The sequence below is a fragment of the Arachis ipaensis genome, chromosome B3, assembly GCF_059453495.1.
Source record: "Arachis ipaensis isolate K30076 ecotype BB chromosome B3, ASM5945349v1, whole genome shotgun sequence".
In the NCBI taxonomy this organism is placed as follows: domain Eukaryota; kingdom Viridiplantae; phylum Streptophyta; class Magnoliopsida; order Fabales; family Fabaceae; genus Arachis; species Arachis ipaensis.
Window position 1 is genome coordinate 36104622 of NC_142438.1, and position 72089 is coordinate 36176710.

At 33.1% G+C, this 72089-nt stretch overlaps 4 protein-coding genes across 5 annotated transcripts; 2 read left to right on the forward strand and 2 right to left on the reverse strand.

The window, feature by feature from the left end:
* Positions 1-7102: 7102 nt before the first annotated feature.
* LOC107630262 (Exostosin family protein) lies at positions 7103-10581 on the reverse strand. Its single transcript, XM_016333359.3, has 5 exons — positions 9974-10581; positions 9164-9847; positions 8942-9072; positions 8309-8657; positions 7103-8080 (listed from the first exon to the last, which is right to left on the reverse strand). The coding sequence occupies exons 2-5, from the start codon at positions 9770-9772 to the stop codon at positions 7409-7411; spliced, it is 1761 nt and encodes a 586-aa protein (XP_016188845.1). The 5' UTR covers positions 9773-9847; positions 9974-10581; the 3' UTR covers positions 7103-7408.
* A 4998-nt stretch (positions 10582-15579) lies between these two features.
* Positions 15580-23132, forward strand: LOC107630261 (CRS2-associated factor 1, chloroplastic). 2 transcript variants are annotated; one of them, XM_016333358.3, is made up of 7 exons: positions 15580-15942; positions 18808-18912; positions 20480-21104; positions 21193-21320; positions 21411-21636; positions 21777-21904; positions 22079-23132. In XM_016333358.3, exons 3-7 carry the CDS (start codon positions 20534-20536, stop codon positions 23075-23077), a joined length of 2052 nt encoding a protein of 683 aa, XP_016188844.1. In that variant the 5' UTR covers positions 15580-15942; positions 18808-18912; positions 20480-20533; the 3' UTR covers positions 23078-23132. The 2 variants fall into 2 exon arrangements, with proteins under 2 accessions (XP_016188844.1, XP_016188843.1); XM_016333357.3 differs by lacking the exon at positions 15580-15942 and adding an exon at positions 17728-18273.
* Positions 23133-24140: 1008 nt separating this feature from the next.
* Positions 24141-27754, reverse strand: STP14 (sugar transporter 14). The gene is made up of 3 exons (XM_016333361.3): positions 27309-27754; positions 24940-25892; positions 24141-24846 (listed from the first exon to the last, which is right to left on the reverse strand). The coding sequence occupies exons 1-3, from the start codon at positions 27445-27447 to the stop codon at positions 24403-24405; spliced, it is 1536 nt and encodes a 511-aa protein (XP_016188847.1). The 5' UTR covers positions 27448-27754; the 3' UTR covers positions 24141-24402.
* A 28511-nt stretch (positions 27755-56265) lies between these two features.
* Positions 56266-59938, forward strand: LOC107630265 (putative lactoylglutathione lyase, chloroplastic). The gene is made up of 9 exons (XM_016333362.3): positions 56266-56632; positions 56714-56903; positions 56996-57120; positions 57207-57271; positions 57350-57562; positions 57649-57696; positions 58544-58651; positions 58916-59056; positions 59673-59938. The coding sequence occupies exons 1-9, from the start codon at positions 56530-56532 to the stop codon at positions 59712-59714; spliced, it is 1035 nt and encodes a 344-aa protein (XP_016188848.1). The 5' UTR covers positions 56266-56529; the 3' UTR covers positions 59715-59938.
* Positions 59939-72089: the final 12151 nt, after the last annotated feature.

Genomic DNA, 72089 nt, shown 5'->3' on the forward strand with positions numbered 1-72089 from the left:
TATTTTTGAGAAATTATCTAACTAATGTTAATTACTTGAAATTAAGCATTGCAGGCCACAAATCAATTCAGGAGTCCAATTGGATAAAATTAGAACAAGGCTGGTGGGCTGATAACAAAAATAGAAGCCCAAAAAAAAATCAAAGCAAGGAGCCAAACGGGTTGAAAATCAAGATCCGATCCAAGCCCGTATCCATCACTCCAAGATGATCCATCTAATTTGCTCTCACACCAAAAGCAACGTTCACTTTTGTGTTTTGGTCAGAAATCAGAAAAGTGACAGAGAGAGCTTCTTCCCTAAGCCATTCACCAAAGAAGCAAGAAAGAGAAGGTTAAGAAAATGGTAGAAGTCTAATCACCCACATCAATCTGTATCAAGAAGAAGTCAGAAGCTAAAGGTGATTTCATTTCCTTATACATGCATCATATCTTATTCTCTTCATCTTCAACGTTCTGCCTATCTATTCTAAGATACATGGGAAAGATGATCTCTGCTCACACTGCTGTGCATCTACGGTCACAAGTGAGTCTCGGGGACCAAGTAGCTTCTCAATAGCCAAGATCTAGACTTACCATTGAGGATATCTGTTTTTTGCTTTCCTATGGTTTTCGGTCAACAAGAGAAGGTCAGAACCAAAGTTTCTATTTTGAGGATTAATGGGAAAAAGTGAGTTGGTGGGTTGGTGAAGCACAAGGCTCAAGGTTTGACCTTGGAGAGAGCAACTCAACAACATGCAAGGAGATAAAAGAAGATTTTTCACCATTTAGAAGCCAAGGAGAGATAATCCAGTATATTGAGGTTTTGTTCTGTGAAGAGCTCTTTGAAGAAGTTCATCTACTTGGATAATGCTTTCTTTCAAAGAAGCATTCCACCAAAAATGAAGAACTGAATCAGAGACCTGCAAATCTGATTTATCACATAGCAAAGAGGCTGTTGTATAGTCAATCTCCTTATGTTTAGCAGATTGTAATTTACTTTTCAATGTTTATCTTTCTATAATTTCTTGAGGTAAAAGGCTAAATGAGTGAGTCATTGAAAGAGCCAAGAGAGAAAAAGACAGAGAGATACACATGAGTAAAAAAGCCTAGAGTTATTTTAGATTTCTTTAGGTAAGGTTGTGTGTTGTATCTAGTATCAGTGATGTACCCCTTTCTTAGTTGAGTGAGCACTAAGAGTGAAGAGTTAAGTATTAGCATAGCCAAAGTCAAGTTAGGTTAGAACTTGAGTGTGAAAGAATTGTGTAAATCCTGTGGAATTGGTGTATGTAATACTTTAACTATAGTAGAAATTCTACCACTGTTGTGGTGGAGACTGGACGTAGGTTGCATAGAACAAGGCAACTGAACCAGGATACGTGATGGTGTTAGCTTTTTTCTTCTCTGCTCTGTCCTGTTTTCTGATATTCATGAGACAAAATGAAATTGTCTCATAAATTTTTCGCAGCTGAGTCCAAACAGTTTCAGATTGCAAGCTTGTTTTAAAAGGGCTAATTCAGTACATTAAAGAAGGTCATAAATTCAACCCCCCTTCTCTAAGCCTTCTACAACCTTCAACATATATGCAAGAAAGAGTAAGAGGAGTAGAAGTGAGGACAGATGAAATTGCGTTTCGTATTTATAGACAAGGTTCTCGATTAAAATATTATTTTCTATACAAAACGCAACCTGCATTTTGAGGCCTTCAAGAAAAGCTTTCTGACAATATCAAAATGCAACATGCGTTTGTGGGTTTCAAATGAAATTTAAATTTTGCCCGCTTAAAAAGGTGCAACCTGCGTTTGGCTAACACCAAAATAAAAAAAATTGAAAAACTAATATTTTACTAAACGCAGCCTACGTTTGGTAATTTTCATAAAGAGTAAAGTATTATTTTTGTTCTCAACGTTTGAGGTAAGTCTCAAAATTGTCCCTAACGTTTCAAAATTGACTCAATGTTGTCCTGCCGTTAGGGATCCATTAACAGAATTGACGGCGGGACAAAATTGAGACGATTTTGAAACGTTAGGGACTTAAATAGGACGAAAACGTTGGGGACAAAAATGATACATAGAAATAAATTTTAATTTTATCCTTCAATAATATCAATTTTTTACTATACATAGTATTCAATTATTTTTTAACCACATCTAAGTAAATTACACTTAATCATATTGCTTTCATTTTAAATAAATTAATTTTTTTTATAATTTTATTCTTAAATATTTTTAGTTATCATGAAATGTTTGTAGAATGACTAGTATATAAACTTGTAGAAAAGAAAAAAATAATATATACAATAAAATATAAATGATACCTTTTGTCTCTAATGTATCAAAATTCTTTAAAATTATAAAAAAATAAATTTATTTAAAATGAAAGTAATGGGATTAAGTGTAATTTATTTAGATGTAATTAAAAAATAATTGAATATTATGTACAGTAAAAAATTAATATTATTGAAAGATAAAATTAAATTAAAATTTATTTTTATGTATCGTTTTTGTCCCTAACGTTTTCGTCCTATTTAAGTCCCTAACGTTTCAAAATCGTCTCAATTTTGTTCCGCCGTCAATTCTGTTAACGGATCCCTAACGGTAGGACAACATTAAGTCAATTTTGAAACGTTAGGGATTTAAATAGAACGATTGAAACGTTAGGGACAAATTTGGGACTTACCCCAAACGTTCGGGACAAAAACGATACTTTACTCTTTTCATAAAAAAAAAGAGTAAAAACTCAAAACGCAAGTTAAGATTTGTATCTGACACCATAGCAGCGAAAATTTTTGCCACGCGTCCATTTCATTGCGTTTCACTATAATTTTTTCCATATGAAAAAAATGAGATGGAAAAATCAGCTAAATATATTAATATATACAAATATATAAATATATAGTCTGATATTAATTATCAATATATAGAGTTAATAGTCAAATTTATCTCACAAAGATTATTTATTTTTTAAATTGGTTTTCAATAATTTTTCTAGTCATATTAGTCATGTAGATTGCAAATCAAATTGATCCTTTCATTAGTTAGATGATAACGTGTTATATTAAGTATTATGTGACATGATGACAGAGTAGATTAATACTACATGTTACAAGATGACTAGTTGATATGTCAGTTCATTAACACTTGACATGTCACGTGTCATTTGACATGTCAAAAAATTATGTATAATTAAAATAGTCTCTGAAAGTATACACGTAAGTCATTTTCATCCCTAAAATTTAAAAAATTAATCAAATTAATCTTTATATAATTTTTTTCATAATATTAAATTTGAAATATTTTTTGATACTACTAATTTTAATATTATTTTTCAGACAATGATAAATAAAATTTTCTTTACATAAAAATTTAAAAATAATTAAATTATTTATAAAGTTATTGTGTCATTTGTATTTTAAAATTTTACATTTTTGAAATGTGATTTTTTATAATAAATTTTTTTATTTAAATGAGTTTATCAAATTATTATTGATTATATATTTAAAAATTTAACATTTTGAATCTCACTAAATAATATAGTAGTTATTTTAAAATTTAAATTTTTAAAATTTTTAAAATTATAATTTTTATTATTATTTAACTTATAGGATAGAACTCAATAATTGAAAAATCTATCTATAAGGTCACTCATTGGATCTTAATATTTTAATATAATTTTTTTTAAATAATTACTATATTATTAATGAGATCTAAAAGATTAAAATATTTAAAATAGTTACTATATTTATTTAATGAGATCCAAAAAATTGAAACTTTTAGTATATAATTAACAATAGTTTGATAAAATTATTTATATAAAAAAAATTTACTACAAAAGAACTAAAATTTGAAAATAAAAAATCTAAAAATACATATGAGAAAATAACTTTGTAATAATTTAATTATTTTTATTATTTTATTTGAAAAAAATTTATTTATTAAGGTGTAAAAAATAAGATTAAAATGAGTAGGATTAATATTAAAAATTTAATATTATAGAGAAAAATTAAAAAAATTATATAAAGACTAATTTGATCAATTTTTTAAATTTTAGGAATAAAAATGACTTATATGTGTATTTTTAGGGATTAATTTAATTATAAATAAATTTATGATATTTCAAATGACACATAGCATACCAAGTATCACTAACCTGACATGTCAACCAATTATCCTGTGACACGTCATTATTTAACTAACGGAATGACCAGTTTGACTTATATCTTATCTTTCAAGGACTAATATGATTAACAAAATTATTTGAGGACCAATTTGAAGAATGAGTAATCTTTCAAAGACAAATTTAACTATTAACCCTCAATATATGTAAAGCATTTTTTTTTTGTCCACGGTATCCCCCAACCGGATAGGTCAAGAGCTAATCCGTCGCGGATCTGAGCTCCATTTAAGGGTCTATCGCTGGCTAATGGGTTGCTGCATGCACAAGGCAGGATTCGAACCTCCCGACACTTGTTTAAGCGGACGAGTGAGTGACCACTCAACTAACTCAAGTTGGTTATGTGAAACATTTTTAATCAGTCCTGTTACATGTCCAAGTCTTTTTGGCACTCAAGTCCAAGTAAGTTAGTCCAAACCCAACAAAAACCACTTTTATTATATGTAGCGTGTACACATGCGCGCTTCACTAACGTAAATATATCCTTCTTTGTCTTCACGTTTCTTCTTCTTATTGGCATTTTTTCTTCTTCTTCTTCACGTTCCTCATTCTTCTTTGTCGCGCTCTTTCTTTTTTTTCGCGTGTTTTCTCTCCATCGTCGTTTTTTTATTGCTGTTGTTGCTGCATTTTTTCTTTTTCTCCTTTCCTTCCTAGTAATTTTGCAGTATTAATTTTTATTTTTTTTATTTTATTTCTCTTAAAAGAGTAAAATAAGAAGAATTATGAGAAAATAAATAAGAAAAAGAAGATGAAGAAGAAGCAGAATAATATGAGGCGGAGGAAGAAGAAGAATTTTAAATTATGCAGAACTTATCAGAATAAAAATATACCGAAATTTTTTAATAAATACACATGAATTTCTTGGTTTTTACCGAAATTTTGCTACCAAAGCACAAAAATATCTTTTTTAATATTGTATTTTTCTTTTTCTTTTTTTTTTCTTATTTCTTTCTTTCTTTTAGTTGAATGAATGTAGGTTGATCCTCTTCTTAGTAATTTTACAGTATTATGTGTTTCTTCTTTTTTTTTTGTTTAATTTTTTTTATTTTTATTCTTGTTAAAAAATTAAAAGAAGAAGAAACTTGAGAAGGTAAAACAAGAAGGAAAAAATAAATAAGAAAAAAAAAGATGATGATGAAAAAGAAGAAAAAGCAGTAGAAGATGAGGAGGAAGAAGAAGAGTTTTAAATTATGCAAAATTTTTCAGAATAAAATTACACCGAAATTTATTAGAAAATACACATAACTTTTTGGTTTTTATACTGAAAGTTTACTATAAAAAATACAAAAAACGTCTTCGTTAATGCTGTATTTTTTTTCTTATTTCTTTTTTTTAGTTGAATAAATGTAGATTTATCCTCTTTCAAGTAATTTTGTAGCATTATGTATTTTTTTCTTTTTTATTTGCTTTTTTTTGTTTTTATTCTTATTCAGAGAGTAAAACAAGAAGAAATTTGAGAAGGTAAAACAAAAAAGAAAAGATGAATAAAAAAACATTATGTGTTTTTTTTTTATTCTTTTTCAGAGAGTAAAACAAGAAGAAACTTGAGAAGGTAAAACAAAAAAGAAAAGATGAATAAGAAAAAAAGAAGATGATGATGAAAAAGAAGAAGAAGAAAAAGCAGTAGTAGCAACAGAAGATGAGGAGGAACAGAAAGAGAAAGAATTTTTAATTATGTAGAACTTATTAGAATAAAAATATACAAAATTTTTTTAACAAATATACATAAATTTCTTAGTTTTTATACTGAATTTTTGCTACAATAGTACAAACATGTCTTCTTTAATGTTCTTTTTTTTTTCTTTCTTTTAGTTGATTGAATGTAGGTTCATTGTTTTTATTCTTGTTAAGAGAGTAAAATAAGAAAAAAACTTGAGAAAATAAAACAAGAAGGAAAAGATTAATAAGAAAAAAAAAGAAGATAATGATGATGAAAAAGAAGAAGAATAATAACACTTTAGTCATCTCATTAGCAAGTTAATGTGCAGAAATAATCAAATAAATTGTGTGCTTTTTGGTCGGATTGTAGATAATATTCTCCCTCACCTCGAAGAAGGAAGGGTTGGCCCCTCATTGTTGTGCTAAGTGTTTACAAAACTTATTAGAATAAAAATACACAGAAATTTCATAATAAATACACATAAATTTCTTATTTTTTACACCGAAAGTCCTTAATGATTGCGATACGGAAACTCAGTTCGAAAATAAGCACACAAACAATACTGAATCATGGACAAAATACATCCAAATTAATTTCAACGATAACGATAATAATAACGACGATAACGATATAGAAGATGACGTTGACGATGACGATGACGATAACGATGATGACGATGGCGATATAACGATAACATGCTGATGATGATGGAGAAAGAAGAGAAGGAAAATGAATGAAAAGAAGAAATCAAATGAAAAAGGGAAGAGAAAGAGGAGAAGGCAGTGATGGTGGTAGTGACGACGATAATGTAAAAAAAAGAGGAGAAGAAAAAACAACAATTGAAATGTCAGTAGGAAGAAGAAAAGGAGAAAGAGAAGGAGGAGAAGGAGAAGAAAACAGAGAAGGAGAAGGAAACAGAAAAAGAAAGAAGAGAGGAGGAGAAGAAAACGGAGAAGAAAGAGACGCATGATTTGAAAAATGGTTATAACAACTTGGTTAGATTTAATTAAGTATTTTGCTTGAATGTAGAACTTTATTCGTTTTTAATATCTAAAGTAAATATTTGTCAATTTGTTATTTAATTATTTTTAAATTTTAACCAAGCTTTTAAGTTTTTTATATACAATATTTATTTATTTATCTTTTCCTTTCTCTTGTCGGCAAGACTGAATTCATCTACAGTTTATTAAAAAATATCAGATCCTAATACCAGGTTAAGAACCACAGGTCTCGACATATTTCGGGGATCAACGAGGCTTGGCTATCATTGGATGCAAAATAGGAGCTAATCACATGATTCACACAAGCATGTAGGTTTTCTCTGTTATTGTTTTTTATGAAACTCAGAATACCGTGCCTACAAGCATGATTTGAAACCATGCTGGTTCAGGAAAAGCATGATACTAAATATATATACATGACCATGCAGAACAAACTAAGGCTGAATATAGATTCCAAGTTTTCACTAATATATACCTCCACATTCTCTAGAAAATGTCTCTTTTTTTTTTTAATCTTTTTTTGAAATAAGCTCTTCAGCAAAATGCCCATGAGGGCCTCTACTTCCAATTCAAAGGGCTGATCTGATATGAATCATCATTCATCGTCTCACGTTTATTTGAAACACTCTGTTATACCAAATTGAATGGAGTGTCATGTGGAATAGGTCATACTTCAAGGGCTTTGTATGCCACAAAAAATGTTTCTGAACCCTTCTGATCCCAAGTTGCAATTTGACATACTTTTCTTCAGGAACTGAAACAAGTATGTTCTTCAAGTTTGGAATGTCTTTCTCTGGAAGGATTAATGAGAATGCATCCCAATCTAAAACCTCAAAAAAAGGTGGCACAAAGTTGTCTGATATAATGACAGGCACACACTCATAGAATATGGCCTCAACCACACGGGGACTGTTGACCTCGTACCCCTTTGGGCATATGCAGTATTTGCTGCTCTTCATGTGCTGAATGTAACTCATCTTGCTGGCAACACCGTGTGGCATTGGGCCAAATATCTTCATGTCAGGGTCTTTGTCCTTCCAGTGCTTTAGCAGTATTTGGCGCAAATAACCGTGCATGTTTCCGGCGTAGAATGCAAGAATATGCCTTTCTTGAGGAGGCTTTCCTCCAAGATCTCTCTGAGGATTTTTAACTGATCGGACATAAGTTTCCGGAAGAGCAACGTCCCTTCCTATTTTGAAGCCTTGAGTTACATCAGAATTGCAGAGGGCTTTTATGCAGTATTCCATGTGGTGCCTTGTTTCATATGGAGCCTGCAATTTTTCAGTTGTAAAATTTATCATCCAAGTAAGTAGTATTTATGCATATAGTGAATAGGACCTACTTGGAGTGGACATGTTTCATCAAGAAAACAAAGAGACATCAAATTCTTATGTCATCATAGATATCTTGGAAGTTGGTACATTATTTTTTATTGTTAAATTTCATAACATAGCTGGGATTAAAGAAAAAGAAGAAGGAAAGAAGAGCACATAACATACCCAATCATGGCAAGCAACAAGAAAATGGTCAGCACCACCTGTTCTGTTAAAGTAACGATATTTTGCAGAAATGTTATCCGTATAATCCTTCAAGAACCTTCGAAGATTTGTCCGATTATGCGAGTTGCGTACATAAAGGGAGAACTCTAACATTCGCGCACTAAATGGCATATAAAACAGGTGTGCCTTTGCAGGATCCTTCACAACAAATTGCTTATTTTCCTCCATCAGTTTCATAAACCAGCCTTCAGCAGCATATAGTCCCTTAAGAATAGGTTGATGAAAGATGGGCTTGTTTCCATCCTTGTATATGTAAACCTTAAGTGTGCGTTCCATGAGTTCATAGCTCCTGCAAATGCAAGGATTTAAAAAGAAAAAAAAATCAAATGATCTTGACTTTGGCCAATGTGGCAAACACATATCAAACACAAAACAACAAAAATCCATGGAGGAGCAAATAAGTGAAATCTAATGTCATATTATAACGAAGCATTAAGATGTCCCTATCAAATAATTCATAGGGAGTTAAGAACTTCATAGCCAACCAAGAAGTTAATATTCTTTTCATCAATCTTGCTCATGCAGAACTTAATTTAGTTGTGAACATATTTTCTTTAACATCTTTAAGCTTGCCTTTTGAACATAGAAATATTGCGAAAGAGAGGAGCATAAAGCTCTTTGTCCTGTGTTACTATCGGAGCATGCTCAATCTCGAACCTTGCAGCAAGGACTTCCAGGTCAAGTTTGGAAGACCACCGTGGTTTCTGCAATCAAACATAGAATATAAAGATCAAAGTAACTATAACTTGTCCAAGTAGCTACTTCACAGTTGAAACTTGACAGAGGATTCAATACCATAGCACGAGATTTAGCACGGCGGCGTATTAGTATACGGTTCATCTCCTGTATTAATGTTCTTGATTTGGGCGGCATGTTGCACCTCATCTTCTTTGTCCTAGGAATATTTGCTGCAGTACTATTATCCGAAGCAAACAAATCATTTCTTGGGCGAGAATTTTCAAGAAAGGTCAGATTACCATAGGAAGGTGTACTGTCTGAGCTATCCATTTTTTCATTTTTCAGCAATTGAGAAACTGTAGATATTCCCCCTTTTGACTCCAAAATTTGCTTCACTGGAAAACCATTCTTACTGTCTTTGGTCAAAACTGCTATGGACCTTTTATTGGAACCTACACTGACCAACTCCAGGCTGTAATTCTTAACTTCACCCTTCTTATCAGGTAAACTCTGAACACTATTTGTATCTGCCCTAAGTTCAAAAACACCACCGTTGTTGCTGATCTCAGAGACAAGATCACTAACATTATCATGTACATGAGCATAGTTTTCTGGCCCTAAAGACCAAGGAGAGTTTCCATTTCCATATGGAACAAGTATTGACTGAAACAGTAAGAAATTAACAGCCATTGTTCCCAACAGAAAAAGAAATCTCCGGTTTCCCATATTACATAATTCTACTGCATAAATTGCCCGAATCGCTGAATTTTAAACTCGAAGCTTGAAAGAGATTGAAGGATCCTAAACAAAATGGAACACTTAGATAATTGGAGAGACTACAAGCAGGCCAGAAAATTCTTAGTGATTCAAATAAAGTAAATAAGAAATAACTAAAATGGGACAAAGAAATCGTGATTTGACACGTACCTCAGTGCAGTTAATGAGCTATACTTGAAGTTGAAGCTTCCTCTGTTTTTCTACATCTTCAACCTTCTGAGAAGCCAAACACAGCAGAGATGCCCCTCAAGCAAAAGAGATTAAAGTTACAGACCTTTCAAGAACCCCTGTCAGCATCTCGATTAGTTTAATTTAATTGGATCGGGTGGAAACATTTTTAGTTTCTTATTTTTATTTTATAATAACCATTCATCAACTTGTGCATGTTACTGAGCTCTTGTACGTTGTGACGCCACTTTTCAACAATTTTGTTTTCTTTTGATCTGTTTCCTCCTTCTCGAAAAGCTTTCACTTCGCAATTTTCAGGTTTCAGCTCTGAATTCTGAAAGTAGTAATAAAAAGTGAATTCCAGGGAGCGATAGAAGCAGCTAGCAGAGGCTCCTCTTTCATTGATAGGGGACCCCACCAATAATACGGCGTCATATTCTGTGTTAATCAAGATTAGGATAACGTTTAGTATACTCGTATTTTATGAGATACCATGTTGATAAAATAAAGTTTAGATATTAATATTTGGAGAATGTAGGACCATTAATTTCAGTAGAAGAAAATAATACTTGGAAGATACCAAATGGTATGGGGTCTAAGGCCGTTCATGGTTTATTTATGATGAAGAAAACTTTTTATTTTCTAAAAAAATATTAGTGGGCGATTAAAATTTATTATTTTTTAATTATTAATATTTAAAAATATAAAATAAAATATATTATTAGATTATTAAATTAAAAAAAATTGAATTGATAACTAAAATTTAATTTGGATAAACAATTTAAATACATTTTTTGAAAAAAGAACTTAGAGCTCCTTTTAAAAACAGTAGAAGTTATTTTTTGTGTTACTTTTGAATTATGAAAAATTACAATACATGTGTTTGGTATCATTAAAAAAAAATTTTAATTTTTTGAAAAGTTAATTCACAGTTTTTAAGAAGTAAAAATATATTATTTCTCCTTCTCTATAAATCATTCTATCATTTTCTTAAGAACTAAGAGGGTACCAGCTAAAAATCAGCCAAATGCCTCTAGCTGAATCCAAAACCTCTACGTGAATGGTGCTTATGCTAGGCATCAAGATGTTTCTTCTACTAAATATCAGAATGTTTCTTTTTCATACTAAATAGATGTTCTTTTATATATTTTATAAATTTTTTTATATATTAAGAATTTGGATTGTTGGAAGTTCTGTGATCCCCACCCTTATTTCTCCAACGTATCATTTAGAATTTTAATTTGGGGTGAGAAGCAATTAATATAAAATATTATAAATTAAAAACAAGATTTCATTATTGGCGATGTGAAAATATTTTCTATTTCTAGTGGAAATACTGGTCATCCACCACCATTTTCACGCAAAATTGCATCTGTTAGAAGCACTGACCTTCCACCATCATTTTCACACAATGTTTCATCTGCTGTAACTATTGGTCCTCCACTACCATTTTCACGTAATGATTCATCTGCTCAAAAGATTGACCTTCTACCACCATTTTAAAATAATGTTCCATCTGAATCACTCACTCATATATTTTTTCAATTATTTTTTTATTATTTTATCACTCTATTTTTATTATTAAATTTGTATTTAATATTGTGTGTGATATAAAATCTCTGTTTTAATTTTATTTTTTAACATGTGATTTTATTTTTATATAACTTGCTATTATCTTTAAAGTTTCTTATATCAAGTTCATGAGTTATTTATCAAAACGTTATAACTCTAAGATAAGTATTTTTATAACTAAAATTCCAAATACAAAATAACTTATTTATAAAGTGCCATTAATAAAAATTCTTATACTTTACTCTTCACTCGTAATACAGTAATACACTCACCGTAACTCATTTTTTTTTCTATTTGTCAACGCCATTTCACAAGTTTAAAGCTTTTTTTTATACTTGTAAAAAATAAATTAAAAATGGTGAAAAAAATATTTCAATGAATAATCATATTATGAATTATTTTGATCATCTCATATATGTAAATATTTTTTATATAAAAAAATTATTTGTAATGTTAATATTAATTATAAATGATATAATTAACTTATTTTAATGTTATTATAGTATAAAAGTATTATGAGTACGTCAACAACTCCGCAGACACTGAAAAACGATCACCAAAGGAGAAAAATCTAGTGGTTAAAAGCACAAAGAAAATCAAAATGAACAGAGAGGATCAACAAAAAAAAATATGGAGATAGTACAAGAAGTGGAGAATTCAATCTTGGCTGATGGAGATCCTAACTCGCCTTCTAAAGGAAAAAGAACTACTAAAGCTGATGCGACCAAACCCAGCAAGCCCTCCTATAAGGATAGGCTGTTGAGTGATGGTTTGGACAAATTAAATCCCTATGAAATTATAGAAATGGTCCCCGAAGACAACATTTTCGACGAGGACTCGATGGAGAGGATGGAGGACCCTCAGACCCCCTTCAATCCAGACCCTGTTATTGATGTGTCCTTAGAGGAATACGATGAGTGGTGTCGGCCAGAAGCAAGCTCTAATTGTTAAACCCCTAAGAAAAATCCTAATCCGCAGACGATGGAACAATGGATAACCAAAAGGTGGGCAAAGAGAGAAGGATCTTGCTGGAGGCCACTTTTTGGTCAGATTTTCTAGCCAAGAGGATTACTCTTATGCTTTGTTCGAATGTGCATAGATGATTGCTAATCACTACCTACTGGTAGAAAGGTGAAGACCTCTGTTTATATCCAGAGTGAGATTCAGAAGGTTGCTGTTTAGATTCACAATCCCAATCTCCCAGTAGAATTATGTAACGTATACTTCTTATGGAAGGTAGGAAAACGCTTGGAACAATGTTGAGGATAGATGAACATACATCCGTTCACTCGAGAGTATGGAGTTAGACTTGAGAAGGAAGCTGGTGCCAAATTTTATAGCTTTGGAGAAGGAGTTTAGTTTGAAATACGAGGGACTCCGCCAAATCTGTTTCCAATGTGGTAGATAAGGACACACAAACGATAGGTGTTCGAGGAAGGTGAACAAAAATCAAAATGCAGACCAAGCAAAAGGGGCTGAAGATTCTCAACATGGCCGGACAGATGGTGGTACCGCTGCAAACAAGAATCATGCAGTAGAAACTTCACTGGGGGATCAAATTAGCAAAGTAAATAATAATGCTGAAAATCAGGGATTAAAAAGGTAGTAACATGCAAGAATTAGGGAGTAAAGAAGAGAATTTATTAGTTAATAATAGAAAGTATATATATATATATATATATATGGTCCATGGATGGTGGTCAAGAAGCCTCAGAGAAAGAATAAGCAAGGATCAAAGAGCATTAATGGGGGTCATTAAACGTGGAGCTGGTAATAATAGATTTGATGCTCTCCAATATGAGAAAATTAATCAGGAATGGGAAGGGACCAAAAAAGGAAAGAACCAATCAAGCCAACAACAAAGGACAGCAACAAACAATAAGGCTAGCCAAGACCAATATACCCAGAATCATGGTTTGAAGAGCACCAATGAGTGCTAGTAAATTTGCTAAAGAAAAAAACACGAAAAATAGCAAAAAGCAACTTTAAGATCAATCAGCATCAGTTAGCAACCCTCAGACTAAATAATGAAAGGTTAAACAAAATAATTAAAGGTTAGACAAGAAGGAGAAAGATCAAGAGCATCAAGAATACTGAAGACAGTTTAGCAAATTAAATAATGAAATTTACTTAGGCCATTACACTCTTATTAATAGCGCTAATGATCACATAACAAATGCTCTCATTGTTGGCATAATGGGTAGAGAAAAGTTAGAACAAGGCAAGGAACACTACAATGACAAGCCATTAGGAACAGAATCATGCAGTGCAGCATTGCAGATGGCAAGATGCTCATTGATCTGAACTCAACAGAAGATGTTGATGCTCTTGCAAAAATAGCCGAGAATGAAGAGGGGCCAAAGGCCATGGAAGCCTAACCAAACCTCGTTTAGTCAGAGAGTTTTCTTTCTCATGTTCATTCTTTATTTGTCTTTTATTTATGAATATTTTAATTTGAAATTGTCGTGGAGTCTCTGCTAAAAGCTTCAAATCCATTATTTATGATCTCATGATTAGATATAAGTTTAATTGTTGTGTTCTTTTGGAAACTCATGTCTCAGGAGTAAGTAGAATCTATTATTAGAAAACTTGGTTTTGATACTTGGTGTGTAAGCCATGCTGAAAGTTATTTGGGGATAGTTTGTTTACAGGAACGCGATACTGAGACAGAGACATAGAGACACAAAATCATATTTGATAGATGAGACATGGACAGAGAAATTGTGTTCAGAGACACTGAATTAGTTTATTTTGTGTCAATCCTGATAAAAAGAACATAGAGACACTAACAAGAAACACAATTTATTTTTTATTTTTTCTTTGATTATTCTTGTTAATTTTTTATAATTATTTTTTTATTATTATATTTTTTTCTCAATTTTTGGATAAAAAATGGGAATAAATTGAATTTTCATAGTTCGTTCTAATTTATCACCAAACAAAATACGAGAACACAAAATTTTGTATCTCTATCTTTTGTGTCTTATTCTCAGTGTTTGTCTTATCATCCTGTTCTCATGAACAAACACAATCTTCATGCCTTTGAAAGCAGCACGCCTAGAACATAAAACCTTTGCTTATTCATAAATAGTTTATTTATATGGAAGTGTAATGGCTGAACAGTATTCCTTGGTACTTCACAGTTACTTATGGTAAGCCTAGGATGGGAGAAAGAAATGAACTTTGGATCAAGCCAAAAGACATTGCCAACGATATTGATGGACTTTGGTGTTTAGAAGGATTTCAACTCTATTCTCTCACTTAATGATACAGGAGGATCCTCTAACTTTTTTATAGATACTGCTAATTTCAATGATCGCTTGTCTAATTGTGAGTTAAAAGATTTGGGCTTCTTTGGACCCTTTTCATATGGTAAAGGGGACTAGATTGATTTTTGAGCAAAGTTAATTTTTTTTTTTTTCAGATGTCAGTGTCAAACACCTTCCTAAGTTGAAGTCAGAGCATCTCTCTATCCTGTTGGATTTTCAAAAAGATAATAAAGATGAAGGAGCAAAACCTTTTAAATTTCTTGCCCGTTAGGTCTTGCATGAGGACTATAATTGTATGTTTAAGAATAGCTGGCGGAGAGGAGAAGACTTACTTCAGAATATAACCAACTTCATAAAAGAAGCCAAGATTTGGAATAAGGAGGTCTTTGATTACATATTCAAGAAAAAATAGCATATTCTCCAAAAGCTGGAAGGCATAAACAATAAACGCTCCTTTAGTCATAATTCCTTTTTTGATAAGCTCTAAAAAGATTTGTGGAAGGAGTATGAGTTTATTGCAATGTTCTAGTCACCAAAAAAAAAAATTGCAATGTTCTAAAAACCGGACCGGATCGGCCGGTCGGACCGGTTTAATCGCGAACCAATAGTATTAACGATCCGATCAGGTATATAAAACCGATAATAAAAAACCGGCTAAAAACTGTTGAACCGGACGAGAACCGGCCGATCAGACCGAACCGGAACCCGGCCGGTTTACACAAAAAGGAAGCTCCTTCGTTTCTTTCTCCCGTTCTCCCTTTCTTTCTTTCAGTCAGAGAAATCACACAAACCAACCACAAAACCCTAGCACTGTAAGCCTACACCACCACCACAAGGAGGGGCATACTGCTGCCGTCCGTCGCACTCAAAGTTCGCCATCCGTCATCTAGCTTCCCTCGTGCTCCAAGTCTTCAACCCCTGTTCGCTGTCACCGATCGCGGTTGCTTCCTCGAGCTCGGCGTCCGTCGTCTTTGTCTGCTCAGCCACGCTTCCGTCGCCGTTTGTTTGCCGTTCACGTTCGCGTTCGTCTGGAAGCCACGTTGCTCTGCTTCAAACTCTGCGACCAACCCGCGTGCTCCACTCGTTGAACTGCTCTCTGTTGTCCCCGCGGTGAGTTCCCTAAACCAGCCACCAGACAATACACTCACACAACAGACAACACCAATACTCTTCTTCAAACTCTGCAACTTCTGATTTCTACTACAATAAGTAATTATTTGATTTTGTAGTGGTTTGGATTTTTTCATAGACTAAATTAAAGTTACAATAGTTTTGTTCTCTTCTCTATCACATTGAAATTAAGCTTTGGATTCTCTTATTTCGTTTTAATTTTACCGCACTCAACATGTTTGATGAAATGCTTTAACCATATTTCTGATTGGTTTTATAATTTCTAGCTTTTATAATTTCTCAGTCAAGATTAGTGGTCTGAACTCTGAAATTTCAAATTACTCAAATATGCAATTTCTGAAATTAGGGATTTGTGAATCTGAACTCTGAAGTTAGTGATTGATTTCTGATATGTTACTGATTCTGTTCTAATATGTGCTTTTGTTACTGATTTGTTACTGATTCTGAAATTGAGTAATGGATTTGTTTCTGAAATTGAGTAATGGATTTGTTACTGATTCTGTTCTATGATCTTATGGATGATTATTGGATTTCTAGCCGTTCTGTTGCTGTTTTTAATTTGGATTATGATTTATTGAATTTAGTTATGGATGAAAGTATTAATCAAGAAGCAGTTGCTTATAATGCCTGTTTGGGTAATAATTCGTCTGCCAATCCTCCTAATTCAAATGATTCTGCTAATCCTAATCCACCTAGTTCCAATAATAGTCAGTCACAAGGTTCTAATTTATGGATTTTGATGATTGATAAATCTTCATGTTGGTTTTTAATATTTAGATATTTCTTTTTACTATTTAACTTTTGAGATTGTATTTTGATAAGATCATATGGATTTGATTGATGACACTTTGTTGTTGAATGCTAATTTTTGTTGTTGAATGCCCTGTTTGTTGCTGAATGCTGAATGCTGTTGGTAATGGTGTTTTTGCTGCTGAATGTCCTGCTGTTTTTATTTCTTTATTTGTTGCTGAATGTTGGTGGCAGAATTTAGATATGCTCATGTTGATAATTTTTTTATTTTTCAATGTGCTATGGCTAGTCTTTAATTTTGTATCTGGTTATGGATACTTCTTTGTTTTGTAGTTGCTGGTTTTGCTTTGATTTGTAGTTGCTGGCTCCTAATTATTGCTGGTTTTGCTGTCTTTGTTTGTTGCTGAATGTTGGTGGCAGAATTTAGATATGGTCATGTTGATAGTTTTTTCTTTTTCATTGTGCTGTGGTTGGTCTTTAATTTTGTTTTAATTAATAAAACTTTTATTAATTTCAATTATGGATAATAGTGTTAATCAAATAGAGATTAATAAAACTTTTATTAATTTCGAATGATGCTGCTAATCCTAATCCTAATCCTAATCCTAATCCACCGAAGCAAATTTGCAACAAGTTCTTGCGGATTTTGATGATTGATAAATCATGATGTTGGGATTTAATATTTAGATATGTTTTTTACTATTTAATTTTTGAGTTTGTATTTTGATAAGATCATATGGATTAGGTTGATGATATTTTATGTAGTGTTTTAAATTTCGAAGATATTTTAAGATTTATATTAGACTATAATTATATTTTAGGATGTTTATTTATAATTTTTATTATTTTATTCTAAAACGGTTTTTCGGTTGAACCACTGATTGGATCGGTTGGACTAGTAAACCAGTGACTAGAACGGTTCGATAATCGGTCCGGTTTTCAAAACCTTGGTTTATTGTGATTCAAGAAGAGGCTTATTGATAATAAATGTCTAGATGTGACATTATCAAGTTTAGGGAATAGGAACTCTAAATATTTCCACTTAAAAAGCCAACGGGAGACGAAAGAGAATTATAGCGCTGAAAATAGTCCAGTCTTCCTCCTAAAAAAGCCAATTTCCAAACCGTTTAGAAACTGATGAACCGGCCGGTTGGATCGGATCTAGAACCGACCATTTCTTATGAAATGGCGTCGTTTTTGTTACTTTAAAAAAAAAAAAAAAAAACCCGATGTTCATCCCTCATTCACTCACCCCCTTCCCGCAACACCCAACCCACCCCCAATTCGTGAATCACTTATCCCTCTGAACTCTGAAGCAAAGTTCAAAATCACCCAACCAAAACCCTAGGTTCTCCATGCAACAGTTCTGCCGTAGGCCGCCGCCGTCCGTGCTGTCGGCGCCTCCGCGTCCTCTCTTGTAGCCCAGGCCTTCTCTTGTAGCTCGGCGTCCTCCTTCCCCCTCTCCCCGTCCTCCCTGGCTTCTCTCGAACTTGGAGCAGTTCGCCGCCGTGTCGCCGGTCGCCGTCGTCTCGCCGGTCGCCGTCTGTGTCTCCGTCGAAGGTTAGCGGCACTGAGTTTCACTTCTTCGGTTCTTCTCTTCCTTTTATGCTCTGTTTGCTGATTTTTGAATGTGAAATTGTGAATGGATTAATGGAAAATCAAATAATTGATTTTGCGCTGCTGCTCTTTCCTTAATTCCTGAAATTTTTGTTGAAATTTTCTTGCTGCTGCTAAAAATGGAAATCAAATCATTATTGAAAATTTTGTTTAGCTTTATTGATTTCAGGCTTAGTGTGATTAGGGATTACTTGTTTCTGTTTTGTAATGTTTGTTGCTGAATTCTAAAAATGGAAATCAAATCAAATGCTGTTTGTTGCTGAATGATAATTTTTGTGCTGAATGCTGAATGCTGTTGGTAGTATTAATTTTGTGCTGCTATTAATTTTCTGGCTGTGTTGCTGCTGCTGTGGGTTCTGGTGTGCTGTTGTGTGTTTTGTGGCTCTGCTGTGTTGATCATCTTTCTCAATTGTCAATGCTCACTCTTCACTTGCATTGTGTTGATCATCTTTCTTAATTGTCAATGTTCTTTACCAGAACTGAGAAGGAAAATGGCAATCTGAACCAGCAAAAGGATTTCCGCAGCGTCAGCGCGTGCTCACACTCTCAGGAACAAGAAAACTAACTCTTTTCTGCCCTCTGGTACCTCTTCATCTTTCGTTCTATTTCTGCACTCGTTTATTGTATAGTAAGTCAACTCGTTGGATTACTGGCATAATTGAATTGGAGATTCAAGAGACACAGTTAGATTTCTTAATACTGAAAATTCACCCTTAGTTTTGATCTAATTATTTTGTTTAGTAGAAACTAATAGAATCTCTTCATGGCTTTATCATTGTTGTTTTCCAAGTTATACTAGTTTCTTGTAAGAGAAATAAAGCTAGCTAGTCTGGCCTTCTGTTTTGCACAAATAGGAATATGTAAATACAACCATTTTATCAAAACTATAGTCACAATTAGGAAGTTTAATTTAATAGTATATGATGCAGATACGCCTATGGTACAGATATTTGAGTAGAAATGAAGTATTTGTTCATTATAGCTTGCATATGTTGCGGAATAGGATAATAACAATTAAGAGTATTGAGTATTGATATACTTGTTATCTCTCTTTGAAATGTTACTTTCTGTATTTACTGTTCTAATTTAGCTTTGCATTCTCTAAGGACTTCTTGGAACAGCAATTATAGTGTTGTTTATTGGGTTTCTTTCAATATATCATGGTATTATCTGATATCTTCACACTTTGTACTATTTGAATTGGCATTTCTTTCAATAGTCACTCACAAGCTGCTTCTATATTCTAGGATGTTTATTTATAATTTATTTATTATTTTATTTTAAAACGATTTTTTTGGTTGAACCACGGTTAGACCGGTTGAACCAGTAAACTAGTAACTAGATCGGTTCGATGACCGATCCGGTTCTCAGAACCTTGATTTGGATTGTATTGAGTATGGATTTGTTCAAAGGTGATTAGGTGAACAAAATTACAAGAATGAACTACTCCATAGAGTATGTCTTTTGTTTTTTTTTTAAGGGTATGGTCACGAATCACAATTGATGCTGTCAATTAGCTCAGCTTGTTTTTTTAGATAGTTGATTAATACTCCACCCAAGTTTGGGAGAAGAATTTTGATTTGTAAATCATCCCCTTCCGTCTTGCTATTAAGTATAATCACAAATCATAAATAATACAAAATTATACCAAAAGTATCATAAAATCTAACAATCAAGACATACCTAATAGACATTATATAAAAGAATTTCTTGCATTCAGTGATTTACTCTACTTTGTTCCACCATTCATAGTCTCTGCTTGCCCTCGTTTTCAACTTCTAATTCGTTTTTGTTTTGATTTTTTTTTTTTAACTTTTATTTTCAGTTTGCATTTTTGAAAGCTATTTTTTTTTTTTAAAATTAGAAGTGAAATTCGCAGACTTTTTGGTGGAAAGGGAAAACTATGCCATTTGAGCTATAGCTTAGCTCGTTGGCGCATTTTGAAAGCTATTGGAATTTATAAAATAGGTTTTATCATGCTTTAATAATTTAGTTTAATTAACTAAAGTTAAAAAGATGATTTGACAAAAATAACTATTTTTAATAATAATTAAACAAGTCATAGAGAATACTTAATCTTCTGTTTATGAGAGGGTTAGTTAGAAATCACCAAATAAATTATATTAACAAATTAGTTTCCTATACACAGGTGCACTGTAAAATTATGTGAGTCACCGTTATCTCTTCTCCCATCTCCATCTTCATGGCTCTGAAACTTACAATCACCTTCCCCATCACCCTCGAATCCAACTCGCGCCCATCCACGGAGCTCCAGTTCTCCCGCTCCGACTATACCGACCACCACCACCACCAGCACCCGGCATTCAAGTTCTCCAACATCCCCAAATCGAGACCTAAACGGCTGGCAATACCGCCCGATAACATCAAGATTGGCGAAGACGGACTCTCGTATGTGATAGAGGGCGCACCCTTCGAGTTCAAGTACAGCTACACCGAGACTCCCAAGGCCAAGCCACTCAAGATCCGGGAGCCCCCCTTCCTCCCCTTTGGCCCTGCCACCACACCCCGCCCATGGACGGGCCGGGCCCCACTCCCACCCAGCAAGAAGCAGCAGAAGGAGTTCGACTCCTTCGTGCTTCCTCCACCCGACAAGAAAGGGATAAAGCCCGTTCAGTCCCCCGGTCCTTTTCTTCCCGGCACCTTCCCCCGGTACGTCTCCTCCAGAGAAGAGATTCTCGGTGAGCCCTTGACTCAGCAGGAGATCGACGCTTTGGTTAGAAGCTCCGTCAAAACCAATCGCCAACTCAATATTGGTTAGTTTTATTTTTGTCGTCAGTGTAATTGAATTTTGTTGATGATTGGGAATTGAAAAGGAAAAGCTTTACCTGTTGTGTTATTTAGGTAGAGATGGTTTAACGCATAACATGTTGGACAATATTCATGCTCACTGGAAGCGAAAGAGGGTCTGCAAGATTAAGTGCAAAGGAGTTTGTACAGTTGATATGGACAATGTCTGCCACCAGTTAGAGGTTACTATCTTCTTCTCCTACTTTTTTGTTTCTTGCTTCTTCATTCTTTATGTTTCTCTAGCCTCCTTATGTTATTATTTGGTTTACCAGGAGAAGACAGGGGGGAAAATAATCTACAGAAGGGGTGGTGTGTTGTACCTTTTCCGAGGCAGAAACTATAACTATAGAACACGGCCGCGGTTTCCCCTGATGCTGTGGAAGCCTGTGCCTCCAGTATATCCTAAGCTTGTTAAGCGAGTTCCCGAAGGTTTAACGCTACAACAAGTAACTGAAATGCGTAAAAAGGGAAGGGAATTAATTCCCATATGCAAGCTAGGTACCTCTTTAATGTTGAGAATGTCCACTACAATTCATCTTTGAAGCAAAATTATTGTTCTTTTCTGCTGGCAAACAGGCATTTATCTGTCTTCATTTTTATTGTTTATACAAAGAAAATGATATATTTTCTTGTTGCAGGAAAAAATGGTGTTTACTGTGACCTAGCAAAAAATGTCAGAGAGGCATTTGAAGAGTGTGAACTTGTCCGCATAAACTGCCAAGGGCTAAATAAAAGTGACTATAGAAAGATTGGAGCCAAACTAAGGGTATAAGCATTTTTGCCACAATTTTGTATGCAATATTGAATGAAGATCAATTGGATTTAAGCCTTTTTTTGTTGTTTATTTGGTTTTGCTATTATATCATAAGACTGTTTTCTTTAAAAACTAATGATGATGCTATTGTAACATCGTTTTTCCTCCTGTATTTTTTAAATGTAGGATCTCGTTCCATGTGTATTGCTTTCATTTGAAAACGAGCACGTACTTATGTGGAGAGGGCAAAATTGGAAGTCGGCTCTACCAAATCCCACAGATAATTCAAAGGGAGCCAATGAACAAAATAACAAAATACTAGCATCAGAAGTCTCAGCATCAAGTCGGCAGGAGAATTCAGTAGAGAATGAAGGCAATGACTCTAGCATTTCTTCGAGTTCAAGTGATTTGGCTTTGGGAAAAGTTGAGGTGTCGTCTCCCATAGAAGATAGCAAGCAATCTGTGACTAGTGCTACTTCACTTGCAAGAAAATCTGAAGCCGAATGTATAAACAATGTTACAGGCTCCTATGGTGAGCTGGAGTCTCACGGGAGCATTATCACTAATATGACTTTGTCGGATGATGACAGCCATGCTAAATGCCCCTCAGAAGCTTGGAATGAAAGCAATGGAGCTGAGGATATGATGGATAGCAAAAGCTGCAGTGATTGCCCTTCTATATCAGTTTTAGGATCTGAGGTAATGTTAGGAACTAATGACAGTTATATCAATGGCAAGGTAGATCCTCAAGTCGATAACACTATAGATGGTTCAGAAACTGATGATGCCAGTTGGCCACCAAGGTCAACTGCACCTTGTATGAAAGGCATTTTATCATTGTTGGAGGAAGCAGTTGAGAAACGATGTGCACTTATTTTAGATGAAGATTCTTTGGATGGTGACACTATTTATCAAACTACAGTTTCCTTTGCCAAATCAGCTTCCTCCGGACCAGTCTTTAGGAGACATAGTAAGGTTGTGGTTCAAAAAACTGCCAAGCAACAACGTTCCGCTTCCTCCAAGGGAAAAGAAACTGCTGCCATTCCTGTGAAAGATAAAGGTGAAAGGGAGAAGACTCAAAAGAGTTCTAAAATTCAAAGAAAAACAAATTTTGATGAACGATTTCTTAATGTTGTACCGCGAGGAACATTACGAGTAGATGAACTTGCAAAACTCTTAATGTGATACTTCTTGCTATCATAAAATGTTATGATCTTATCAAATGCACCATTTTTGTTAATTTGCAATGTCCTACATATTATTTTGTACCGAGTGAATACTCATCTTATCCCCTGATTTTAACTTCTGATAATTTTTTTGAAGGACCGAGGCCCCCAATAAAAAAATAGTCTATTTCAATTCTTGATATTTAATTTCATGAGATTGGATAGTTTATCTGTCAATAATTTTTTTTAAAAATATGTTTATGTGACATATTAATCACTAATATATTTTTTATTTATTTTTTATAAGTAAAAATATAAAAATCACTAATATTTCTTTGTTTTACTTGGTAAATTTAGCTAATGTATTTGAAAAAGATAATAAAAAGAAAAACTAAATGGCTCTGAGCTCTTAATAAAGCAACAGTTTAACATGTCATGTATTATTCTATTAATACGAAGAGAAAATATTGATAGAAGGACTAATCACACAAATAAAAAATAAAGGCCAGAAAGAGTATTTTTTTTATTGAGGACTTCGTCTTTCAATGTAATTGTCAAGAGTCGTTTATAATTTTTTTTTCTTAAATATAAATTTTATAAGTAATAATATAAAAATTACTAATATTTCTTAATTTTACTTAATAAATTTAGCTAATGTATTTGAAAAAGGTAATAAAAAGAAAAACTAAACAACTCTGATCTTGTAACGGAGCAACCATTTAAAATGGCATGTAGGTTTATTCTATTAATAAAGAAAGAAAATATTGATAGACGGACTAATCACAGACATAAAAAAACAAAGGCTGGAAAGGGTTTTTTTTATTGAAGGCCTCATCTCTCAAGGTAATTGTCAAGAACCGTTTATGATTTTTTTTCCCCTCTTATATTGATGTGGACATCACAGGAATGGATTTTCTCAATTATTAAAAAAATTGAGGGAGTAAGGTGTGATTTCTAATCTTTCAATGCTCTCTCTTATGTTTTCGCTTTGGTCTCACTTATAAAATTAATGGTAAGAGATCACATTTTACTTCCTTATTAACAAAAATTGAAAAGATCCATTTCCTGGACATCACCACAGATTAAATACGATAAAGCATTTATATTCAAATGAAATTTATAGCATCCATATTTGATCATTTAAGCATAGAACAATAACTATTAACCAAAAATAAGAAACCTATACTTGATCATTCTAATTACTATATGTTTGGTTTGCTGTTTGGAAAGCTCCAAAACATGGTTTACATGGTTTAGGTAAAAGTTATTCTCTTGTATAGCTTTTACCTTAACCATGTCTGACTAACAGTTGACAATTCAAACATGCATAACTTCATTAGGCTCTTAAACAGCAGCTGTCTTCCCATGGTGTTGGCCGCTTTGTCCTACAATATTCTTCCAGAACCAGTGGTTTTCAAAGAGGAGATAAATTTCCTCAATTGGAACTTGCTTTGTTTCTGGCAAGAGGAAGAAGATAAACATACTCATGAAGATAATTAAGCCAGCAAACAGCAAGAAGATTCCATATTTGAGATGACAAAGTGACATGAGGAACAACTGTGCCACAAGTGCAGTGAAGATCATGTTGACACACACCACTATACTCTGTGCTGCTGATCTTATTTCCAATGGGAAGAGCTCACTAGGAACCAACCATCCTAGTGGACCCCAAGATCTTCCATAAGCCAACACAAACAAGAATATCACAATAACAAGAAAGTAACTGACGCTTTTGGAAAGTTCTTTACCATGTCCAAAATCCAGAGCCAAAACTATAGCGGTAGCAATCTGAAAATCAACCAAACCAAATTAGAGGGTCCAATAAGCAATTAATCAGCATAAACAACTAGCACAGCAGCATAAACAAGCAATAATACTTACCATGCAGCATATCATTTCAAAACCAGCTTCCAGAAAGAACTTCCTTCTACCAAACTTGTCCACTAAAAACATTGAGATGACTGTGGCGACGAGGAGAGCTCCATTGGTGATAGAAGATGAATACAATGACGCATTAGAACCAAACCCAATACTTTGGAAAATGACAGGAGCATAAAAGAGGATGGAGTTATTGCCAGTTAGCTGCTGGAATGCCGGAATCCCCAAGGCTCCTATCACAAGTTGGGGTCTATACTTCTTCTTTAGGAGTGTCCTAAAGGGGCTAGTGACAGCCTGTGCTTCTTCACTGGCTTCAACAAGATCTTGATATTCGGCATCAACATTCTTGGTTCCTCTTACTTTCTCCAATACTTTTCTTGCCTCGTCAAACCTTCCTTGTTCCACAAGACTATTAGGTGTCTCGGCACAGAAAATACCTCCAACAAGCATAAGAAGTGCCGGAATGGCCGCCAAGCCCAGCGAGATTCTCCATCCATGGGGATGTATTTTGTCAGTAAAATAGTTGATCAGATTTGCAACCAAGATTCCAAAACAGGTTGTGAACTGAAAGAGTTGGTTGACTGCTCCTCGATTCCTTGCCGGAGCCATTTCAGAAAGATACAAGGGTACAGCTTGGTTACCAAAGCCAATGCCTCCTCCAAGAAGGACCCTGCCAATGATGAGCATTGCAATATTCTGTGCAGCTGCATTGAGTATTGCTCCAGCCAAGAAGCTAAGGGCTCCCACAATGATACTTGCCTTTCTACCTTTCTTTCTTGTCAAGTAAGAAGCAAAGAATGTCATTACAAGTGCTGAAAAATAGAGCGATGATGTGAAGAGTGTCAGCACTTGGTTGTCATATTTGCAGTAGTCTGTCTCTTTCTGGTGCATGTGCTTTTTTTTGTACACGTCTGGGAAGAATTTGATCAGGAAATCGTCCATTGATGTAACCCCACCTGCAACAACAACATACCAAGTACCCTCTTTGATTCTTAAGTTGCAAGGATAAATTTGACTATGACAAAAAGGAGATTAGTAACAAAGACGGGATTTCCTTTGTTAAGTAAAGAAACACAAAAGCTCAGTTGAAAATTTTAGTTCATTACATCACTGTAATTTTGATGTGATAATAAAATTAAAAGTAAAAAAAAAACAAATAAAATAAATTTCATATCTGGATTTGTTAACAAGGTATGTGGGCTAATTATTAGTTAATAATAATAATAATAATCATAATAACAATGAAATTTGAAATGATGAGATAAGAAAAACAGAAATCAAAAGTTATGCCGATAATTCAGGAGAACTTAGCAACTAAGAGTGGAAAAATGCAGATTATGAGGAGAATATGAATATCCGATTTCTAATTATACCCATCTCAACCAACCAATACACATGACTCGCCAGATGGATATTAATATATTATGATTTTGAACGAATCAGCAAACTCTGAAAATTTATAACCATTTTTCATTCTAATTATTTTCGCTATCTCATCATGCGTTGCTTGCGCCACCACCCATCACTGTTGCATTCGAAATCAAAATCAGAACCACACAGCCTCTCTAAAAGCTGTTGATTTCCTTATTTTTTTCAAAAACTCTAGTTGTTATACCATATTTTTTTTTGGTGACACACCATATTTATTTGATAAAAGTCATAAAACAAATATAAATAAATATATATAAATATAAATACAAAAGGTATTAAAACTACCTTAAAAACACATCTCTCAATATTTTTAAAACCATTTCTAACCTTCAAAAGCAAAAAATATAAACACAATAAATTTTTATTTTATAAAATACAAAATATCAATATTGAATTACAAATATCTTGCTTAAAAAACAAGTATAAATCCCAATATACAATTCCAAACTCACTTTAAAGATCCTATCAAATCACGGCACTTGTTGAAAACATAAAATATTTCCTCTCTTCTTCCTGCAATTACTTTTTCTCCCACTTTTTCCAAATGAGATCAACACCTTAGTCATCCTCATGTAAAACAAAAAGGTATATACAATTTGGAACAAAAAGATAGAGTTGGTGTTGTATTATTATCATTACCAGTCTAAATAATAACAAAACTATTTCTTGAAGAAACAATGATGATTAATTTGGCGACTATATTTTGCAACGAAAGAAAATGATACAGTTTGGAGTTGTTGGTACTACTATGAGAAATAAACGTGCCTTAATCAAAGGAAATTAACATAAAAATCAAATCCAGAATGAGAGGCAAAAACACAAAGAATTGAAAGTGGCCCTTTGCTTGACGAAAAAAAGGAAATTATAAGATGCAATTCAGCTACATGATTCAATAAAAACAAAAGTATTAAACAGTGAAAAGAAGGGTGAGAAAAAAAAACCTGAAACGCCAAGATCATAGCCAAAAAGCGAGCCACCAAGAGCTCCAACAACACAAGTGAAGGCAAAATAATGAGTGAATCTGTGCTCATAAAGATGAGCCCTTTTCGTAGGTCCTCCTTCTACTACTCCTCCTGCCATTTTTCTCTATGAAAAAGTAGTTGTGACAGACACTCTCTTGTTCTCAAAGACCAACTAGCAGAGTAGAATGAGAGTCAGTTCGAAGGTTTTTATAAATGTTTGAGAGTCAACGCTGCTTCTATTTAAATATCCATATATCAGTTTTTTTAAACTAAAAATTGGTAAGACAGACGAAAAATTGGAAAAACCAGTTAAGGATGGGAGGAAAGTAAGGAAGTGATTGTTTGAAATTTGTTTTGTTTTAATCCAATCCTTTCTTAAAAAATGGATAATGCCAGCTGTTTAAATGTTAAAAAGTTTGAAACTTAAAACAAACAGAGGCGTTGTAATAACTCGCTGGTACACACAAACTCTTGCTCTGACATGGATAATGGATAGAGACAAATAACAAACGTCATATTTATACCAACAATGAATATTTATTTCAACAAAATAAACCTTTTTTTTCTCAAAGTGGCGGCCATGTATATATATTAATTTAATAAGAATTGTGTACTTTGTTCGTTTAAAATTAAAATTCACATATTGAGATTAATATTTTTAATATTTATTTTTTATTTGAATTAATGTTAAATAATTTTTTTTTTCAAAAGATATGGACTCTTTACTATTTTCTTTGAATTTTATACGTATGTGTTTAATAGTCAAATTAAAAGGTTCAGATTTCTGATCATATGATCCATAATGGTCAACTATTGTGGCAATACAAGTTGAGGTATGAAAATATAAAAATTTAAAAGACGTATTAATTAGATACATTTAATGATCATACTATTTGTATACTAAAAGATATTGTCTTTTTAAAACATTTATTAAATTTGGACGGTATATATAAGAATTAAGATCGTATATTCAAGTTTTATTTTTATTATATTGCCAAAAATATATTTATTAATTTAATTAAAAATATAAATAAATAAATAAATAAAAGTGAATGGAGATTATTTTATCATCAAAAAATTGTAGAGTAGATACGAATATGAATTTAAATCTTCTAAATTTTTAAATTATACTTTAGAGGATAAAGTATAATTTTCTATTTTTAAATGATTTTTTTTCATATTTATTATTAATCTCACCTATAAAATAAATAATAAAAAATTATACTTTATTCTCTAATTTAAAATTCAAATTTTAGAAAATCTAAATCCTACGGATATAACCAATTATGTTTTAGTCTTTTAGATAATGACAAATTATTAGGCTTACTTGGCTACATCGTAACCACCTTCTCACACTATCGGATTTATCATTAAAGCCAGCACCACGTCAACTGGTCAACCACCGCAACCATATCTCTATTTAATTTTATTTATTATTTTTTTAAATATTAAAATTGAGAATCTTAACTTAAAAAAAAATTAAAAATTAAAATAAAGAAAAACTGACAACTGTCAAATTTAAATTTCAGAAAATAGGAACAATATATCAATGCTCTAAAATTAAGATCGATTGAAACTGTTATAAAATAACTAAATAAATAAACAAGAAAGAGATAACAAATAAAATAAAGAGATATAATTAGAGAAAGAGAGAGAAAGATGTCTTATTACTTTTGTATATGTAATCGACGGAGGCTTAACCTCCTATTTATATATGTATAAGGTTTTTTTTTTCAAATCCTATTAAATGCATTTTTCCTTGAGAATATTCAACCGCCCATCATAAATGGGTATCCACCTAATTGATCTTTATTACAACACTCCTTTTTGGATGACCATTTAGGATTATTGCCTCGTTAAAATCTTACTAAAGAAAAATCCAGTGGAAAAAAACCTTAGTGAAGGAAAAAGAGTACAATATCCTTTAGTGATGGGGACTGCCTCATTAAAAACCTTGTCAAGAAAAATTCAATGGGAAAAAAACCTAACCAAGGAAAAAAGAGTACAGTCTCCCCCTCTTGTCGACATCATTTAATGTCTCAAAATCGGCGCATCCCAATCTTATGTACCAATCTTTCAAAGGAGAATTTTGGGAGTGACTATATGAATAAATCTGTCAGATTGTCACTTGAACGGATCTGTTGGACATCAATTGTCCTTTGATTTTGAAGATCGTGAGTGAAGAAGAATTTGGGAGAAGTATGCTTTGTTCTATCACCTTTGATCTATCCGCCTTTAAGTTGAGCAATGCATGATGTATTATCTTCAAACAGGACAGTTGGAGCTATCTTATGATCAATCAATCCGCATGATGACATAATATATTGGATCACACTCCTCAGCCAAAAACACTCGCGACTAGCTTCATGTATCGCTAGTATTTCAGCATGATTAGAGGATGTTGCTGCAATCGTCTGTTTTGTGGACCTCCATGATATAGTTGTACCGCCATATGTGAACAGGTATCCTGTTTGAGATCTCCCTTTATGTGGATCAGATAAATATCCAGCATCTGCATAGCCAACTAATAGTGACTTGGATCCATAGGGATAAAACAATCTCATATCAACCGTTTCATGAAGATATCGAAAGATCTGTTTGATTCCACTCCAATGTCTTCTGGTTGGAGAGGAACTATATCTTGCTAGTAAATTCACCAAGAATGATATGTCAGGTCGCGTATTATTAGCAAGATACATTAGCTCTCCAATGGCACTAAGATATGGTACTTCAGGACCAAGGATATCTTCATTCTCTTCTTTAAGACGGAATTGATCCTTCTCCACATCCAAAGATCTTACAATCATTGGGGTACTCAAGGGATGTGACTTATCCATATAAAATCTTTTCAAGATCTTTTCTGTGTATGTTGTTTGATGAATAAAGATTCCATTTTTTATATGCTCGATCTACAAGCCAAGACAAAATTTAGTCTTTCCAAGATCTTTCATCTCAAACTCTTCTTTTAGAGTTTTTATAATTGTTGGAATCTCTTTAGGAGTTCCAATGATATTTAAATCATCAACATACACAGCAATTATAATGAATCCAAATGCAAATTTCTTTATGAAAACACATGGACAGATATCATCATTCTTAAATTTGTTTTTGGCTAAATACTCAGTAAGATGATTATACCACATTCGTTCAGATTGCTTTAGACCATATAAAGATCTTTGCAATTTAACTGAGTATAACCCTTGCGAATATTCATTGGATGGTTTAGATATCTTTAGTCCTTCAGGGACTTTCATATAGATATCCCGATTTAATGAGCCGTATAAGTAGGCTGTTACCACATCCATTAAATGCATATGCAGTTTATGATATACAGATAAACTGACCAAATAATGCAATTTTATCGCATCCACTACAGGGGAATACGTTTCTTCATAATCTATACCGGGCCTTTGTGAAAAATCCTGTGCCACAATTCGAGCTTTATAGCGCACAACTTCATTTTTCTCATTTCGTTTTCTCACAAATACCCATCGGTATCCAACAGGTTTTACATCTTCAGGTGTACGGACTACAGGTCCAAAGACTTCATGTTTTGCAAGTGAGTCTAATTCAGCCTTCATGGCTTCTTTCCATTTTGGCCAATCATTCCTTTGTCGACATTCTTCGACTGATCTTGGCTCAAGATCCTTACTTTCATGCATGATATTTAATGCCACATTATATGCAAATATTTCATTGACAATTGTCTTATTTCGGTCTTATTTCTCTCCTGTAAAGACATAATTTATCGAGATCTCGTCATTTTCACACTTTTCAGGTACCTGAACATCTTCTGGCGTTAACATTATATCAGAATTTTGGATAAATGCAGGTGTCTCTACTATGTCATTTTCAACAGGAATATTATTTACCTCTTTTCTTTTTCGATGATTTTTGTTTTTGGAACCGATAGGCCTGCCACGCTTCTGGCATGTATTTGCATCGGTGGCAATTTTTCCAACTGTGACATCAATTCGAATTGGGGCATTTTACGTTGGTATATAAGATTTGGTTATCCTCTTTGTATCAGAAAATCCGTCAGGCAATTCATTTGCTATTCTTTGCAAATGTATAATCTTTTGAACTTCAAGTTCACACTGCCTTGATCGAGGATCTAAATGCATCAACGATGATGCATTCCAATTAAGTCCCTTTTTAGGAAGCTTATTCTCTCTCCCTAATGTTGAAAATTTTGATTCATCAAAATGACAATTCGTAAATCAGGCTTTAAATACATCCCCAGTTTGTATCTCAAGATACCTCACTATAGAGGGAGAATCATATCCAACATATATCCCCAATTTTCTTTGGGGTCCCATTTTGGTGCGATTAGGTGGTGCAATGGGAACATATATCGCACACCCAAATATTCTTAAATGGGAAACATTTGGCTGCTGGCCAAAAGCTAATTGCATAGGAGAGAACTTATGGTAACTCGTTGGCCTCAAACAAATAAGTGCTGCGGCATGCAAAATAGCATGCCCCCCAAACCGAAGTTGGGAGATTTGTTCTCATAAGTAAGGGTCTAGCAATCAATTGGAGGTATTTAATAAGTGATTCTGATAACCCATTTTGTGTGTGAACATAAGCTACATGATGTTCAACACTTATTCCATTAGCCATACAATAAGCATCAAAGGCTTCGAAAGTAAATTCACCAGCATTATCAAGACGAATTGTTTTGATTGGATTTTCTGGAAACTGTGCTTTTAATCGAATAATTTGAGCCAGTAATCTCGCAAACGCCAAGTTGCGAGAAGATAATAAGCACACATGTGACCATCTCGAAGATGCGTCTATCAGGACCATAAAATATCTAAAAAATTCACATGGTGGATGAATAGGTCCACATATATCACCTTGAATCCTTTCTAGGAATTTAGGGGACTCAAATCCAATCTTTACTGATGATGGCCTTAAAATTAACTTCCCTTGAGAACATACAGCACAACAAAATTCACTAGATTTAAGAATTTTCTGGTTCTTTAGTGAATGTCTATGAGAGTTTTCAATAATTCTCCTCATCATGGTTGTTCCTAGATGACACAATCTATCATGCCAAGTTATGAATTCATTTGGGCTAGTAAACTTCTGGTTTACAATGGCATGTGATTCAATTGTACTAATCTTGGTATAATACAACCCAGATGAAAGTGAGGGCAACTTTTCTAATATAACCTTTTTATTTAAATCATGAGTTGTAATACATAAATACTCATGATTTCCCTCATTCATTGTCTCAATATGATATCCATTTCGGCGAATATCTTTGAAACTCAACATGTTTCTTAGAGACTTCGTAGACAATAGTACATTATTTATTATAAATTTTGTTCCTCCAGGAAACAAAATTATAGCTCTTTCGGAGCCTTTTATCACATTGCCTGAGCCAATAATAGTATTAACATACTCTTATTTTGGCACAAGATGGGTAAAATATATATCACTTTTAAGAATAGTGTGCGAACTTGCACTATCCGCAAGGCAAATATCTTCAGAATATGTCCTTGCCATTTTTCTTCAAAGCAAATGATGATAATAATAATAATAATAATAATAATAATAATAATAATAATAATAATAATAATAATAATAATAATAATAATAATAATAATAATAATAATAATAATAATAATAATAATAGTAGAAGTACATGCACAGTAAAATTATTCACATGAATATATACTTAACAAACACATACACATATCAAACTATTCCATCATTGATCAAATAGCCAATATTTCCTTTAGAATCCTTAAAGAAATTAGATACATCATAATACGTGGTGGAATTTTCATCATTTGAAACAAAATTTGTTTCATTTCCTTTGTCATCCCTTTTCAAGAATTCTTGATAAAGATCAACTAGGTGCCTTGGGGTACGACAGGTACGTGACAAATGGCCCTTTCCACTACAATGGAAGTATTTATCCTTAATTGATTTACTTTGCCCATTATTTCTTTCTTTATCCCACTTTCTGGTGAGATCATTTCTTGTGAACATAATTTCTTTTCCTTCCATAATTTTTCTTGTTATTAAAATCTTTTCATTTACCTCTTCTGGGGTTATAATTTGCCGCATTTGCTTCAGGAAATGGGGCGGCGCCATCTGGGCGCGCTTCATAATTTCTTAAGAGCAACTCATTGTTGCGTTCAGCAACAAGAAAGCAAGAAATTAACTCAGAATATTTTTAAATTCTTTTTCTCGATACTGCTGCTGCAGGAGCACATTCGAGGCATGGAAGGTCAAGAAAATTTTCTCTAACATATCGGGTTTGAGGAGGTATCACCATCTTTTGATGATTGTACCTTTCTTCAAGGTCTTTCCACAGATCTGCATGATCTTTTGATGTGGGATATTCATTTTTCAATCATACGTCAAAATGACGATGAAGGAAAATTATGGCTTTGGCTTTATCCTTCTGGGATGTATTATTTTCAGCCTTAATGATATCTCCAAAATCCATTGAATCAAGATGAATTTTAGCATCTAGTATCCATGATAAATAATTGTTTCTAGATATATCAAAATCATTATATTCAAGCTAAGATGAAAGAGTTTTGACATAATAAAAATTTGTTACCTGAAGTCTTCCTAAAATTTCATTAGAGTTTCGTGCTGATAACGTGTTATAAAATAACTAAATAAATAAACAAGGAAGAGGTAACAAATAAAATAAAAAAATATAATTAGAGAAAGAGAGAGAGAGAGAATGGTGTCTTATTACTTTTGTGTGTGTAATCAACGGAGGCTTAACCTCCTATTTATACATGTATAAGGTTTTCTTTTTCAAACCCTATTAAATGCATTTTTCTTTGAGAATATTCAACAGCCCATCATAAATGGGCATCCACCTAATTGATCTTATCACAACAGAAACAATGCTACATAAGATGGAAGATTGATCAATATTCTACAACTCATATATATAAAGAAATTTCAAAGGTTTTCTTTTCTTTGCAAGGGTGTCAACTGTCAAGACAGCAATTGTTGCGTTTGGCGGATTATTAGTTCAAAAAAAATAATAATCAAGGATTGAAAAATAACGAAAGAATATTGATAGGGACAAAACTACAACAGCGAAGTTGTTGCATATGTTCAACACTCGACTAATTTCTTTGTTCACTTGCTACAATGCATCTCAAAGGACCCCATGATCTTCCATATGCAAGAATACTAACACCAGAAGAAAGTCCATTGCCTTTTCAAACTGTGTCGCTAGAACAATTGCGGTTGAGATGAGCGTGGCAAAAACAAGGTGGCACTGTTGCCGAATCCCAGAGTTTGGAAAATAACAGGCCAAGGCACCAATGCAAGAAGATGGAATACCATGAAATCTTGTACTCATAGAGATGTGCTCTCTCCAGTGATGATGCTCCCATCACTCACTCGCTTACTCGATTCATGCAAAACAAAACAACAGCTGCTCCAAAAAGAACAACGGACAATTCTCCATAAAAATTGAATTTTAATTTTGGCCAGGTTTGTTTGGCTCTATTGATCTAGTTAGTTAGAGATATATTGTTGTAATTGTAGGTTTTTTGGACCCAATATCCAGGTCCTCCCTCGGAGCAACCACCGAATCCGGTTATCCGGGTCTGGGTCACAACCATAGTCCAAATAGGTCCAACAACCAGAAATTGGTCTAGGAATCCTTAGTCAAACATTCAAATTCAAATATCTTCCTTATCCTTTCTAAGCCAACAAAATAAGATAAGATAATAACTGCACACTATATAAACGGAACCAAAGGCTCCCTCAGGTAGGTAGCACACTTAACCCTTTCCTATACCTCTCATATCCATTCTGACTTGAACCATAGTGCCTTTGCAGGTACTACCCCCGTCACTCCAAAAATTCAACCCGTCATCATCAAGTCCGGCCGATCGCCGATCCCTTTTACAACTCATACAAGTGACATCTTATACATTGGCATTGTCTATGGGGACTAGCCAAATCTTGGCGACATGACAGAGGAATTCGAGGAGCAATCCTCGAGCTATCACCATGAATCCAACCCACCAAAATCTAACCTGTAAACCATGAAACAATATTCCCCTACCAACCCATGGGAAGGTAACCAGTGTAGCACACCGTCAGTCAATCTTTGATAGATGGCAAACACGGGAAGACAGAATTTCCAAAAATACCGATGGCTTAAGAGAAAAGGCAATCCAAATAGTTCAAGAGCTATTTGAAAGGGTATAAACCCTGGAGGGGCGGATTGCTTCCAAAGAGCGATATCAGCCATAACACACGAGTCACGCGACCTCTAGGAGCCGATCACTGCGAGAAACCTAGAACAAGAAATCACCCGACTGGCATCATAGCAAATGCCGAAATTGCAGCACGTCCCTCAAGCTAGAACGCCGACGAAACGATGAAGATAGGAGGCACTGCCAAGATCCTAAACGGACAAAGAGTGAGCACGTCATAATAGGAGCCACCCGGTTCACCGAGAAAATCTTAAAGGGCAAGTTACTAAAAGGTTTTGACAAGCCGACAAACATAAAATACGATGGCACAAAAGAGTCCCAAGAACACCTAACGGCCTTCGAAGCCAGGATGAACCTGGAAGGAGTCGCCAACGTGGTCCGATGTAGGGCATTCCCGGTAACCCTGGCCGGCCCACGCGATCAAGTGGTTTAACACCCTCCCAAATGGCTCGATCACCGTTTTTGACGATATCTCCAAGAAATTTATAGCACAATTCACCACTAGAATTGCCAAAACAAAACACCCGATCAACTTGCTCAGAGTCACCTAACGACAAGACAAACCCACGAGGAAGTACTTCGACAGGTTCAACAACGAGTGCCTAACGGTCAACGAGTTCACAAATTCTGTGGCCAACCTTTGTCTGACCAATGGACTCATGAATGAAGACTTTTGAAAACACCTAACCACCAAGCTGGTGTGAACGATGCATGAGATTCAGAACATGACTAGAGAGTACACAAATGACGAAGAGGTCAGCAAGTTGTGACCGTCAATGAACAGTACCATGGTAACACAGCACCACAAAGCAAACCCCACCCAAAGAAACCCCAAAGGAGCACTTCAAGCCTGCCCCCACCAACTGACCACCTAGAGTGGAAAAATTCACAAACTACACATCCCTACTAGTCCCAATCACAGAGATCTATCATCAAATAGCAGAGCAAGGCATCCCCCCAAAGGCACAACAATTGAAGGAATGGACAGACGACAACAAAAGCCTATATTGTGACTATCACAAAGGATACGAGCACAAGACTCAAGACTGCTTCGATCTAAAAGACGTCCTGGAACAAGCCATCCAAGACGCCAAACTTCTCGAGTCATAGATATATTTAATAAGTGTTATGAAAAACAATTAAAAAAATAGAGAAGATCAAAGGGATTTAATTTAGAGGCATTAGAAGCCAAATGAGAATGGATGACAAATAATATAAGGACAGATAAAAGAGATAAAGAAAGGGATGTATTTGTTTGTGTCTGTATCTGTGTGGTTTGATTAAGCATATGCTGCACTTTGAAACTCATTAAAGTCAAAACCAACATTCACAATTATATATATATTATGATGATTAATTAAAAAAGATTCAACATTCTTGCAACATAAAAATAATTAATTAAGAGTGAAATAGCAAGAATAAAGATACATATTAGTACTTATGTACACATAAAAGAAAAGAAAAAAGAACAAGTGTCTAATTTAAGTAATGTGCATAGTTGATGACTAAATCTAAAGTCAAAAACAGAGACTCAATTGAAGATACTAATATAAGTACATGAATACATCTATCACCTAGAGACGGTTCGTCAATGTATGATATCCATCACATATTCACATTGACATAACATAAATTTAGAAATTGAAACCAAATCCCCAACCCACCTATGATGACACACTTTAATTTCATAATTTGGAGGAATGCCACACTTTCAGGAATTACTGAGTATTGATCCCTAATAAAAAACTCCGCTATCCATTCAAATGATAATATCTATTCACCACTCCTGCATTACCAACACTCCATTCCCACATGCTTGAAATTTTATTGGAAAAAGAGAAATTAATTGCATGAAATTGAAAATCTAACATCCAAGCGAAGAAAAACGAAGGGTTTCAGTTTCAGTTAATTAGTGGATTGCATGTTAGGGTTCGAAAGGAGAGACACGAGCAACACACGGAGAAGATCCGGGAAGGGGTGTGACAAAGCTTCGGTGCGACAGAAGTTTAGTGCAATGGAGGTTCGGTGTGACGGCGGTGAGGCACCGGCGATGGAGTGTGGAGACGCAGAAGTATCGTGATTGAAATGAGGAGCTCGTGGTGACAACCCTTATTTCAATATTTTTCGACAAAAAATTTTAAATTATAGACAAATTTTTTGTCTATAATAATTTAATAAAACTCAATATTGTGTCCATTGAAATACAGATAAATTTTCTGTTGGTAATTATTTTTCATAAAAAATCACTAATTTTTCGGACAAAATTATCGACAGATTCTCTTTTCCGTTTGTAATTCATGCTGATTCATTTTTCTTTATTTTCGACGAAAATTCCCTCGCAAAATCTGTATGTATTTCCATGGGATAAAATCTGTCAAAAATAATGCAGCATTTTGTCCATTTAAATATAGACGAATTTTCTCTCGGTAATTATTTTCCATAAAAAAACACTAATTTTTTGGACAGAATTATCGACAGATTCTCTTTTCCATTTATAATTCATGCTAATTCATTTTCTTTATTTTCGATGAAAATTCCCTCGCAAAATTTGTCTGTATTTTCATGGGATAAAATCTGTCGAAAATATCTGTTTGTAATAAGTAGTTTTCTAGTAATGATGGTCCATTTGCAATGAAGGGGAGGCCGGTTGGCCGAGACAGCAATCCATTAGTAAGGAGGGGCAGTCGTGGCTATTGAGTGGGCCATTTGTTAATAGAGGACAAGGCGGAGGTGAGAGGGCAAGGAAGGGAGTAGGCGAGCCTCTAAGGAGGGGGTCGTCCGCCGATGGTGAAAGGGTACGTGTGGCCTAGGCTTCTGTCTGTCCTGGGGGAGTGGCAGGCAACCAAAGGGCTGAAGGGCGGGCGGGTGGGCATTCGTCCAATAAACACAAAATTTTAGAATAAAATAAAACACAAAATAAAAAAAATTCTAAATTCCATATTTGAGATATATATACCTTGTGGAGATTTTTTTTAAAGAAATTGTTACGTATGTGTTGCAAAAAGTTTATGTTTCGCAGTTAAGAATTTCTATAATTTGTTTAATCTAACTATATTTTGTCTTTCATTTCACACATTTATGTGTTTACTTTATAAATTTATTTTTTATTACTAATATTTTTGTGCTTCTCATTTTAAATTTTTGGACAACCTATTTTGTAACAAACGAGTAATAAATATAAAGAAAGGTTAAGCCGTCTTGGGATTATCAGCCGAAAAGATAACGTATGTGTATTATATAATAACGATGTGGAACATGTACACCACTTGTTTCTAGGCTGTGTATTTGCTTGGCAGGTTTAAAGTGCTTGGTTATCGGTAATTGGCTGACAGTGGTCTTTCCTGGAGTCGATGAAAGAATATTTCCTTTGTTGGACAGAGGAATCGAGGAGGAAGGTTGATAGAGAGCAACGGTTGAGATGCTTTTGCGTGATCCTTTGAAACATCTGGTTGGAAAGAAATAGAAGAATTTTTCAGAATAAAAACAAATGTGCGGAAGATATTATCAGCATGACCGTGATGAGCTATAACGAGTAGAAAGGGATGGATCCGTTTAGTTGTTGATGGCTATGCCGGAGATGACATAGGGATTCTTCTTTGCGTTGTTGTGTTAGTTCTCTAAGTTTAGATTGGTGTATTGTCTGGTTTGTTTGTTCCACTGTATTGTGTTGAGCTCCTTATTTTCAAAACAAATAGATATATATATATATATATATATATATATATATATATATAATTTTAAAAAACACAAAAATTAAGCATTTTTTACCTCCACTTTGATGATAAATACAAAAAAATTGGTATAGAAATATAAAAAGTAAACACAAATAATTTGAGTATATAATGAGTTTTTTTAATGAAATTTATATTTTTGTGTGAAATTTTTTTTATGTTTTGTAGTTAAAAACTTCTGTGTTTTTTATTTTATGTTCATATGCATAAATTTTAGTATTTTTTACTAAAATTTTTGTTTTTTTTATTTAAATTTTTTTGTGTGACAAATATTCAAAAAATAAACACAAAAATTTTTGAAATAAAATGCAGAATATGTGGAAGAAAACACAAGAATTTTATATTTTTGTTTTATTTATTTTGTTTATAAACATATTTTTAATTTATTTTTTCCTTTTTTTGGTTGTTTTTTTTTTCTTTTTTTTTCTTCTCTTACTTTCTTTTTGTTTTTGTTATCTAAAAAAAATAAAATAGGCAAAAAAAATATAGAGCTAAACAACAAAGAAAAATAAAGAAAAAAAAGGACGAACAAGAAAAACAATAGTAGAGAAAAATGAATTAAAAAACGAAAATAAAAAAAGTAGGATCAACATTAGTAAAAAAAAAATAAGAAACACATGTTGTAAAATAAATAAATAAAGAAGATATAATAAATATAAAATAAAGAAGTGTAAATAAAAGACTCTAGTATTGATATTCATCAATATAATTATTTCAGTATAATAATAGAAGTAATTCATATATTTACTAATATTATATATATATTGCAACTTAAAACCCACGGAGAAATATAGAAAGAGAGAGAATTTTATATGTTATTGTAGTGTGTATTGCTTCAGAACAAACTCATATTTATACATGTAGAGAGTGCTCTTTTTTTACTTTCATTAAATATAATTTTCCTTGGTAACATGTCATTTCACTATGAAAAAGTTGAGCCGCCCATGTTAAATGGGAATCCATCTCATAATTGTCACAACATTCCTCCTTGAATGACCATTTAGGATTATGCCTCATTAAAATCTTACTAAAAAAATCTAATAAAAAAATTTTAGTGAAGGAAAAAGAGTATAAAATCTTTTGTGATGGGGACTGCCTCATTAAAAACCTTGTCAAGAAAAATCCAATGGGAAAAAACCTGACCAAAGGAAAAATAATACGGTCTCTCCCTCTTGTCGACATTATTTAATATCTCGAAATCGGTGCATCTCAATCTAATGTACCAATTTTTCAAAGAAAGATTTTGGGAGTGACTTTGTAAATAAATCTGCCAGATTATCGCTTGAGTGGGTCTGTTGGATATCAATTGTTCCTTGATTTTGAAGGTCATTAGTGAAGAAGAATTTGAAAAAATATGCTTTGTTCTATCATCTTTGATGTATCCACCCTTAAGTTGAGCAATACATACTGTATTATCTTCAAACAGAACAGTTGGAGCTTTCTTATGATCAATCAGTCCACATGATGACAAAATATATTGGATTAAACTCCTGAACCAAAAACACTCGCGACTAGCTTCATGTATTGCTAGTATTTCAGCATGATTAGGGGATGTTGCTGCAATCGTCTGTTTCGTAGACCTCCATGATATAGCTGTACCACCATATGTGAACAGATATCCTGTTTGAGATCTCCCTTTGTGTGGGTCAGACAAGTATCCTACATTTGCATAGCCAACTAGTTGTGACTTGGATCCATATGGATAAAACAACCCCATATCAACTGTTCTATAAAGATATCGAAAAATTTGTTTGATTCCATTCCAATGTCTTCTGGTTGGAGAGGAACTATACCTTGCTAATAAATTCACAGCAAATGATATACCGGGTCGTGTATTATTAGCAAGATACATTAGCACTCCAATGGCAATAAGATATGGTACTTTAGGACCAAGGATATCTTTATTTTTTTCTTTAAGACAGAATTGATCTTTTTCCATATTCAAAAACTTTACGATCATTGGGTTTCTTATTGGATATGACTTATCTATATAAAATCTCTTCAAGATATTTTATGTGTATGTTGTTTGATGAATAAAGATCTTATTTTTTGTATGCTCGATCTACAGGTCGAGACAAAATTTAGTCTTTTCAAGATTTTTCATCTCAAACTCTTCTTTTAGAGCTTTTATAATTGTTGGAATCTCTTCAGGAGTTCCAATGATATTTAAATCATCAACGTACACAGCGATTATAATGAATCCAGATGCAGATTTCTTTATGAAAACACATGGGTAGATATCATGATTCTTGAATATTTTTTTACCATATACTCAATAAGACGATTATACTACATTCGTCCAGATTACTTTAGACTATATAAAGATCTTTGTAATTTGACTGCATGTAACCCCTGCGAACATTCATTGGATGGTTTAGATATTTTTAGTCATTCAGAAACTTTCATATAGATATCACAATCTAATGAACCATATAAGTAGGCTGTTACCACATCTATTAAATGCATACGTATTTATGATATGCGGATAAACTGACCAAATAACGCAATGTTATTTGCATCCACTACAGGAGAATATATTTCTTCATATTCTATACCGGGCCTATGTGAAAAAACTTTGTGCCATAAGTTGAGTTTCATAGCGTACAACGTCATTTTTCTCATTTTGTTTTCTCACAAATACCCATCTGTATCTAACAAATTTTACATCTTCTGCTGTACGGACTACAGGTCCAAAGACTTCATGTTTTGCAAGTGAGTCTAATTTAGCCTTCATAGCTTCTTTCCATTTTGGCCAATCATTCCTTTGTCGACATTCTTCGACTGTTCTTGGCTCAAGATCCTTACTTTCATGCATGATATTTAATGCCACATTATACGCAAATATTTCATTGACAATTGTCTTTTTTAGGTCTCATTTTTCTCCTGTAAAGACATAATTTATCGAGATCTCATCATTTTCAGAATTTTCAGGTACCTGAACGTGTAACACCCTAACTTTTAGCACGTCATGATCGTACTAAAGATAAAGCGTTATCCTTTTATCAGCTATTTAATGTTGAGCCTCTACATATTAACTTGTCAATAGTTTTTCAAAAAAACAAAATTCTTTTTATTTTGGTATATACCTCAAGCTCAACTATATCAGATAAATATATACTCACATAACTACTATTAATACATAATAATTATTTATGTAAGACTCAAATATAAACCTACCCCTCTGTAAAAATACACTTTAAAACATCAAGGGTGAGGAGAAAATAAAATCTAAGATTAAACCAAAAACTGAAAATATAATTACATATATATGTATGACTTTGTGGATTAGTCGCAGCTTCTCGCCGAGGATTCCTGAACCTGTTTCCTAAAACAGAAGATCTGTAGGGGGTGAGAACGTTGTCCTCGCATGTTCTCAGTAGGGATAGTGAATGCCGTAAAAATACAAAATAAAATACAAATAGTTAACTCATATCCCAAATACAATTTTCTTTATTAAACCCTTAAATTCTTTCTAGGTCATACTTAAAGTCGTTCAAAATCCTTTTCTTTAAATCACATTACTAAGTTCACAGCCTAACAAAATAACCAATTAAGCACAAAAGCAAGGCAAACAACACAAGCAAACAACACAATCACAGAGAAAATACAACAAGCAAAACACAACCAAATACAAATGTACAAACAATATGATGCATGCCTATTCCTAGCGCAGGCCATGAGCTCATGCATCGGTTGCCTACCCGCAACTCGACGTTACTCGGAGTGAACCCCGAATATGGTTCTTTTACTGTATCAGTTAGACACCTTGGCATCACGGTTACCCGTGTTAGTTAGGCCTCATCATAATAACATTTTCATGTGTATCACAGTAAGGAACAGTGCTATCAGACGAATATTCCCGCATTAGCAATCTCAGGCTATTAATTAGGCGGGCACTTTCGCATTAACAGTTTGGCACAAGGCCCATTTAACTTACAATTCTCATTTATTTATTTTATTCATTACTTCCCTTTTCTTTTCCTCTAAGTATCTTTTTCATTCTTTAATTCCCACTTTCTATTATGCCTCCGCTTCACTTTACAACTAAGCATACCTCCGCATCACCGTGAAACTAGGCGTACCTCCACATCACTATTTAACTTTAAACGTGTCCTAGGGATAACTTACACACCTTTGCTTAACCAAGTTCATAAATTATGCCAAATTTGGACATATCCTTTGGTTCTAAGCCAAGTTTTACCACGTTTAGATTAGAATTGAATTTGATATCCAATTTAATAAAATTTGCTGCTGCACTAAAGAGAATTCAGAAAAAAATATAGCAAGCAGCCCTGTTTTTGATAAATTTGTAATAAATTCAATTCTAATCTATTACTTCTAAATTTTGGTGAGGATACACTCAATACCTCTAAATGTTAGAACAATTAAATTTCATATTCATAGCACCTCGTTTGGATAAATAAATATCAATTGGAAGTGCTGCCCTATTTTTAGTAATTGGTTCTGAATTCCTTGTGAACAGCCCAACTTCCAAGAGACATAACTAACTCTACAAAATAGAAATGGATATAGAATTTGTACTCACTTAAAATAGACTGATAGATCTTTTAAAATCCTTTTAGAAGCAACTCAAAATTCCAAATAAATCAAAAGTTATAGCGGCTGAAAGTTGGTACTGCAGAACCAAAAAACCAAAAAACTCTACAGCAACCACTAAACTTCAAAAATTCATATCTTCCAAACCACTAGGGGTGGCAATGGGTAGGGTAAGGTAGGGTTTGGAGTCAACCCTAACCCTACCCGTGGGTTGAGAATATCTCAACCCTAACCCTACCCGTTCTTAACCTGGAGGTATCCGACCCTACCCGCGGGTTACAAAAAATACAATATTATTATATAACTTGATAATAATTTAAAATAGAACTGACTTTTATGTAAAAAAAAGTATTAAATTATCAATTAATAATCTTCTTTTAGTAACTAAGGATTTTTTTCATTTAGTGAGAATCTTTAGTTCAATATCTACTTGAAACATATTTTTATATAAATATATAACATATACATATATAGGGTGCGGGTTGGTCGGGTAGGGTTGAAGCTCAACCCGCACCCTACCCGACCCGCATGAAAACCCTACCCGCTGTGGATCGGGTTGGCAACCCTACCCGACCGAGTGAGGTCAGATTGGGTACTCGCGGGTAGGGTACATATTGCCACCCCTACAAATCACTTGGCCAAATTTCCTGAAATTTTTATGGAGAAATCTTAACTTCTTGAAATTTGATAGAAAAATAGATTGGTTCAAAAATCATGTCTAGATTGCTCCCAATTTTTATTTTGAGTTGCTGCCAATTATGCAGAAAATTATGCATTAAGTAATTTAACAACCTTTCATACCAAACTATATATTCAAGCCTAAAATTCCTCTAAAACTACAATTCCGACTTTCTTTTGACTAATCAAAGTTGCCAAAGTGTTTAGCATAGTCCCAGGAGTTCAGACTCTTCCATTCACCCTTTTCACAAGTGCACATATACTTAATTGAACATGTACTTTTTTGCACTATCATAAACAGAATTTCTTTCTATAGGAGCTTGATGCACCACTATTCCGTGGTACATCTTGTGCTTAATTGAGTGGATTTTATCCACTATTCTTACACTTGTTCATGTAAATTGCATGTTTTACATTTTCCTTCCTGTTCCGGGGGTTACCTAAAACTGTAGGTCGATCTCGGACGAGATCTTCTATGCTGGTTGGTGGTGACGTGTCCGGCTGGTGAATGGCGGCCGGAGCTGTTGTGTCCGACTTGTTGAATAGGTTGTGCTACTGATCCTTCACCACCGGAGGGTGGGGGGTACCTGCAAGGGACTCCGATGCTTAAGTTAACAAGGGTATTAAATAGGTTTTTTGTAGAATCAAAGTATGAGTTATACCTGAGTGCTCTAATATATTTATAATGGTGTAGAGTGACCTGATAAGATAAGTTAGTTATTTTTATCTTATCTTATCTTTAGGTGGGGTCATCTTATCTTCAAGGGAACTGCCCTTATCTCTATAGGCTTTAGGCCGCCTTTGGATTGGGGTCGTATTCCTCTATTTGGGCCCTTTATTGGGCTTTCATGGCAATTTGGCCGAGCTCTTTTGAGAAGAGGTCGAATAGTCTGACCTGAAGAGGTCGGTCGCCTTGTTGCTAAACATCCCAGGTCAGATAGCTCGACCCAGGGTATGAACACTTCCTAATTCGGTGCTTTGATTGAAAACATGCTTCTTTGGCCTTAATTTAGCTATGTTTAATCCCCTCTTATTACCATTTGATGCCTTGATATGTGTGTTAAGTGATTTTAGAGTTTATAGGGTAGGAATGGCTTAGAGGATGGAAAGGAAGCATGCAAAAGTGGAAGGAATACAAGAAACTGAAGGAATTGCTAAGCTGTCCAACCTGACCTCTTCGTACTAAATCGACCATAACTTGAGCTACAGAGGTCCAAATAAGACGGTTCCAATTGCGTTGGAAAGCTAACATCCGGGGCTTCGCAATGATATATAATTTGCCATAGCTGGCCCGAAGATAAGTGATGCTCACGCGTGAATCACGCGCACGCGTGACCTGGCAAAAATCCAATCCATGCTCACGCGTGACTTTGCCGCGTGCTGGACGTATCAAAAATCGTTGAGGGTGATTTCTAGGCTGTTTTTGACCCAATTTTCGACCCAGAAAATACATATTAGAGGCTATAAAGTGGGAGAATCAATCAATTCATAGAAGACAACTTTCATATTCACAATTTTAGGTTTTAGATGTAGTTTCTAAAGAGAGAGGCTCTCTCCTCTCTCTTAGGTTTTAGGATTTAGGATTTCTCTTAATTTTAGGATTGCTTCTTCATTCCAGGTTCAATGTTCCTTTAATTTATGTTCTCTTCTACTTTTATTTATTCTATTACTTTAGTTTGTTTATTTTCCCAATTTGATTTATGAATTCCATGTTAGAATTGATTTTCTTTATTTAAATGCAATTTGAGGTATTTCAGAGTTATGATTGCTTCCTTCTATTTATAATATAAATAATTTAGATTTTTCCCCCTTTGCTTTGGTTGAGTAATTGGTGACACTTGAGTTATCAAACTCAGCTGTTGATTAAAAATTGGAATTTGCTGATTGATTTGGATCCCTCTAAAGCTAGTCTTTCCATAGGAGTTGACTAGGACTTGAGGAATCAAATTAATTAGTCCACTTGACTTTCCTTTATTTAGTAAGGGTTAACTAAGTGGGAGCAATAAACAATTCTCATCACACCTGATAAGGATAACTAGGATGGAATTTCCAGTTCTTATACCTTGCAATGGTTTTCATGATAATTTACTTTATTGCCAATTTATTTTCCTGTTCCCTATTTTAAAAACCCAAAAATATACCTTTTTCCATAACCAATAATAAATCATACTTCCCTGCAATTCCTTGAGAGACGACCCGAGGTTTAAATACTTCGATTATCAATTTTATTGGGTTTGCTTAAGTGACAAATAAGTTTTTGTACGAAAGGATTCTCTGTTGGTTTAGAAACTATACTAGCAACGAGAATTTATTTGTGAATTTCTTTACTAGCAAGAAACCGTTCGTCAGAGCTCAATATCAATCATACACATAATAAATCATCAATCATCATCATTCAAGCACATAATAATTCATCAGTCCATAACGAACCATCATTCATCACAATACAACCAGCAGCAACTATGATCATATCATTATCAATAAAAGAATCTCAATTTACAAATACACATATAACTCATTTAATCACCCAATTCCTTACAGCACCATCAACCCTACCAAAACTCAGTTTCAGCATACTCAAATATACTCATATTTACTAACAGTTTCCAACTTCATCAATTTTCATTAATTGGTCATGCATATCATTTATAAATCATTTGTAATTATTCAATAAGCTTTTTGGCATTCCTAATTTAAAAACTCTTAATTTCAAAACGAACCTCCTACCTTGGTTAATCAAATTAGAAAGGAATCGGAGACGAACAGCGGCGGTGACTGCTGGCTAACTACACCAATAACGCAACAACTGTATCACTCATCATTGACCATCCTTGACAACAGCAACAGCATCCTCAAACAGAACTAGCAGTGGTCTTTACAGTCTTAGCGTAGCACCAGTGTCAACACTTGACATAATTGTAGAAGAAAATGGGAGTGAAAGGGGCAAATTGAGAGATAGCGACAGCAGCGATGCTACCCTCGTTCCCCTCAGTCTCTGTTCTTTAGCGTTCTTCCTCTTCTTCTCTGCCCTAATTGGCGTTGATGGTGGTGAGGGGAGCTTCGGCAGCGGCGTGCGGCGATCGTGGCCACCTGGCGCACCTTCCTTCTCTCTCGCATTCTCTTATCCTCTCTCGATCCCTCTTCTCCCTTTTGTCTCCCATGGCTCAGACTCTCCATTTTCCTTTGTGTGTGGTATACGTTGGGTGAGAATAAGGGATAGAGAACAAAGAAATGTGGATAAATGAGGGAAGGATTAGTAGCAATGTATGTGTGGTAACTATTCGATGAAGAATGAGTGGTGAAGAGTGAAGGAACGTGGTTGAAGGAGTGAAAGATGAGTGTCACTGGGAGTGAGTCATGGTGTTGGTCAGGAAAAAAAGAACGTGTGTGCTTAGCGAGGCTGAGAGTATAATTAGTGAGTGTGTAGCTAATTCTAGAGTTAGAAAAATACATACTAATAGTATAAAATTTTCACAAAAATCTTTAGATTAAAAAAATAATTTGGAATTTAATCATGATACTAGAAATTATTTTGAGAACATATAAAATTTAATTATTAGCATACTAATAAATTCAAATAAGTATTTTCAATTTAAAATCTAAAATAATCTAATTAATCATCTTTTATAAAATACAAGTTTAAATCCAAAACACAAATTACCTTAATTAAGTTATATAATTTTCATCATTTCTTCAAAAAAAATTATTTTAATTACATTTAGAGAAATAATTTTTCTTTAAATAAAATTATCAACAATTATCATAAACAAACTAATAACTCATTATTTATTTATTTTTTTATAAAAAACTAGGGTTGTTATATCCTACCCATCTTACAAAAATTTTCGCCCTCAAAAATTGATATAAGATGGAAGAGATTCATTTCAACTCCACTTTCAAAAATATCAAAGAAAAGAAATAGAAAGGTTTGGCACGTTCAGTTTTTCAAATGTGAAAGAAATTATATCATATGAAGATGACAGAAATAGTGTAGTGTACTGCGGAGATTTAGAAAGGTGCTTAGAATTATACTCTAACAAGGATGCACAAAACAATGATAGGTAGACAATGATAGGGATGAATATTCCAAAAGATTCAAGCAATAACTAGAAACATACTCAAGTAAGGATATGTATGAATGATAAGATATGATCAGAAACACATCCCAAGAAGGAAGTTCGAAACAAAGAATTTCATTGCAAGCAATCAAGGAAGAGATTCAGATTAGCAAGAATAAGGATTATATGTTGATCGAAAAGGAGCTAACCCTTAGAACTTAACTTCTAACGTTCCCAAACCCCGTAATTTGCATTACCTATTACTTCTATTTCGTCCATAATAACCCATTAGTGTTCCCATATACATAAGTCATCAGAATTAAGTTGGTCAGACTTAATACCATGAGGAATGCAACGGTCGACTAACAGAATTAATCAATAGACAGTCATGCATCTAAAACTTAAATTCTTGTCATTAGGACAAGTTCTATTGTCTGACAGACACTCAGAGTATGCAGTGAAGCATAGTCAATACATCCCCAGGGCTCTAACAGGAACGAACTACTCTGATACCATAATGTAACACCCTAACTTTTAGCACGTCATGATCGCACTAAAGATAAGGCGTTATCCTTTTATCAGCTATTTAATATTGAGCCTCTACACGTTAACTTGTCGATAGTTTTTCAGAAAAATAAAATTCTTTTTATTTTGGTATATACCTCAAGCTCAACTATATCAGATAAACATATACTCACATAACTACTATTAATACATAATAATTATTCAGGCAAGACTCAAATACAAACCTACCCCTCAGTCTCTGTTCTTCAGCATTCTTCCTCTTCTTCTCTGCCCTAACCGGCATTGACGGTGGTGAGGGGAACTTCGGCAGCGGCGTGCGGCGATCGTGGCCACCTGATGGACCTTCCTTCTCTCTCTCGCGTTCTCTTCTCCTCTCTCGATCCCTTTTCTCCCTTCTATCTCCCTTGGCTCAGACTCTCCATTTTCCTTTGTGTGTGGTATACGTTGGGTGAGAATAAGGGGTAGAGAACAAAGAAACGTGGATGAATGAGGGAAGGATTAGTAGCAATGTATGTGTGGTAACTATTCGATGAAGAATGAGTGGTGAAGAGTGAAGGAATGTGGCTGAGGGAGTGAAAGATGAGTGTCACGGGGAGTGAGTCATGATGTTGGTGAGGAAGAAAAGAACGCATATTCTTAGCGAGGCTGAGAGTATAATTAGTGAGTGTGTAGCTAATTCTAGAGTTAGAAAAATACATACTAATAGTATAAAATTTCACAAAATCTTTAGATTAAAAATAATAATTTAGAATTTAATCATGATACTAGAAATTATTTTGAGAACATATAAAATTTAATTTATTAGCATACTAATAAATTCAAATAAGTATTTTCAATTTAAAATCTAAAATAATCTAATTAATCATCTTTTATAAAATACAAGTTTAAATCTAAAACACAAATTACCTTAATTAAGTTATATAATTTTTATCATTTCTTCAATTATTCAAAGTATAAAAACATTTATTTTAATTACATTTAGAGAAATAATTTTTTTAAATAAAATTATCAACAATTATCATAAACAAACTAATAACTCATTATTTTTTTTAATAAAAAACTAGGGTTGTTATAGAACGTCTTCTGACGTCAAAACTATATGCGAATTTTGGACAACTGCAGGTATTATGTTTTTATCTTTTTCAACGGAAAAAGCATTTACCTCTTTTCTTTTTCGAGGATTTTTGTCTTTGGAACCGACAGGTCTACCACGCTTCTTGCGTGAATTTGTTTCAGTGACCACTTTTAAATTAGGGCATTTTCAACTGGTATATAAGATTTGGTTATCCTCTTTGTATCAGAAAATGCATCAGGCAATTCATTTGCTATTCTTTGTAAATGTATGATATTTTGAACTTCTAGTTCATATTACCTTGATCGAGGATCTAAATGCGTCAAGGATGATGCATTCCAATTAAGTTCATTTTCAAGAAGCTTATTCTCTCCACCTAATTTTAGAAATTTTGATTCATCAAAATGACAATCTGTAAATCGAGCTTTAAACACATCTCCTGTTTGTGTCTCAAGATACCTCACTATAGAGGAAGAAGCATATCCAACATATATTCCCAATTTTCTTTGGAGTTCCATTTTGGTACGAGAAGGTGGTGCAATGGAAATATATATCGCACACCTAAATGTTCTTAAATGGAAAATATTTGGCTACTGGCTAAAAGCTAATTGCATAGGAGAGAACTGATGGTAACTTGTTGGCCTCAAACGAATAAGTGCTGCGGTATGTAAAATAGTATGCCCCTAATCTGAGATTGGGATATTTGTTCTCATAAGTAAGGGTCTAGCAATTAATTAGAGGCGTTTAATAAATGATTCTGCTAACCCATTTTGTGTGTGAAAAATGAGCTACTGGATATTCAACGCTTATTTCATTAGCCATACAATAAGAATCAAAGGCTTGGAAGGTGAATTCACCAACGTTATCAAGACGAATTGCTTTGATTGGATTTCTAGAAACTGTGCTTTTAATTTAATAATTTGAGCAAATAATCTCGCAAACACCAGGTTGCGAGAAGACAATAAGCACACATGTGACCATCTCGAAGATGCGTCTATTAGGACCATAAAATATCTAAAAGATCCACATGGTGGATGAATAGGTCTACATATATCGCCTTGAATCCTTTCAAGGAATTCAGGGGACTTAAATCTAATCTTCACTGATGATGGCTTTAAAATTAGTTTTCCTCCAGAACATGAGCTAACTCATTTTGTGTGTGAACATGAGCTACTGGATATTCAACGCTTATTCCGTTAGCCATACAATAAGAATCAAAGGCTTGAAAAGTGAATTCACCAACGTTATCAAGACGAATTGCTTTGATTGGATTTCTGGAAACTGTGCTTTTAATTGAATAATTTGAGCAAATAATCTCGCAAACGCCAGGTTGCGAGAAAACAATAAGCACACATGTGACCATCTCGAAGATGCGTCTATTAGGACCATAAAATATCTAAAAGATCCACATGGTGGATGAATAGGTCTACATATATCGCCTTGAATCCTTTCAAGGAATTCAGGGGACTCAAATCTAATCTTCACTAATGATGACTTTAAAATTAGTTTTCCTTGAGAACACGTAGCACAACAAAATTTCATAGATTTAAGAATCTTATAGTTCTCGATGGGAGTTTTCAATAATTCTCTGCATCATGGTTGTTTCAGGATGACCCAATCGATCGTGCCAAGTTATGAATTCATTTGGGCTAGTAAACTTCTGGTTTACAATAGCATGTGATTCGATTGCACTAATTTTAGTATAATATAACTCAAATGGAAGTGAAGGTAACTTTTCTAATATAACATTTTTATTTGAATAATGAGTTGTGATATATAAGTACTCATGATTTTTCTCATTCATTGTTTCAATATGATATCCATTCTAGCAAATATCTTTAAAACTCAACAAGTTCCTTAGAGATTTGATAGAATGATAGACAATAGTGCATTATTTATTATGAATTTTGTTTCTCCGAAAAATAAATTTATAACTCTTTCTGAGTCTCCTATTACATTGCTTGAGCCAATAATATTAACATATTCTTCTTTTAGCACAAGATGAGTAAAATATATATTACTTTTGAGAATGGTGTGCGAACTTGCACTATCCAAAAGGCAAACATTATTATTATATATCCTTACTATTTTCTTAAAAAATAGATAATAATAAAATGAGTAAAAGTATATGCACAGTAAAATTATTTTCTTGATTATTTTTTTAAAAAGTACTATACATAGTATTATATACTAAAAAATTTATTTTTTTTAGAACTTGACACATTTAATAATTTTGAAATTCATAAATATAAATATTTTATTAAATATTATTTATATACGTCATACTTGAAATTCAAAATAAAACTTAATAAGAAGTTTCTTACATTATTTATTTACATGAGTACTTAACATACCCACATATTAAACTATTCCATCATTAATCAAATGACCAATATTTCCTTCAAGATTCTCAAAGAAATCAGATACTTCATATTGAGTGGCATAATTTTCAGCAACATCCTTTAAAACAAAATTCGTCTCCTTTCATTTGTCGTCCTTTTTCAATGATGCTTGATAAAGATCAACTAGGTGCTTTGGGGTATGACAGGTACGTGACCAATGGCCCTTTCCACCACAACGGAAATATTTATCCTCTATTAATTTATTTTACCCATTGTTTCTTTCTTTATCCCACTTTTGGTGAGATCCTTTCTTGTGAACATAATTTTTCTTCCTTCCATATTTTTTCTTGTTACTAAAACCTCACCATTTACCTCTTCTGGGGTTATGATTTGCCACATTTACTTCAGGAAATGGGGCGGCACCAACTGGGCGCGCTTCATAATTTTTTAAAAGCAACTCATTGTTGCGTTTAGCAACAAGAAGGCAAGAAATTAGCTCAAAATATTTTTTAAATTCTTTTTCTCGATACTGCAGGACACATTTGAGGCTTGAAATGTTGAAAAAAGTTTTCTCTAACATGTCATTATCATTTATCTTTTTCCCACATAATTTTATTCGTGGGGTATTTTGGAACATTGCTGAATTGTATTCATTTATGAATTTAAAAAATCCTGTAGACATAATTGCGTCCACTCATATCAGGATAGAAAAAATATCACTGTCTTTTGATGATTATACATTTTTTCAAGGTTTTTCCATAAATCTGCAGAATCTTTTAGTGTGAGATATTAATTTTTCAATCTTTCGTCAAGATGATGACGAAGGAAGATCATGACTTTGACTTTCTCATTTTAGAATGCATTATTTTCAGTTTTAATGGTATCTCCAAAATCTATTGAATCAAGATGAATTTCAGCATCTAATATCCATAATAAGTAGTTGTGTCCAGATATATCAAGAGCATTAAATTCAAGATGAGAGATCTTCAACATAATGAAAATTTATTACTTGAGTCTTCCTAAAATTTGATCAGAATCTTGTGCTAATAACGTGTTGTAAAATAAATAAATAAAAAATATATAATAAATATAAAATAAAGAAGTGTAAATAAAAGACTCCGGTATTGATATTCACCAATATAATTATCTCACTATAATAATAAAATTAATTCATATATTTACTAGTATTATATATGTATTGCAACTTAAAACCCACGGAGAGATATAAAAAAAGAGAAAATTTTATATGTTATTGTAGTTGTATTGCTTTAAAGCAAATTTCTATTTTTTTTTGGTGACTAAGCAAACTCCTATTTATACATACACCGTGTCTTCTTTTTTCACTCTTATTAAATGTAATTTTTTTTGGTAACATAGCAATTCACTATGAAAAAGTTGAGCAATCCATGTTAAATGGACATCTATCTCATACTTATCACAACAAAGCAATAGTAATCTAGTACAATTACGTTAGTTTAAGTCCAACAAAAACTAATCACACAATATATGCACACACTTTTTTTTGTGTTTTTTCTTAGGGCAATATACTAAAATTAAATAAATACGAGAAACATTACGTGATTCCAACAATTGAAAAATGCTTACATTTTATTATTATGTAATCCGTGGGAGCTAACCACGGTTTTCAAATTACATGTAAACTGTGCCAGTTAGGAGAATGTTTGAAAGTAGATCGTGGGAGCTCATCACGGTTTATGTACAAAATAATATGAGCAAAAAAACTCTCTAGCTAGCCACGATTTATGAAGTATTTTTTTTAATATTATAAACCCTTGTAGGCTGCCACCATGGTTTATGAGGAGAGAAATTATATATATATATATATATATATATGAGCGAGATTGAAGCTGCTCAAGAGATCATTATCAAGGAAGCTGCTCAAGAGGCTGCTCAATAAATATACTCTTATTATTTTAATTTTTTAATTTAAATAAACATATTTGTATTATTTTAAATAAAATTTAAAATTAATATTAGTAAGTTTATTTAAAATTTAAAATTTTAATATTTTAAATAAATATATTCTTATTTTTTTAAAATTTTGTTAAATTTAAATCAACGTACTCATATTATTTTAAATAAGTATATTATTTTAATTTGAAAATAATATGAATGTATTTAAATAAAAAAAATTAACCACAAATATTTTTTAAAAATCGAATAAATATAATTAATTATATGAGTACAAAATAATACGAATATATACAATTTTATAAATCATTAATTTAAATTATATCTATTTAAAATTTAAATTAAAAACTAATACAAATTTTATAATTTAAAAATCTAATTATTTAAATAAAATTAAGTCGATTAAAATTTATAAAAATATACTAATACAATTCAAATCGTATTAAAATATAAGCAAGTTTGCTGAGTCCATAAACAAACTTTAGTATATTTTTATAAACTTGTTTAGATTTTAATACGATTTGAATTGTATTAGTGACCAACACTTTCCAGTTAACTAGATTCAGGCCTCTACCATCAGCTTGACCCTTCCATAGAAAGTTTCGCATCATGGATTCTATCTTATTAGTTACCCCTTTAGGGAAGAGAGATACTTGCATGCGATAAGTAGGAATCGCAGTCACTACCGAGTTGAGCAAACAGAGTCTGCCTGCCTTATTAAGCAATCTTCCTTTCCAGCTGGCTAGCCTTCCCCGAATCTTGTCCAAAACATCGTTGAAAGTTGCGCGTGTCACCCGAGAGTGATTAAGGTTCACCCCTAAATACTTGCCCAAGTTCTGAACGAATCTGATGGAGGAGACTCCAGTGAAAATCTCTTTTCTGGTCGCTGAAACATTCTTGGAGCATAGCGCTTTAGATTACATAATAATAAAAATGCACATGCACATAAGTCTTTTTCAATTGTTGGAATCACGTAAAGGTTTTTTATATTTATTTTATTTCAGTATATTGTCCTTTTTCTTATCAACATAATACATAAATTTTTGTTAAAAAATATAAAAAATTTTACATAGTAAACAAATTTATTGATATAAAACAAAATTTTAACACATAGCACATAATTTTTTTTGTTGTAATGTGTTTTATTAGTTGAGTGAGTTATTTATTATTTTAAATATATAGTATTTCAAAAATTTATATATTGTGTAGTATTAGATTTTTTATATTGTACATCAAAAGTTTTGTATTGAGTAGTATTGTTGAAAACAGATTTTTTATATTGCACATCAAAAATTTTGTATTGAGTAGTATTGTTGAAAATACATAAAAGAAGAAAAAAAAAAGAGATCAAATAAAAGAAAAAAAATGATGTAATTTAATTGTTGGACTTAATTAAAAATATGCTTGTTCGTCTAACATTTCTTAAAAAAAATTGTAAAATTAAAGTACATGATTCACATACAGGTGATTTTTGTCAAATCAATAAATTATTAAACAAATTTACTTGAATTGAATTTATAAAAATGACTTCTTCACTTAAAAGTTAAAAGTGTTATTTTAAAAAATATAGATGAAAAATACAAATAATATAAAATTATATTAACAAGTTGGTTTCTTCATCCTCGCGCTTTTACTACTGCTAGAATCTAGATGTTTATAAATTATGTTTATGAATTAATAAAAAATGACATTTGAATTGTTAATTTTTCATTGGTTTATTATGAAATAACAGTACTCAACTTTGTATAAAAATGCAAATACTCTTAAAATACACGGATAATATAATAATTTTTCCTATAATATATTCTAGTGTGTATGGCTTAATGAGTTAATGTAATGTTAGGATAATTTGGTCACTCCCTGTTACATGAATCGTTTGTGTCCGTTGCTTGCGTTTATGCCTTTATTATATTCTTTTCCCGATGCTCAGCCCTCATCCATCGTCCACTCCATTAAGCGAATAAACGTGAGAGAGAGTCACATCTCTCTTATCAACGAGCGTGTCTCACTCATTCATTGTGTCAAATAGCTGGGTTGGCAGTCGGCAGTAGCATAACAGAGCTCAACACAGAAGAGAAGCGATCGAACCATGGCTTGTTCGATTCGTCCCACTCTCTCTTCGTTTCGCTTTTCAACCGTTGCTTCTCGTTCTCTCTCCCGCCCCTTCCTCCGCCTTCCCTCTATCACTACCAGTAAGTTGTTCTTCTCTTCCCTGGACAACGCGATTTGTATGTGCGGTTTGATGAACTCGAATTGTTATTGTTGTTGTGCAGGAGCATTAGGTGAATCCAATAGATTGAGAGCAACGAGGATGGTGAGGCGAGATGGGAATTTCATGAGAGTGATGGCTTCCCAAGCAAGCACCGCTGCTTCCCCCGAGAACACACTCGAATGGGTCAAGCAAGATAAGCGAAGGATGCTTCATGTTGTCTACCGTGTTGGCGATTTGGACAGGACTATCAAGTATGCTATTTTTGTATTCATCATTGATTGATTCATTTAAAACTTGTTTGATTTTTCTCTGATATAATTCGGCTCTTATTTGCTGGTTTCAGGTTTTATACAGAGTGCCTGGGAATGAAGCTCCTCAGGAAGCGTGACATACCTGAGGAGAGATATACTAATGCCTTTCTTGGATATGGCCCCGAAGATTCGCACTTTGTTATTGAACTCACTTACAGTAAGGCTCTACTGAATCATCATGTCCTTTCATGTTATTGAACTGGAATTCTAGAAAGTTCTTATTTACGTTTGACTACGTTTCAGATTATGGAATTGACAAGTATGACATTGGAGCTGGATTTGGACATTTCGGCATTGCTGTTGATGATGTAAGTTTCTTCAACATTTGTACCCAATTTAAACTGTGTTCACTGCGGGTGATTCTGCTGCCTCTTGTTCTTTATTAGGTTGCAAAAACAGTGGAACTAATAAGAGCGAAGGGTGGCAAGATAACTAGAGAGCCTGGTCCTGTCAAGGGAGGCAGCACGGTCATTGCATTCATTGAAGATCCTGATGGCTACAAATTTGAACTTTTGGAAAGAGGCCCCACTCCCGAGCCCTTGTGCCAAGTGATGCTTCGAGTCGGTGATCTTAAGCGTTCCATAGAATTTTATGAGAAGGTAACAATCGATGCTATTATATGTCTATACTATTTTGGTATCTTGTGCCCATCTTTCAGACATCTTTGGGGTTGCTTGCTATTTAGGCTTTTGGTATGGAGCTCCTTCGCACTCGAGATAATCCAGAATACAAGGTATGGCAACATCTTTTTGCTATTTATTATTTTCTTTCTACTGTGACATATTTAGAAATAATATGCCTAATTCTCACATTTAAGATGATTTGAAGGTAAATTAGGATCATATGAAATTTCATTCGTATAGTTGTATCGATTAATCTGTATGGACGAATTAAGCTTAGGGATAAGAAGTAAAATTCATTCTACTCAATCCTCTTAACATTTGATAATCCTTTTGATGGGGCTGTACTGCAAAGGTAACATTCAGTGTGGCATGTAGTGTGGATGCCTAGTTGCTATTGAATAACTGCTGTTTTAAACTTGATTCTCACAAAATATGCTGTTTTTGGTTTCTTGCCTATTGTTTGTAACTTGTACGTTTACCAAAATATGTATTTTTGCATGATACTTGTTTTGAATGGAAGACTGTTATCTGTCACTATTTTACCAAATTTTACTTTATCATGTATGTTGTATCTGAAATCTTCTGAGGTGCTGTAATCAATGTGATATGCTTAACTTAGATTTGAAGCTAGTAAATTGGAAAAACGACAATGTATTCATCTGGACATTTAAGATCTTGTTGGATGCTTTTACATGAAACTTGCACCATACTTATCTACTATGCTTCTGAAGATAAATTGGGTGGCTTGCCTGAGTTAATAAGTATTGGAATTCTTGACGCATAGGTTGGACAACCAACTAACAGAATAGTGTATAGAGAATTTTCCTACTTTAAGTTCCATTTTCTTCTCTTTCATGGCCCAAAAATTGTTCTACTTCTCATTAATTAATTTTGTGATTTTGTCCTCTGCTTACACTCGCTTCACCTGTGATTCATTGGTGACTTTGTACTTGGCAGTATACCATAGCAATGATGGGTTATGGTCCAGAAGATAAAAGTACTGTTCTGGAATTGACTTACAATTATGGAGTCAAAGAATATGATAAAGGAAATGCTTATGCTCAGGTAGGCAGAAGTTACTTTGTTCCCTTATTCTTCGTTTTTATGGAATCAAAAGGTTTTCATTGCGTCTTTGCAGTTGTGATAACTGATATCAGAAGACTGTGGTTTCTGTAATAACTAATAACTGAATGGCTAGAGTTTTGAGTTTTTCTTCTCTTATTTTTTTAAGTGAAATGCTTATTACTGATTACCATGTATTTCTGTATTTACACCTTTATTCTGAAGGTAGTTTCTTTTATTTAATATTCTTTATTTCGCCATTTACAGATAGCAATAGGCACAGATGATGTGTACAAAACCGCAGAAGCTGTTAAGTTAGCTGGAGGAAAGATTACTCGGGAACCTGGACCACTGCCTGGTATCAACACAAAAATTACAGCATGCTTGGATCCTGATGGTTGGAAGACGGTATGTATGAAAAATAAACTGTTTTCAAAGCTTAAACTGGGAGCTAAAAGTTCATAAATGATTTATATCTAGCTCACTCAATGCAAGAGCGTGATAGGGTTGAAATGTCGACAATGATCAACCGAATTTTGCGTGTTCTCAAGTTCACCTTCTTTATAAGAATGGGGATAACTGATAATAGGAAGAAGTGCTTTATTCTTGGTCTAAAATTTAAAACTTAAAAAAAATAAAATGAAATACCACCTCTTAAAAATCTATTAGATAAAAGCTCATGAATCCTTTTCATACATGTTTCACGGTCCTTCATGCAGCAGGCCCTTTTTTAAGTAGTGCTGAATATAAACTATGTTTATAGAAATGAGGATGACAAGTTAACAACACTTGAGTTCCATAGACCGCTTCATTATTAAGGCTCAATTACTATCCCATTGATTTGGCATTTAGCAAAAGGTCATAACTGTCTCAATCTCTTGGAACAATATTGAAAAAACACAAAATACCTAACTAAACATAACTGACTTCAACTCTGAGTGTGAGCATACATGTATCCTCATTCTGGTTTAGAGATGTACTATCATTTATATCTAACTAGTGTTCCCTTCTTCCATATTTGCAGGTTTTTGTAGATAATGTTGATTTCCTTAAGGAGTTGGAGTAAAGTATTTAGGTTGGCAAGCATAGTGTCATAGTGATGTGAGATTATTAGCTCCAAACCTCTGTCGAAGAATTGGAATTCTTGGTTGAAGTAGTTTGCATCACAGAATGTAACATATTCAAATCCGTTTTTTGTAGATCGTGCAATAATGACTATAGCGACAACGTTTGTAGATTATGTTGTTATAACTCTTTATAATGAAGCCAGCCTGAAACATATCTTCAATCCCCCCCCCCCCCTCCCTCCAACTTATTCTGCAGTAGGCACTAATATCACAAATCGTTTGCAGTCCCCGGAGGATATCTCAGAAGGCTATCATTTAGGAAAAAAAAAAAAAGACACATTTAAAATGTTCCAGTTAAAAATTAGAACGTCAGTGTTCCAGTAAATTTAAAGCACATGTATTCTTTTAATAGATCTAATGATTGACATTTAAATATTTAATAGGGCATGATAATGTAATACTTGAAACCTAATCATAAAAGTTAAAACCGATTTCAGGTAAATTTATATTTAAAATTGAAAATTACTGAATCCATAAAATAAAATGCTAGAGAAACCTTGTTTGAGTTTATGGGTATCACATTGGATTGCATACGTTTTGTCTTGGTTAGACTCTTATTTTTAGAATTATTTGAAGAATTTAAAAAATAATTATATAACAAAAAATAAAATTAACATAATTCACATGATATTTTATTTCAGCACAGTAACTATATAAATTTAAATTGAATTGACAAAGTTATTTATATTTAGTAAATTTATCCTATTAAAATTTTAAAATAATGTCACTTGAACAATATTTGCTATATTTTCACTGTATAGCAATAATATATATTGATTACTGTATGATTAATTCATAACATTTTTTATTTAAATTGAAAAAATCACATCCTTATACATTTTAAAGTCAATTTTGTGTCACAGATGAATGATACAGTCGGGGATAAAAAAGTTGTTTAATGAAAACAAAGAAAATAATAAAGTTGCATACATTAACACAAGTGTACGTTTTTGGGTTTATTTTTAAATGTTTTTATTTAATAAAGTGATACGGAACGTAACCCAGGATAAGATGGAAGATCAAAGAAAGGGACTCCTCTACCTCAATTTGATTTCCTGATGCAACAGTTAAGGGAATCACTCTACCTCACCTGTTCACACCCAAGTTTCTCAAAGAAACTCAAAGAAAATTTCATTCATCAAAAATTGAAAAAAAAAAAATGGCTACCAGGGTTTAGAGGGTTTTTATACCTCTTAAATTTAAATCCCTAACTCATAAGTTCACTAGAATAAAATATGGGCCAAATCATAATTGGGCCTAAAACAAACAAATAACAAAAATAAAATAAATATAGAATAAATTCTAAGAAAGTGATGTCTCTTTTAATTCATCTTGACTAATGAGAGTCTTCAATGCATCTTGTAAAATAGTAAGACGTGTGGCTTTTGATAATCGTTAATCATTGTCTTGCCCAATTCTTGATGCATTTCCTGAACACATGATTTAGCCATGTTTGCAAAACCTTCTTTTATTCTCTTAGTTGTTGCTCTTGTAATTGGACCAATTGGCATATGATAGTTCTCAGTTTGTTCCATAGGGCTCGTATCATTCCCTCCCTCCTGAAAAAGATTCGTCCTCGAATCTGCGTCACAAGCAAAAGGAGATAGGTCAGAGACATTAAAAGTAGCGGATACATTATACTCACCTGGAAGGTCAATCTTGTAAGCATTGTTATTGACCCTTTCGAGCACTTGAAATGGACCATCACCCCTAGGGTCTAACTTGGATTTTCTTTGAGTAGGAAATCTCTCTTTTCTCAAATGAACCCATACCCAGTCACCAGGTTCAAAGATAAGTTGTCTGCGACCTTTATTCACCCGTTGGGCTATCAACTTATTTTTCTGTTCAAGCGATTCACGTGCTTTCAAGTGCATTGCTTTAACCTTTTCAGCTTTACCTTCTGCATCCAAGCTAACAATATCACTCAAAGGCAAAGGTAATAAGTCCAAAACAGTTAAAGGATTAAAACCATAAACAAGTTCAAAAGGAGAAAACCCAGTAGAAGAATGAGTAGTTCTATTATAAGCAAACTCAATAAAAGGTAAACAATCTTCCCAAGTTTTCAAATTCTTACCAACAACAGCACGTAATAAGGTCCCTAATGTTCTATTTACTACTTCAGTTTGACCATCAGTTTGAGGATGACAAGTAGTAGAGTATAATAATTTTGTGCCTAATTTACCCCATAAAACTTTCCAAAAATGACTCAAAAATTTGACGTCACGATCAGAAACAATAGTTTGGGGAACACCATGCAAACGCACAACCTCTCGAAAGAATAGATCAGCAATATTTGTCGCATCATCAGTTTTATGGCATGCAATAAAATGAGCCATTTTACTAAATCTGTCTACCACAACAAAAATGCTATCTCGACCTTTTTTTGTTCGAGGCAAACCAAGAACAAAATCCATAGAGATATCAACCCACGGATGCATAGGAACAGGTAAAGGGGCATACAAACCATGTGGTAAAGACTTAGATTTAGCCTGTTTACATGCAACACATTTAGCACAGAATTTTTCAACATCTCTACGCATGCGAGGCCAGTAAAAATGTTCAGATAATACATCCAATGTCTTATGCACACCAAAATGACCCATCAAACCCCCATTATGTGATTCAAGAACAAGTAAGTCCCTCATAGAACAAGCAGGCACACAAATTCTATTACCACGAAACAGAAAACCTTCATGTCTATAAAATTTGTTAAATGCACTATGTTCACAAGAGGCATAAATAGCAGAAAAGTCAGAATCAGTGACATACAACTCCTTTAAAAACTCAAAGCCCAATAACTTAGAGGTAAGTGTAGTAATCAAAGCATACCTCCGAGATAAAGCATCAGCAACGACATTATCTTTACCTTGTTTAAAGGCAATAACATAGGGAAATGTTTCAATAAATTCCACCCATTTAGCATGTCTTTTATCAAGCTTACCTTGTCCTTTTAAGTGCTTCAAAGATTCATGATCCATGTGAATCACAAACTCCTTAGGTAAGAGGTAGTGTTGCCAAACCTCTAAAGCCCGAACCAAAGCATATAATTCTTTGTCATATGTTGAATATTTACGCTGAGCTAAATTCAACTTTTCACTGAAGAAGGCAATGGCTCGTTTTTCCTGCATTAAAACAGCACCTATACCAATCCCAGAAGCATCACATTCAATTTCAAAGGTTTTATCAAAGTTAGGTAAAACAAGAATAGGAGCAGAACACAAACAGTCTTTTAGGGTATGAAATGCAATGTCTTGTTCCCTTTCCCATTTAAATCCAACATCCTTTTTTATGACCTCTGTGAGAGGCGCAGCAATGGTAGAAAAATTTTTCACAAATCTTCTATAAAACCCAGCTAACCCATGAAAACTTCGTACCTCAGAAGCATTCTTAGGCGTTGGCCATTCACGAATAGCCTTTACCTTTTCCTCATCAACTTCAATTCCACTCGCACTCACAACAAAACCAAGAAATATAACTCGATCAATACAAAAAGTGCACTTTTTAAGATTAGCATATAATTTCTCTTGTCGAAGCACTTCCAAAACAGCTGAAACATGTGACAAGTGGTCATCCAAACAAGTGCTATAAATGAGAATATCATCAAAATAAACAACAACAAATTTACCCAAAAAGTCTCGCAAAACATGGTTCATCAGACGCATAAAAGTACTAGGGGCATTAGTTAACCCAAAAGGCATTACTAACCACTCATATAACCCATGTTTTGTTTTAAATGCAGTTTTCCATTCATCCCCTGGGTTCATTCTAATTTGATGATACCCACTTTTTAAATCAATTTTAGTGAATATGCATGCACCATATAACTCATCAAGCATGTCATCTAACCTAGGGATAGGATAACGATACTTTACCGTAATTTTATTGACTGCGCGACAATCCACACACATTCGCCAAGTACCATCCTTCTTTGGAACCAACAAAACTGGTACAGCACATGGACTCATACTCTCCCGGATGTGACCTTTGGCTAATAACTCCTCTACTTGCCTTTGAAGTTCCTTTGTCTCTTCAGGATTACTCCTATAGGCTGGTCTATTAGGAATGCTAGCACCAGGAATAAAATCAATTTGGTGCTCAATCCCACGTAATGGAGGCAAACCACGTGGTACGTCAGTAGGGAAGACATCGGCAAATGCCTGCAACAAAGAGACAAAGCTATTTGGCAAATTTGGGTTAAGGTCAGTGTCAGAGAATAAAGTATTCCTAAACCGAACCATAAACAAAGCTTTCTTGCCTATTAAAGCACTCTTTAAATCTCTCTCTTTTGCAAAGAAACACAATTTGCTCTCAACTTTCTTAATTTTTTTTGTATTTGTACTACTCTCATGACATGGACTCTTTTCTTTCTGTTCACTCACCTTTGGGCCTTTTGCTATATTCTTTTCACTCATAGCCTCTTTTCTCTCAGATTTTTCTGTTATCTCACATCCCATATTCCCCTTGGTATCATGTTGAAGTTTCAACTGGTCAAGGTAAACCTCCTTAGGTGATAAAGGAGCAAGAGTGATCTTGCGACCATTAAAATCAAAGGAGAATCGATTTGTATAACCATCATGAAACGCTCGACGGTCGAACTGCCAAGGTCGCCCCAATAATAAATGACAAGTTTGCATTGGCACCACATCACACAATGCCTCATCAACATACTTGCCAACAGAGAATGCAATTGTCACCTGTTTGTCAACCTTGATCTCTCCACTGTCATTCAACCACTGCAACGTATATGGTTTAGGATGTCGAACACATGTCAAACCCAATTTCTCCACCATAAGTGTACTAGCCACATTAGTCCAACTCCCGCCATCAATAATTAAACTACACACTTTTCCACCCACCAAGCATCTAGTGTGAAAAAGATTGTGGCGTTGCTCTAGACTTTCTTCTTTCACCTGTAAATTCAAAGCACGTCTAACAACAAGAGATTCACCATGGACTGCATACTCAACATCACCATCAGAACAATCCTCCAAAGATGGCATGCTATTATGATCAGAGTCATCACCACGATCAGAATCAGAAACAATATCATCTCCTCGAATAACCATCAATCTCCTATTTGGGCAATCACTAGCATAATGACCCATACCATGACACTTGAAGCATTTAATATCTCGATGTCTAGAAGTAGCAGAAGAAGAGTTAGAATTACCTTTCTTCTTCGTATCATCAAGCAATGCATTGGATTCAACACCCTTAGTCTTTGTTGTGTCAGCACTACGAGACTCCCACTTTGGATTAGCATGCGAGAATCCTCTTGGTGCTCTTCTTTGTTGTTGCCTCTCCACCTTCATTGCCATACTGACCAAATCATCTATCTCCACATAATGATGTAACTCCACCACATCAGCAATTGCTCTATTCAAACCACCCACAAATCGTGCCATAGTAACCTCAGTGTCCTCTTCTATGTTGGCAGTAATCATAAGCATTTCCATTTCCTTATGGTAGTCTTCAACGGACTTGGAGCCTTGAGTCAGTCGATGTAACTTCTGATGCACGTCCCTGTAGTAGTACGAAGGCACAAATCGTTTCTTCATGAGGCGCTTCATAAGATCCCAAGACTCTATAGGGTGATCATCATTCCGCCGTCGTGTCTTCACTAGTTCATCCCACCAAAGCAAGGCATAGTCAGAGAATGCAACTGCTGCCAAACGAACCTTCTTTTCCTCAGAGTAATTATGGCAAGCAAAAATTCTTTCCACCTTACGTTCCCACTCCAAATAAACTTCAGGATCATTTCTCCCTTTGAATGGTGGTATTTGCATCTTGATGGCGTTGATATTGCTATCTTGACTTTTATGTCGAGGTGTTATAACCCCATCAGAGTCATCATCAGAAGGTACATGATTCTGACGCCGATTCCGGAAAGGTCCTTGTTTAGCAATCTTGGATAGTGTCTGTGTCACCTCTTGCTTCCATGCTTCCAATTCAGTCAAGCGATTAGTTAAGTGTTGAATGGCCCTTTGCATCAACTCCATGTCAACTACAGTATCTTCAGAATGAGCTGCCATAACAATGAACCTGTAACAAAAATATTATAAAAGAACCTCACAAGCACTCGCTCACGTGTTTCACTCAAAGATGGACACTCGTGTTTATTCTCAAAATTGGCTTTTACCCTCTATTGAGCTTACCACTCTTGCCTTTTACCACTCTTGAATCTCTTTGACTGTTGCACTTTAGAAAGCAAATAAAATAAAAGATAGAGAAAATCCGACGCAACGATAAGAGGAAAAGATGGATAGAATAATAAAAGGGACAAAGACACAAAAGACAAAAGATCAGAATAATAATAATTAAAAAAAATAAAAATAATAAGAATAAGAATAATAATAATAACGTACGTAATGATTTTTTTTTTTTTGAGATTGTTGCTTTGTTTTGTTTTTTTTTTTTTTGTTTTTTTTTTTTTTTGCTTGAGTGCTACTGTGTAAACTTCAAAGTATGTACTCTCAAGTATGTACTCTTTTTTTTTTTTGGTACTCAAGGGAATGACAAAAAGAATAACGATGAACACAGACGGAAGGATAAAGTGACTATGCGTGGCTGAAATTTTTTTTTTTTTTTGGTACTCAAGGGAATGACAAAAAGAATAACGATGAACACAGACGGAAGGATAAAGTGACTATGCGTGGCTGGAATTTTTTTTTTTTTTTTTTTGGTTTATGTAGAAATTTTTTTTTTTTTTGGTTGATGTAGAACACAGAAAGGATGAACGTAGACTAATGAAAATTAATCTAATACCTGAAATCTGATACCAAATGATACGGATTTAAAAGGATAAACAAGACAAGAATTGAAATTGAATAAAAAAGATAAATTGTAATTGAAATAAAAATAAAAAAGATAAGTTGAAATTGAATACAAAGAGAATCACTCTACTTTCTACCCAATTTCTTGACGCAACAAGAAAGGGACTCCTCAACCTAACTTGTCAAACGCCATAGTTTGGAAATTGAATCGAAGGGACTCCTCAACCTTCTATTCAATTCCCCGATGTAACAAGAGAGGGACTCCTCAACCTCAATTGTCCACACCATAGTTTCATCACGAAACCAAAAAGGGGTTTTCAAACCTCTAAAAATTCTATACTATGACTACAATAGCTAAGGAGGTATTTATAGCCTCTTATTAGGTTAAAACAAAGAAAACCCTAAAGCCCATAAACATAAGGCCCAATCTAATAATTAAATAAACAAAATTAAAATACATTAAATAAAATATTCTAAAAATGTAAACTAAAATATCTTCTAAATAACTCTTGAACTCTTCATATAACGAACATTTGAAGCACGTATCATTCTCCTCCTCTTCAAAAAGATTCGTCCTCGAATCTTGTAGGTGGAAAAAAAAATAATATATAAAAAGGACAATAATTATAAGGAAGATAATTTCTTTTTTTTTTTTTTGGTTTTTTTTTTCTTCTTTTTTTTTTGTTTTTTTTTTTCACTTTATGCTTTTTTTTTTTATAATAATGAAACACAAAAACGAAAACAAAAACACAAGCACAAAAAGAAAGACGCGATAAACACTGGACTCTTTTTTTTATGATAAAAGAAGAACAAATATAGATTAATAAGAATTAATCTAATACCTGAGCTCTGATACCAAATGATACGGAACGTAACCCAGGATAAGATGGAAGATCAAAGAAAGGGACTCCTCTACCTCAATTTGATTTCCTGATGCAACAGTTAAGGGAATCACTCTACCTCACCTGTTCACACCCAAGTTTCTCAAAGAAACTCAAAGAAAATTTCATTCATCAAAAATTGAAAAAAAAAAAAATGGCTACCAGGGTTTAGAGGGTTTTTATACCTCTTAAATTTAAATCCCTAACTCATAAGTTCACTAGAATAAAATATGGGCCAAATCATAATTGGGCCTAAAACAAACAAATAACAAAAATAAAATAAACATAGAATAAATTCTAAGAAAGTGATGTCTCTTTTAATTCATCTTGACTAATGAGAGTCTTCAATGCATCTTGTAAAATAGTAAGACGTGTGGCTTTTGATAATCGTTAATCATTGTCTTGCCCAATTCTTGATGCATTTCCTGAACACATGATTTAGCCATGTTTGCAAAACCTTCTTTTATTCTCTTAGTTGTTGCTCTTGTAATTGGACCAATTGGCATATGATAGTTCTTAGTTTGTTCCATAGGGCTCGTATCATAAAGAGTACTGTATGAAATATTATTATTTTAGCAAAATTACAAAAACAAGTGTTTGAAAAATAAGTATACGAAATTAATTTTTAGTTAATTAATATTATCTAATTTTTTTATTATAAAAACATTTTTATTTGAATTTGCTCTTTAAAGAATTTAAATTTAAAATTTGGTATTTAAAAGACAAAATCCTCAAATGATTCATGAGATTAAGATCGTGCATCGAATTAGTCTTTTAGATTTTAATTGTACTATTTAATATTTTTAAGATTGATCTCTGTGTACTATAATAGCTCATCAATACCTTTTCTACTGAAAAAAGACGTTAATTGTGCAATTAAAATTTTAGAAGCTAATTTGGTACGTGATTTTAATTTCAGAAATCATTTTTGGAGCTTTAATTTTATTTAAAATTTAACTTTTAAAAAAAATTAATTGATATTAACCAAAAAATAAACATTTATTATAAAGTACGCTACGCCTGTATAATTGTTATAAAAAGTTAAAACTGGATCGACTTTTGTCGGTCAGACTAGAAAACCAGTCGCTAGGCCATCAAAGCAGGCCGAAACAACAATAGGATGATTAGGATCAGATTTGCATCAGAATCGCTAAAAACCGTACGAGTTTCATCAACACCGTTGAATCCACCACTTTTAAAAAATTGTACCAGTTCAATTTAATTTTGGAAAAAAGATAAATAAGTTCCCGACTTTTCAAGCTTTTGACAAATACATTTTTGACAAAATTTAAATATAAAAAAGTCTCTGATTTTAACAAATGGAGGACAATTTAGTCCTTCCGTCTATTTGCCTCTCATACACCAAACGGAACTGGCTGACGTGGCTGAAACGGTGTCCAGGTGTCCGTTACGGTGCCACGCTGGAAGGAGAATAAAGTTCGAAGGACAAATAAGTCCTTGACGTCATTTTACAAATAAAGTTCGAAGGACAAATAAGTCCTTGAGAATTTTTTTTTTCAAAATTAATAAACTCATTTCCTAAATTCTCTCATCTACCTCTCTCCATTTTTATATTTCTCTCTACTATTTTTACTCTATATATAATTATATTTTATATTAGTAATTTGACAAATCAAAATATGTCATTCGATATTTTTTTATAATTAAAATATTTTAAATGTAAAAGTATACACATTAAATTATTTTAAATTTTAGATAACGAATGTTAAAATTAATTATTAATAAAAAATTAGACTTTTTCATATAAAAATAATAACTAAAAATTTTATTATTTAATTTTTTATCTGCAGATATCTTGGTCTTCTTAGTCAGAAACTTTTGTCAACTTACGACTTTTTTGTAAAAGTAGTTTGATTTTATAAATCTTTTGTGTCATGCATAATTTATACTGTTAGAACAAAGTGAACTATAATTTAAAAAAAAATTATTCTCGTAATATTATTATGGATAAAAATACTAGTTCTAATATAATACACAAATGCACTAATGCTAACTTAATACATGAATGATGCACAAATAAACTAATGCTAACTTGATGCATAAATGAACTGATGCTAACTAATGCCACTGGTATGATGAAAACTGAACTAATGCAATTTAACAAATTCTAATATAATACACAAATGCACTAAAACTGAACTAATATAATTTAAGAAAAAAAGTAGAAACAGAACAAGTCCAATTTCTGCAATTTTAATACAAATAATTTAAATTGCAGAATACAACAAGTTAACTAGATTTCAAAATACAAGCAGTTCATTCAATCTATAACATAAATATTTTTTTTACATTATAATATAGATCTAATTTGAATATTATTTGATTAGAGTCTATTAATGTTGTAAATGTAAATATTAAGGAAACTTTGCGCAGAGTTCCATTACCATTAATGGGTGGCTCCGCGATTTCTTATAGGCGCAAGCCTCCCAGGTAATTCAGTCTTATAGATTTTTTTCAGTTAAGATAGTGAATGGAATTACAACTATTTCAACTATTTAATCAATTACTTCTTGGAAATGCTAAAAGTATTATTCAATTTTTTTTATATGATACCGGGATTGATATTAAGAATATCAGCCCAGGTGTTAATTACACGACCTTGACTATCAACTACAGATTGGTTGAAATTGAAACCATTTAAATTGAAAGCCATAGTGCTAATCCATTTTTGGATAGGCGCCCATATAAAATAAATAATCAATTCGACCTATACGAAATCATTTTTTTTATAAAAAAAAATCAATTTTTAGCCTACATAAACTAAATTCTCATAATAAAAGCATAATAGAAGTATAATGAAAAAAAGTCTCAAGGACCTATTTGTCCTTCGAACTTTATTTGCAAAATGACGTCAAGGACTTATTTGTCCTTCGAACTTTATTCCCCTTCCAAGTGGCACCGTAACGGACACCTGGACACCGTTTCAGCCACGTCAGCCAGTTCCGTTTGGTGTATGAGAGGCAAATAGACGGAAGGACTAAATTGTCCTCCGTTTGTTAAAGTCAGGGACTTTTTTGTATTTAAATTTTGTCAGTGATGTATTTGTCAAAAATTTAAAAAATCAGGGATCTATCTGTCTTTTTCCCTTTAATTTTTTCTTGAGTTAGTTACTAATTTGATATCCAAAAATTTTAGGTGTTGATGGAAAGGTCTTTAAAAGATATTGTCGATGTAATAATCACGGAATGATTTAAAAATAGGATAAAAATGTCTAATAAATATTTTATTTTTTATAAGTACCAAAAAATTTTTGTATTTATCAAAGGGCGTATCTATTTGATCTTAATTTTTCTGGTAACATTTGAATAAATATTTAGAAGGTGCTCAAAAAAATTAGGAAGAAAATTTGATTTTTAGATTTTTTTATTTTTTAAAAAAATTCAGTTGACATAAAATTACCAAATTTTAATAATGAAAAGATCTTTTTTTAAATAATTTTTACAAAAAGTTGCATCAAAATCTTATCTCTGAAGTTCTTTTAGAATATATATTTAATATCTAACATTTTTTTAATATTTCGAAAGCTTATTTGTCGTTAGCATCTTTCAAATAATTATTCCAAAAGACAACGAAATTCTTAATAAAAAATATTTCTTTTTGGCTATTGATTTTTATTTCTGTGAAACTGGTTAGCCCCTCTATAAATATTTTTTCTATAGGTTAACAGAGCATGCCTACGTGGCATGTTAAACTACTAATTTATTCGTTAAAAGCCAATTAAACTTGACAAATTTTTTATTTGGAGATCTCATTGTCTTTTGGGAATAATTGTCAAAGATGTTTAGAAATTTTTTTATATTTTTATTATTTTTTATATATATTAACTAAATTTACTGTGTAAGAACCAAAAAATATTAATAATTTTTATTTTTTTTACTTATAAAAACTGAACAGAGCATATACTTTTTAATCTTTTCATTGTTATTTAGAAAAAGTGTTAAAAGATATTATATTATTAGGAATATGTTAAATTTTAGATGTATTCAATTTAAATTAACTATTATAGTCACATAAATTTATTATTATTAAAAGTGCATATTCTTTTTTTATAATAAATAATAAAAAAGTTAATACAATATTTTATCTAAAATATATACAACAAATAAGATATAATATTAAAGATTCAAATTTTAACTTTCAGAATAATTAGTAACAAATAGATAAAAATGATAATGACTAAAAATGATAACACTATCCAAGTCGTGGGTATTCACCCGTGTTTACTCGCTCCTATATATAATAATAATAATAATAATAATAATAATAATAATAATTATTATTATTAGTAAAATAATTTATAATATTTATTATATTTAAATTTTTACTTTAAAATGTGGTGATGATTATATAAATTTTAAAATATAGTTTTATTTGTTGAATTTTAATAATTATAGAGACGAATAGGAGCGGATAGAGTTAGGGTTTAACTTTTTACTATTCACATATAAAAATAGGACGGATTTTATATAGTTATCATAATTATAGAGGCGAATAGGAGCAAATGAAATTAGGGTTCAACTTTTTATTATCTGCAGATAGAAACAGGACTGATTTTATATAGTTATTATAAAGTGGAACGAGATTAGGTTGGATAAAAATCCGTCCCTATCCACCTTATTACCACCCTTAATAACAACAT

Excerpts from the sequence above, each read along its gene's own strand:
- STP14 (XM_016333361.3), bottom strand. The coding sequence starts at position 27,447 with ATGGCAGGAGGAGTAGTAGAAGGAGGACCTACGAAAAGGGCTCATCTT. Across the intron at positions 25,893-27,308 it reads CTATGATCTTGGCGTTTCAG|GTGGGGTTACATCAATGGAC; the intron begins GTTTTTTTTTCT and ends TTGTTGTTGCAG. Across the intron at positions 24,847-24,939 it reads TTGAAATGATATGCTGCATG|ATTGCTACCGCTATAGTTTT; the intron begins GTAAGTATTATT and ends GTTGATTTTCAG.
- LOC107630262 (XM_016333359.3), bottom strand. The coding sequence starts at position 9,772 with ATGGGAAACCGGAGATTTCTTTTTCTGTTGGGAACAATGGCTGTTAAT. Across the intron at positions 9,073-9,163 it reads GTGCTAAATCTCGTGCTATG|AAACCACGGTGGTCTTCCAA; the intron begins GTATTGAATCCT and ends GTTTGATTGCAG. Across the intron at positions 8,658-8,941 it reads AATATTTCTATGTTCAAAAG|GAGCTATGAACTCATGGAAC; the intron begins GCAAGCTTAAAG and ends TTGCATTTGCAG.
- LOC107630265 (XM_016333362.3), top strand. The coding sequence starts at position 56,530 with ATGGCTTGTTCGATTCGTCCCACTCTCTCTTCGTTTCGCTTTTCAACC. Across the intron at positions 56,633-56,713 it reads CCTTCCCTCTATCACTACCA|GAGCATTAGGTGAATCCAAT; the intron begins GTAAGTTGTTCT and ends GTTGTTGTGCAG. Across the intron at positions 59,057-59,672 it reads ATCCTGATGGTTGGAAGACG|GTTTTTGTAGATAATGTTGA; the intron begins GTATGTATGAAA and ends CCATATTTGCAG.
- LOC107630261 (XM_016333358.3), top strand. The coding sequence starts at position 20,534 with ATGGCTCTGAAACTTACAATCACCTTCCCCATCACCCTCGAATCCAAC. Across the intron at positions 21,321-21,410 it reads ATGTCTGCCACCAGTTAGAG|GAGAAGACAGGGGGGAAAAT; the intron begins GTTACTATCTTC and ends TTGGTTTACCAG. Across the intron at positions 21,905-22,078 it reads AGATTGGAGCCAAACTAAGG|GATCTCGTTCCATGTGTATT; the intron begins GTATAAGCATTT and ends TTTTAAATGTAG.